The sequence below is a fragment of the Populus trichocarpa genome, chromosome 18 (genome assembly GCF_000002775.5).
Source record: "Populus trichocarpa isolate Nisqually-1 chromosome 18, P.trichocarpa_v4.1, whole genome shotgun sequence".
NCBI lineage: Eukaryota > Viridiplantae > Streptophyta > Magnoliopsida > Malpighiales > Salicaceae > Populus > Populus trichocarpa.
The window spans coordinates 13726481-13787059 of NC_037302.2; the positions used below are offsets into that span (position 1 = coordinate 13726481).

A 60579-nucleotide genomic window follows, 5' to 3' on the forward strand; every position below is an offset into this window, starting at 1 on the left:
AATTGGGTTTCATCATATATACATCGATTTCAGATATATAATGGACAAAAGAAGCTGTAGACTTTCCATTTAAGTTTCAAGCTATTGCCGAGGAGCTAGATCATGGGGAAAGCCAGATGTTTCTCGTGAATGTAATGGAAAGTTTAGTGAAGCATCGATTTAGTATGAATGTGATGCTAATTAAAGTAAGAATATGTATTTAATTTGTTCCAATTTTTTTTAATCTTTTTTTCTTGTATTTAATTGAATTATCCGAAGCCAAAATCAAACTCGATCTTCAACTAAACTACTACGCAGAACCTCAACTAAATTGTTGCTTGGTTTTAGTTTTTGAAAATCTTGACGGTTTTTGATTTTTTAAAAAAACCAAATTGAAAAAATATTACAGTTTGAGTTTAGGATTTTCTTTTGTTTTTTTTTTTTTAAAAAAAAAACACTGTTTTTTTGCTAATAATTGTATCACAAAAAGGAAAAATAAATAAATAAAACCCAAAATGACCAAAAATAATCTATATGATCAAACACATGATCCACACGCATGCTTAAAGATTTGGCATGCAATATTAAAATTCTAAAATTAAGGAATAAAAAAATATATTTCAGCGTACGTTATGTAGGGTTTGGTGATTTTGCAAGCACATGTAAGTAGCCCCCATTTGAAAGCCATTACAATGGTTAATTTCCACCTCCACACTTTTCTTTTCACATAGTTATTTCCATGCTTTGATGTTTATTAAAAATTGAATTTTATAATTTATTTTAATTTATTTTCTATAGAGTTATCCACTTATCCTGGTTTTATAATCCATGTTTGGCAGATTAATCCGAGTTAACTCGACTTATTTTTTAGTTGAATTTTATTTTTAATTTCATCATTTAATATTGGGTTGGTTGAGAATTGAGTTTAAAAAAATATTTTTTTTCTATAGAGTTATTAGGGTCTCATGATCAAGGTTGCAGATTTAACAGGTTAACTCGAGTTGATCTCAGTCGATCTAATATGTTGTCGTTTTAATATTTAAACAAAGATGGTGTCCTAATTTTTTCTAAATTAAATTATATTTTTATCAGTTATTCAGGTTGTCTTTGAATTTGTCAAGTCGATCAAGTCACATCAGGTTAATCTTTCATATAATTTTATTTTTTTTGCAAAAAAACTAGTTAACAATATATCTAAGTATTTTTTATTTGTTAAAAAATTTAATCCAAAACGCAACTTAGCGCGAGCAATGATCTAGTTTGTTACCTTGTTTGTTTCATGAAAGGCAATTTCAAAAATGGTTTTTTTAAATTGAGAATCTTGATTGGAGTGTTTGTTTTTTAGGGTTTGTTTTTAATATTTTTAATATATTAATGTCAAGAATAAAAAAAAAAACTGAAAAAAAAATTATTTTAATTAATATATTTTCAATTAGTTTATTTTTAAAAAAGCACCACACGTAGCTACTAGCTAGGAAATGGAAGTAATTTTTTTTCATCTATTCCCATGTGGAATTGACTACCACAATCACGCAGGTGAAAGACAAGTGAGCAGTAATTACAGCAGGAATATAAATTCATAATGGTTCCATGCATTTGTAAGGTATATAGCTGCCAACTAGCAAAATTTGGCAGCTGCCTTTTAGAACCATAAGCCCCATGTTCACGTGATTCTGCTTCTAGGGTTACTGTTTTCTTGCATCCATCACTATATATTCGATCCTATATAACAACACTTCTCTTCACAAACTCTGCCACTCTGATTGCGTTTCTCTCTTCTTTCTAACTCGAATTAAGAGAGTAAACATGGATTCTACAAAAATTTCAGCTCTCCTCTTCATTTGCATGATCTTTATTTCCTCAGCCACCTCAATTCTTGGATGTCATTCTTGTGGCAACCCAAAGAACAAACACCCTAAGACTCCTAAAGGTTCCATTACACTCCCTCCTATTGTTAAGCCACCAGTCACTCTTCCTCCTATTGTGAAACCACCTGTCACTCTCCCTCCACTGCCAGTTCCTCCAATTGTTAAGCCACCAGTGACACTCCCTCCACTGCCAGTTCCTCCAATTGTTAAGCCACCAGTGACACTCCCTCCCCTGCCAGTTCCTCCGATTGTTAAGCCACCAGTGACACTCCCTCCCCTGCCAGTTCCTCCGATTGTTAAGCCACCAGTGACACTCCCTCCTCTGCCAGTTCCTCCGATTGTTAAGCCACCAGTGACACTCCCTCCCCTGCCAATTCCTCCAGTGCTGCCAGTTCCTCCTGTGACACTCCCTCCCCTGCCAATTCCTCCAGTGCTGCCAGTTCCTCCTGTGACACTCCCTCCTCTGCCAATTCCTCCAGTGCTGCCAGTTCCTCCTGTGACACTCCCTCCCCTGCCAATTCCTCCAGTGCTGCCAGTTCCTCCTGTGACACTCCCTCCCCTGCCAATTCCTCCAGTGCTGCCAGTTCCTCCTGTGACACTCCCTCCCCTGCCAATTCCTCCAGTGCTGCCAGTTCCTCCTGTGACAGTTCCTCCAGTGATTACAAATCCACCAAAGGGAAAGCCATGCCCACCGCCTCCTTCATCCAAGGATACATGCCCTATCGATACACTAAAACTTGGTAATTGTGTGGATCTTCTTGGTGGGTTAGTGCACGTTGGCCTTGGTGATCCAGTTGTGAACCAGTGCTGCCCAGTTCTTAAAGGACTTGTTGAACTTGAAGCTGCAGTCTGCTTGTGCACCACTCTCAAAATCAAAGCTCTTAACCTCAACATCTACGTCCCGCTTGCTCTTCAGCTCCTTGTTACCTGTGGGAAGACACCGCCTCCTGGTTACACTTGCTCTCTCTAGATCCAAGCTAAGTACGTAATACACTTTACGTACCTAAAAAACTCAAAACCATATATATCCTGATCAAATTGTTTAATAATTTGATTAAGTTGATATATAGGTAAACTCAATATCTTAGAGTTAGCGAGTAGTGTTTGCATGTTAATGCATTTTAATGTCTTAATTTTGAAAACAGAATATTAAACCCGGCAAATAATCTAGAACTTGAGTTGGGATGGGTTTATATAAATCAAATAAGAGTTAAACTTGATTTTAATTTTTTTAATTTAAAATAATATTATTTTAACTTTTAAAAAAAATGTAAAACAATATCGTTTTAAGTACTTATATGCAATGTTGCAAAAATGATCCATAAAACATGCACCGCAAGGATAATTGGAAGATTTAAAACCAAAACATCATGTTTAATTTCTCTTAATAAAAAAAATTAATATTTTTAAAAATATTATTAAGAAAAACACCATTTTACATTGCTAAGTGCAAACAATCTTCATGTTATTTGCATACCCTAAAAATTCAATCGGATGAATAAGCTTAGTTGCTAATTATCAAATTAACAAAGAATTAACAAGATGGGCTCTCATGTATCCTCGTAATATTGTCGTGACTGTAATTTGATGGTCAATTTCAATTTGATAGACTTAAATAAAAAAAAAGAGTTTTTTCTTTTCTTTTTTATGGATTCTTTTGCTTTATAATGTTTTTACATATCTAAGTTGTAAATAGTGACAAGAATTGGCTCATGATATATCTATATATGTGTGTACGTGCAGACTAGCTAGCTGATCATCCATGGATGAAAGATTCGACATGAGAGGATGTCGAGCCCTCTTCCTTTCTCTCTTGGTCAATATTGTACACCATTTAATTTTTTTTCTTCTTCTTTAAGATTAATGCTTTATGTATGGTTTGTCTTTTAGACAAGAAGCTATCAACAATGTTTCTCTCTCAATTTAAGACCTTATTGGGTTCTCAATTTGTTAGATAGCCATTTGTTTTGTGCATCTCTTCTCTTTCATTAGTACATTTAGGTAGCCAATGTGAGTTATTAATTGCATATATCCGATACATTTCCATGACACATGCATGGAAATTCCAAATAATTAATTTTCCCGTAATCCGACTTATTACTTATAATTAATAAATTGCTTAGGAATTTTATTTTTCATAGTAAAAGATATGAATTCAACAATATAATTTCTTTATTGTTAGTATTTTTAAACAATTAATATTTTTTCCATTTTAATTAATTAATATTTTAAGAATTTCAACTTGAAAGTCTCAAGTACTTCAAATCAAACCGTACGTTAATTAGAAGCAATGAATAGGGAGAGGGATAATTAAAGGAGAAGATCGATGATAGTGTTACACTTTCTTTTGCCAATAGATAGAGATGGGAAGGGGAATGGTGCTGGTTTTTCAGAATTCCAATGGGCTAGTCTACTCAATTTCCTCTCACAACTCAACTTTAGGTTAGGGGAGACTGCTTTCTAGATAGATAAATGTTACTCTTGAACGTGAATGACATGCTTTCTTTTACCCTTTTTCTTCTTCTTTTTTGATAGACTTGAAAGCAACATATGTTATCAATATATGATTGAAGGATAAGCCTAGCTAGAATACAGATAAAAGTAGTAATTAATGTTAGTAAACTATTAAATTTAAATATAGAGATTACAAAATGACATGGATGCTTATTGATGTCTGCGTTATAAATTTATAATAATTAATCTCGATCAAGAGAGAGGAAACCCGTTAAAATGTTCCCTTTTAACCCCCCAAAGAAAGAAATGAGATCATGCTTGGTTAGTGTTTCAAAAGATACAATCTAGTGCATGTTAGTTAAAGAAATAAATATAAAAATATAAAATAAATTAATATGTTTTTGAAATAGTTTTGAAATGAATTTCTATCTTTTTTTAAAAAAAAATGTCTTTTTAGTTTCAATAATTATCTTCGTTTTTTCTGCCGCAGAACAGTAATCATGCATTAAAAACGATGAAGGCTAATTAATCATTGGTATAGTTGCCGTCAACTCATTGATCTGATACCACATGACATAATATAAAGCAGATAGATAATCAGTCAAATATATATCCTGAAGAGTTGGTGTGGCATGCATGAACCTATATGAAGAACTAGCTACGTTGCTGAGGGGTCCATCAAGGACAAGGAATCATCCTGTGTGAAAATCAAATCGCAAACAAGCTGTTTTTTTGTTGTTGTTATGAACTGGTTTTAGATGCCATAGACAAGAGAGACATACTTCTTATCTCTTGCCTGGCTACTCTGAGATCTCCATGTACGCATGAAAATCGTATAAAATTCTTACATATATGATCATTATTAGCTACCCAGGGACCACCTTAAGCAATGCACATGAACTTACTTTGTCTTCTCTTCTCCAGATAAATGTATGGCGCGCATCTGTTGATGGGGCTCCTATCCTGAAACTAGGAGATTCCTCGGTGTATCTAGCTAGTCTTTTTTTCTTTACAAAGATAACCAAATTATATATATATATTTGTGTGTGTATATATAATTCCATGTAATCAAACTGCATGAATTGGTTTTTTTAAGAGAACTCAACTATTTTTTTGTAAAAAATACATTAATTTTAGATGAAAAGACTCGGATTGAAGATTTTTTATAGAATGAAACCCTAATTATAAACAATTCCTCCAAGACCGAACTAAAATCGTGCTTATGATTGGAGGGTTATTATCTTTTCTCTCTTTGAATTCCAAGACTATTATATCACAATTCTCTTAACTAAGTCAACCTATTTGACAGCCTACTCTGCCTCACAGCTCAATTATGCAGACAATATGGGCCACGTCAAGAGACAGGCTTTCTTCCAATAAGATTTTGTAAATATTTATCTTAGAAATTATATCTGTGATTTAGAATCTCTTTGGATTCTTTTCTGAACTCTGTACCTGCGTACTTAACCACCTATCCACCACAATATTTTCAACCAAGACAAGTATATGCATGGCATGGTTGTTGTTAAACCTACACAATTTGCCTGACCAGTCGGCCCTGTGTTCTGATAATTTGGAGACTAATTCGTGTTGTTTTTTATTTTAATCTGTTTTTTACATTGAAGGAGCTGAATTTGGTGGATGCCCCCACAAGTTAATTTATAACCAGATTAACTCAATCAAATTTGACCGAGGCAAAATCAAAATTAAATTAAGAACTTGTATAAAAAACTAAACTAAAAATAAATTGATAACCCACAAATTAACTCAATAACTCGATTATCTAGGATCTAAACTGGGTTAGATTATGGACCGCGCGCGTCTAATCTATGTTCAATGGTTTGTTTTTGTTGGTGGTAAATAAAAAGCTTCGTCCCTACAAGTATCTACATGCAAGTTCATTCCTGCATCAGGTTTCAGCCTTTTGAATAGCCAATGTGCAAGGAACATGGATCCTGCCTTTCGGCAATCCACTACATTACAAATCCTTGATAACGAGATCTACAACTTATGCACAAACAGCCCAGATCTTAACCATTTTCTGAGTGTTAAAAACCGAACTCGATCAATTTATTTATACCACCAATGGCACATCAAATAAAATAATTTATCTCGAACAAACAGATTTGACTGCTATATGTGCTTTTTTGTAGGGGTATGCTGTGTATGAACTTGAACCTAGTTAGAACATCTAATATGCTCTTTGGGTCTTGGTGGTGTTGTTCCAAAACCTAAGATCCAGGGTTCAAGCATGCTTGATTTCACATATAATCAGATGATACTGGTAAGAAAGCAATCCACATGTTTGAGGCACAAATGGACAGAACCAACTTGAGGGGAATGGATGGCTATAGCCTCTTTAAACGCCAACTACACCATACCACCTGAAAGTCTGAAACGTTAAAGTTGATTTGAGATGAAGTTCACTTTTATTTTGCAAAAAATATTCTTCTAAGAAAAACAATTATAGAAAATATATTTCTATAAAATAAGTTATTTATTATTATTTGAATGTTTCAAGGAAAATATTTCTATGTGAAATAAATTATATTTACTTCATGGTTTTTGAATAATAATAATAAGATAATGTTTATAGTTAAGATGGTAACGATGGTGATAGTGGTGGCCATGATGATTAGTGATAAAATTATCGTGTTTAGAAATGTGATTTTAGAAGTGTGGTTGCAGTTGTTTTTTAAAGTGTTTTTCACTCAGAAATATATCAAAATAATTTTTTTTTATTTTTTAAAAATTATTTTTGACATCGACACATCAAAATGATCTAAAAATACCAAAAAATATTAATTTAAAATAAATAAAAAATAAAAAAATTAATTTTTTTCTAAAACGCTTTTGAAACGCGAAAACAAACGGTACTGGAAAGTGTTAAAGAATGAGGAGAAGCAACTATAAATTCTTGCAGTAGTCTTGAGAGATGATAAAACCTTTTCATTTTCCACTATACTTTGTAGCACAGATACAAACAAATGGCAGACGAAATCATTTTGCATTGCACGAATGAAAAGCACCCAAGGAGCAAGGAAATATGAAAGAAATCGATGAATCAATTCCTTTTCTTCTGTTTTCTGGTCTGGATAAGCACAACATTAATTTCAAACGTGGGCATCCGACTCTATCCAAAACACTCAGCCGCACCAATTAATGAACCCTAAATATCAAAAATTAAGGAAAAATGAACTGAAAAACTTATTCTCTGAATCGGACTATATATATGTTACAGATTCTATTGAAGGATTGCTGATCTACCTGCTAACTAGAACTGAGATGGGGGCCATACAAGAATGAAAAGCCAATGATACAACCATCAACACTTATTCAATTGTACATCACTTGGGAGAAATCTGACCCGACTACATTGTTTTAACTTGGCAACCGCTGCCTGTGAGTTACCGAGCATAAGATCAACGTAAACTGCTGTCAGAGTAGCTTCTGGACGATTAGGTACGAGGGATAAAGCTTGTGTCACGAAATGGTGGGCTCGCTCAAGATCACCCTGTGCTGCATACATGGCTGCAAAATTTGCGTAAAGGGTTCCGCATGCCTCTTCGGGATTGAGGAACACGATACCTTGTGATTCATCAGGGGAGGAATTCTTTGCAGTGATTGATCCTCCATTTAACTCTTCATAATCAAAAGCTTTTTCCACTCGCCATTGCACATAGTCATCCTGGCTAAAGGGCAACCCCACATTATTTCCTCCAGACAAATAAATTGACAAATGCTCAGCAGCTTCCTTGGGCTTGTCCAGCAAGCAGAGAGCCTCAGCTGCATACACATGACCCAGAAAAATATAAATTCTCGAACATACTGGAAGTTCCAAGAGAGACCTTGCATTTGACAAGGCCTTCTCAGGATTTTCCAATTCCAACTCTACATATGCTAAGTTAGCGAGAAGCGCTTGCTTGATCATCTGATTTTCTCTCCTGCGAATATCTTCATGGAAAGAGATAGAGTTCTGCATGATCTCCTGACTTGTCCCTCCCTTCTGTTCTTTTGCATCCCCGTTAGCATTAACTTGACCTAAGCCTACAGTAGATGCTTTGGAATCAAGGCCGGTTAAATTCTTGTGGTTTGAACTCTTCATAGATCCTTCTTCGCTCAGTTCATTTTCATCCAAGGATATATTAGAAGGCAAACCAGGCTTCAAATGATTTAATTCCGAGTAATCCAGTAAATGCAGAGCATTGCGGAGACACTGCCGAGCAAGGGACATGGAGAGCTTTGGTTGGCCATCACTACCCAAAAACAAATCTTCCTTTTCAACAGAATCCACATATCCGTTTCTTGAAATACCGTTTTCAATTGCAAGATGCCTCCATTTTCCCTTGCCGAAAACATGAACAGTAACATCTGACTTGTCTGATGGAACCCGACCAGCTTTTAGAAGTCCCTTCTCCAAAGCCATCAAGCAGCATTCAGCAAGCCGGAGCCACAATAAAGGCTGGTTGTAGAAAACTAAACTTGCTTTTTCAAAACAGCGAGCAGCCAGTAAGGGTTTCCCACAAGCCAAGTGCTGCACTCCACAGTTATATACAATGAGGAGAGATTTATCCTGTGAAAAAGTTAACAACTTTCGTGGCTTGTCCTTCCAAAGAGATGAACTACTGGCCAGTGCCTTGGAAAAGAGCACAGTTGCTGAATGGTATTTCCCAAGCTGATAGTAGATGCACCCAAGGTTGTTGAACATGCTTGAAATCCCCATCTCTGCCCGATTACTTGATGCCATTAACAGCTTAATGGCCTTACGGTAGTTACCACGAGCATATTCAAGCTGAGATTTCAAGAGGAGAGCCATGGGCGAGTCCCTCACACGTGCAATGTTGATAGCAAGCTTGACTTCACGCTTTGCTTGTTTCAAATTCCTGGTGAGTAGTAGAAATTGAACCTTGTAAATGTGCAACTTAAGCTTCATTTCAGAAGGAGAAAAAGACCTATCGATTGGGGTCCTTGAAAGGTCATTTGAAGATGAAAGACCCACAGGCCTTGCTAAGTTTTGCCCACTTATGTCGAGTGAGAACATTGATTCATACTCAAGTGTCTCGTCTGATAGAGTTCTCGATAAAGAATTTTCCAAAGCATTCTCACTAGGAGCTAAATCTGAATTAGCATCCATCCCTGATGAACTACTAGGAACAGAGAAAGATTTTGCAACTAGATTTGTCGATTGTTGCTGTGCTGCGCTCCCATTATCACCTTGACCCACAGAACCAAAGCCAAACGCTTTTTCTAGATATAGTAATACATCCTGAAAATGGGGAAGACGTTACAAGTCAATAAAGAATGCCCAGTTTAAGAGCTTTTTCTTTTTCCACTTCCAGTAAATCAAACAACACATTGCGGTACAGACAAACAACAAAGGTCACTTTGTTGTGAAGGCAGAACAGCCACATTCTGGACTACGTGTAATGCATGGCTTCAATAGTCTTCATTGAAATTACTATACACAGACTTAATTATCAAATTTCAACAGAATGCAAGGTTTAGGGTTTCCAATCACAAGTGCTATAAAATCTAAGATCATCTCGAGTGAAAATCTAGCCACCAGAAAGTAGCAGAGATAATTGGGAAAAGAAATCCAACCCAAGCCTTCTCTTCCTGTTTCTGATTGATAAAACCCAAATCTTTCTACCACCTGAGCCCATGCCCAGGGGCTTCACTTAATCATGATATTCAATCGGTCACCAATGAAAGAAAATCAAAGAACGCTTTACCTAATAAGTTGCAATTCACGATTATGACTGATGAAAACCAAATTGATTATAACATGTCATCATCCTTCATTCCTTTCATTGACATCCTTCATCAGGTGGCTCTTTTCTTTATTTATGGTTACTTCATCCAATCTTTATATGATCCTTTTCACCAGTTTGATTAAGATCTCATTCTCTACTAAATCATAGGCTTTTGAACCTCCTCTAGCAGCCTCAAAGCCAGATTTTCAAGAGGGCACAAGCTAACTCAATTATTCAGCTCCTACCACGCCAGGATGAGCAGGCTTAAGGAAAGGGGAATTAGCCCTTCCTTATAGATAGGCCAACCATTGAAACATATTTTATTTGAAGCATATTATGAGCAAGACCTATTTAGCCAATGCTGAGGTCTGAGGTCTGATGTCTGAGGTCAGGGGTTAAGAAGACACACAAGTGGGGTTAGATTTTGATTGAAAAGAAACTGAATGCACATCGAAGTCCGAGACAATTGCGTGTCTTCTAAACCCCTGACCTCAACATTGGCTAAATAGGTCCCTCTTGTAGTTGTCACTTTGCTTGTTGGCGTTTCTTTTAACATAAATATCAGATGGAATTCCAATAAAAGAGCCCAAAAACTTATTTCCTAATACCATAAGTTGCCTGCTCAGAAGTTTGGTACAAAATGCATCAAATTGAGGGTGAAAAATTGAGTTGGTAACATGACAAAGTTTCTTTTAAACTAAAGAAAAGGATATCATTTGGAAAATTTGTAGAAACTGCCAAATTTAAAGAATCAAGATATAGCTAGCACTGAGAATTTTGATGACCAGCAGTGAGTGCCAATTGCTTGTTGAGGATCCCGAGTTTAGTTCAAGGAGGTACACAATGCAGAGAATGTAATTGTCACCAATGGATAAATAAAAAGTGCAGCCAGAGGGAAAGTAATTAATTCTCCTGCAATTTTAGATTGTCAAAACCTAGTTCACTGGACCAGTCCATGTGTCTAATTTATTTTTTGAAACCAAACACACAGCATTTCAAAATGTGGTCATGCTGATAATGTGCTCAAGCTCACATCAAAAGGAATCTTTGGCTTCAGAAAACACAGAAAAAGTACATGGAGAGTGATTGTGTTTAACAAGGAGTTTCATTTGAAAGGCATATACACAACTTTGAAGAGGAGAAACTTCTCCAACAGAGGTTAAGCAACAAGTCGAGAAAAAGATGGTTTTTCTCAGTTAATTCTCTGTTCTCACTTGAATTTCTTCAGTAAAATTTCAGTAGCTACAATTCTGTGATTTTTGTTTTCTTTTATGTTCTTTTGTTATAGGAACATTTGTGGTCTACTCTCTAAGCACATGGCTGGTGGCATGGCACTCCTATGTTTTCCATTTTTAAGAACTGCTTATATATCATTTTTTTTTTTTTCAAAATATTTAGTCCATATTGTCACTATGGAATATACAGTTCTTTAATTGAAAATCTCTACCATGTGGCAGCATTCTGTTTTCAACATACAATCAACAAGATTGTTTTAGAAATAGAAGCAACAAACATGATATGAGGATCACAATGTCATCTATAAAGCAGCTTTGATGGGTATTGCAACATGTTAATAAACATATTCAAACACTAATTTACTCAGCACTTACAGCAGATTTAGATGCATCCTGGCAGGCAAGTGCAACATCTAGCAACAAAAGGCAGACATGAAGAGCAGTTCTCTGCACATAAAAGGTAGAGTATCAGAACACAAGAAAACAACGATGGAGAGAAATGACTGTTGATTAGCAAATCATACCTCCTCTATAGGTTCGATATTGTGATACAAAGGTTCTAGAACCGATAATGCCTTTGAATATTCATGAAGATGGTACCAAATGATTGCCTATAAGAGGCCAGATTTATCATGTCACTCAAGATTGCAAACAAAAATCAATAGCAATTCATAAAGCTAACTACAAATATATCAAGAGAACCTACAATGTTTAGCCTTGCTACAGCTGGGTCAAATTCATCCATGTCAGCAACAGACAAGCTGTTCGTGGCAGATGCTTGGTGCACTGTTGCACCACTTCCTTTAGACCCTGACACAACTTTGTTCCCAGGATTGCTAACAGTCTCTACCTGCTTTCCTGAGGCGTGAGCAAGCTCTTCACTTTTCCTCTAAACCAACACCAACAAATGAGACGAGAAAATGTCACACTATGAAAGAATTCAAACCCCAAAAATGGAACTAAAACATGATGCAGCAAACCTTTCACATAGTGAACAAAATTCTTACAGAATGTCCATACTCCACTCAGTTGTTACATGATAGTAAATCAAAAAATAAAGATACAACTAAGACCTCAGAAACGAGATGTACAAACTATAACAACGAATTTTTGTGTGGCCCCTGCTAGAAAACCATTTACACCATTCAGCATTATCTTTATCATCCACATTTTGACCATCATGTACTTTGTCGCTACCTTGGCTCATCATTTATGATCCGCCAAAGGACATAACCACACAGGGACTTCTTAAATAGTCATAGCATGCCAATTCAGTAAGTGTTCACCATAGCAATGTCAGAAATAACCATTACATCAATAAGATAGATGTCCCCTGCAAATCCTATTGATGGATGCAGTCACCAGGATTGGCATGAAGTCTCTGAAGAAACTGTGTACAAGACTTACATGTAGAGAATTCATCAAAATGCAATCGTGTGTAAGATTTAATTATGTTGTGCAATCCCATAGGACGGTCACTGGAAATGTTGTTCTGGACTACAACATCAGACAAGAATACACCGGCCAATCAGGGGAAGCCTTGTGAAGAAAAAAATGTTTATTGGAGAACTTTTAGTAAACATGTGGAAAGCAATAGCAAGTGATTTTGAAAAGAGAATGTGTAAGCAAGGACAGGATGTAATTTTGAATATAGAATTTCTTTCACTTGGGACTTGGTACTCTTTAACAATACCATCTTACAAAAAATAATCTATATGATTATCTTTCAAAGTGAATGAAACAAAAGTAATAAGCCTCTCATGAGAAAGAGAATGTGGGGCCTCATGCAATGATTGTGATGTTATACCAAGGGGCAAACCACACAATGCAGACCAGTCTTTTGGGTGTGAGCATTATGGAACAAATAAGATGGAAAAATTACAAACGAGGACGACAACCATGCACCAGACAGAAGGATTGAGAAGAGAATAGCAACCAGCTTGGCGTTATTTACTGAAGATAAATACCAAGTGAATGAAGATGGTTGGATGTATAAAAATGTGGTGACAAAACTTGGATGAAGATGGCTAGATGTATAAAAATGAGGTGACAAAACTGTGAAAGTAGGAACTAATTCCTATGATTGTGCATAGCTTCCTTTGACAATGAACTAAACGTACAAACCGCAGCAACATCTAGACAGTTCAATAATTTCATTCCCAATCTCTTGCTCTCAAAATCTAACATTTAAAATTCAAGGTTAAAAAAATTACTAATAACACTCCAAAAAACATAGCAAAAACAGCATACCTCAATGTTATTAAGTATTTCAAGCAACTTCTTTGGATCTGGATAACCATCTCGACAATACTCCGCAATTGCAATATTATGTAGTACCTAATGAAACAATACCCGCACATTAAAAACTTTAAAAAACACAAAAGAGAAAAAGTAAAGAAAACTTCCACATCAATTACATATTCCGAATACCCTAACACATTGCATAACTTCAACATTCACATGCCCAGCCCGATATAGTCCTTAAATTTGAACTAACAAAATCAAGTGCAAAATTATGCTTTTCATGTTAATTAACTAACTTAATCTAAAAAAAACTGTTAAAATTTTTTAAAAAAAATACAACCAAATTAAGTGATTTAAATAAATAAAATAGCAGTTCATCACTGCATTTTACCCGAAATTAACCTAATTTATAATCAAGTAAAATCCAAGAAAATGAATAAATTCAAAAAAAGAAATTAATTGAGTTAATGTTATTTGCGCAATCATCACCTTCGGATCGTCTTCTTTTTTCTGCTTTAGCTGGTACAGAACCTCGAGGCACTCATTGAACCGGCGAGAGTTGAAGTGAAACCAAGCGTCTTTGGCGAGAGCGGCGGTGACGGAAAGGATAGGGTCGTCTTCTCCTCCTCCACCGCCGGTGGTGGTGCCGCTGCCACCGGGGCTCGATGAGACGTCTCGGTTCGATGTGGAATCTCGTGCGTCCATGATCAGATCCAAAAAAATCAAATGGTCACGATTTGTTTCTTCTTTTTTCCGGTTTTTTGAGAACTCTCGCTATCGAATCTAATCTATCTATGTATAATTATGACTGAACTGTATGGAAATGTAAAAACCCTAACTTTATGGAAATTGAGATTCAAAAAAAAAAATGAAACAAAGCTCGAATTTTTTTTAGTTTTTTTGGAGTTGTGAAAGTACGGAAAGAGCCCCGGGGGTTTGGGGATTTTGCGAACAAGGACAGTTTGCAAAGAGGGAGAGAGGAGATGATAAATGTGATAGGGTAAAAGCTGGGTTTTTGAGTTACTTTTTTGAGTAAAGGAATTTTAATTAGGTATGGAGGAGTAAGTGTGAGAATGATTGATTTGTTTTTTTATTTTGATTTTTTCTGTGTTGATTGAATTTTTTTTAGGATAATTACATTTTAATCCCTACTAATATAACGATGTTTTATTTTAGCTCCTATAAAGTTTGAGTTCTTGATAATAATTCAATATTGTAATTGCTTGTGAATAGATAAAGACACATAAACATATTTGTTAAATCTTGCCCAACGGATTAGTTCATGATTCCAAACTTGATTAAGATCAAGTTTTTAGTTAATTGGACGAGAAATTAATCTGACAATACTAGTTAACTCGATCAAGTTTTTAATAACCTAATTAATCAAATTGAACTTAGATCGGGATAAAAAATAATAATATTATTTTAATAAAAATAATTAGTCTCAATCAACCTAATGTCTAAAGCATTTTTTTAACCAATCCTTGATTTAAAATTGACATTTATGCATCCAAGTATTGATTTGTATACGATAAAATGTTCATGGTTTCCTCAAGCATGTTGATGTATCTTTATGTATGTGTTTTTGCTTGGATTAAAAAAAAAAAACAACAAATTTTTTCTGCCTATCCTTGTTTCTTTTTTTTTTCTATTTTCCCAGAGGTTCTTTCTATGAAATTTTATATATAATATTATCATTCAAAAAATTATCAAGAGTGAGGGGAAAAATGATGAACAAGAAAATTCAAAAAATGGTTTTTCTAGTTGCTTGCTCATTTAACAACGGAGGTCAAATTGAGACTTTTTGAAAACTATGAGATAGATATTAAGAAGTTTAAAGCCATAGGGATTAACTTGAACATTTTAGAATCTATAGGGAGTGGAATAAAGTTTACCCTTTTTCATAAATTATTGTTTGAGCTTTCGAAGTGCCTAGTAAGGAACGAGATGATGGGCAGGTTTGGTTTATGGTATGGGCTATTTTTGGGTTGGATTGGACTACTTTTTAGAGGGATGGTTCCAACTTCGAAGGACTTTTGATGGATGCACGGGGAAGGGAGAATAATGGGTGATGATCTTGGCAGGGCATGCTCCTCCAACTTTATTCTAGTGTGTACCACCTGTTATTATGAAACTATTGTCAGAAGAAGCAAAAGGCTTTTTTTAAGTAAATGTTGAGAGAAGTTTGTCATTTGTGCTCATCTTTATTATTAACATGAATTTCTACCAATCTTGAAAATAACAACTAAACCTATAATGATTTTGATGTTTATAAAACTCAAGTTGGAGATCTCTAAAAAACAAACTTAAAATCTGACCAATTAAATTACATCATTCATGATTTTTTTTATAGTATGTATTAGTATAGTGTTAGAAAGCCTAATCATATTTAAGACCTGGGTTAAAAAATTAGGTCTATTATTTTATCTAAAATAATATTATTTTAATTCTTTTTAAAAAAATTAAAATTAATTTAAAAGGTATTTGAAAATATAGTTACCGTTATTTTTTAAAATGTCTTTTACTTGTAAATATATTAAAGTAATATTTTTTTATTTTTTAAAAATTATTTTTGATATCAATACATCCAAAAAATATTAATTTGAAATAAAGAAAAAAAATAAAAATAAAAATTAAATTTTTTCAAAAATTCTTTTACGTTCAAAAGTAAATAATACTTTAATCTCCCGAGTTGCATGTTGGTGTAAGCAGCCGACCTGGCTGGTTATAGGCATGCTTTTTATCTTTTGATGTCACAAATTATCTCCTGGACTTGGATCACAATAGGGACGAAGAGCAATGATTTGGTAATAGTATCTGAACCACAAAGCTATAGTTGGGCTAGGTCTGAACAATTTTGATTGTTGTCGTAAATGGCAATGGCAAGGCTATCTGACTGGAAAGGAAGCTGCTGAAACATCTACAGAGAAAGTACTGGGCATTTTATGTCGCTATGGTGGTAGACTTCTTGTAGTTCTGTTGTATAATTTATACAGACAATCAAGATACACTGACACTAATATTCAATAGTACAACATTATCATAGGCCACTGCCACTGCCACTGCCACTGCCACTGCCGATATTAATCCACTATTAAATAACTTCCAGGATGCATCTTCCAATCTGATGGGTGCTCTCAAGTCCCAGACACCAAGAACAATATAAATCCAAATTAAGCAGTTCTTCTTAGCAGCTCCAAGATAGATTCAGGATCCCGGATTTCCTGACTCTCTTGTGAATCTTCATTACCTTGTGAAAAATCAACACTAGTGTATGTCCGGATCCCTGGACCGTGACCACTGCAATCCATTCCCCTTCCTTGCTGTGCACGTCTCACTTCCTTCTGGTGGTCGGTAAGTCCCACCCTTTTTCTTTTTGAACTTGAACCCAACCTATTTTCTGGCTCAAATTGATTCGCGGTATCCTCCACTAACTCTACTCTTTTAGAGTTCCTGCTGTTTGTTGCAGTGACCCTGGATCTCTGAGCAGTTACTTCTGATATTGAATGGCATTTTACCAGGAATGGCAGACTTTTTGTTTGGAGGTTTATTCTTTTATTTCTTGAAAGCTTGTCTAAGATGTCAAGTAAACTCTCGGGGTAATCTAACTTGATCTGCTTACCATATGTTGAATTCCAAAAGGTGACGGTAAGCTCTGAAATGGTGGATTTTGGGTGATCAAGAGTTTTTTCAAGAAGTGGTGCCTGAAGTTTTAGGAGAGAGGAATCAAAGACTATTGGTGGTTGGCACCTCCTTAAGCAATTAAGGATTTCGGACCACAAGTGGTGAAGTTGTTCATTGGTGCTTGCCTCCTGTGTTTCTCTATGTGACAGCCACTGAAGTAGTGGACAACTTATTGTCTGCAATAAAGTATAAGCAGATCACTAAGTACTAGACAGAACCACAGTATTCTAACAATGGAAGGTCAGGAAAAAAAAATCAAATTCTTTATCACCAACCCATGGAAAATGTTTCAAATCAAAGTCGTCAAAATGATCCTCCACTTTCTAGTGTTTAAGGATGGAAGGGGACTTCAAGAGCAACTCTTTCTCTTACTACAAAAAGACTTATGTCTATCTTTGTTTATTCTCTCTTTGAAACAAGAAGAGTTTTTTATATTTCCTAATGAGCTTGTTCTTGAAGAAACAAAAAGAAAAGAACGGATGCTGCTTATTTTTAATTACATATATGCAAACTGCTACAGTTAAAGCAGCTATGTACTCTGGTGATAAACTAAAAGCCATTGTATACTTGGTTTAAAGCGTTTGTGAAAAAGATGTTAGATTTTCCCCATCTCCAGACACATAAATTTCAGAAACAAGGTATGCACAGTAAATTAAAAAAGAGAGATACATACCTCAATAAATGAAAGAATAGATGGCTTGGTGTGAAGGCATCTGACAAAACATACTAGCACAGAAAAGACCCTGAAGTTCTCAAAGAGATGAGATATGCTGTCATTATAAATAACAGGGAACCGTGAGCACAAGGAGAAAAATATAGAAGTATAAACAGACCTTGAAGTTACAAAGAGAATAGTGGAAGGATCTGCTTCCATCATTGACCATGACAGCTTCAAGAATCTGTACAATGCCAAATGAAAAATAAGGGACTGTGGTTGGTGAAACAAGAACATTAAAGAAATAAAATCATGTCTCATGCAGACCACATTAATATTTTGGTTAAGAAAATTCCATGTGCTTCACTTTCAAAGAGATGAACTCTTGCACCTTACTATGTACATGAGGAATTTCATTAGACATTTAGCAAATGGTATTTTCACTTACCTGGAAGAAAATTCCAAGCTATTTTTTATGCCACTAAATGTCTTAGGGTCACGAGCATGTTCCACATTGTTCCCAACTGAACTTGCTGCCAAAGTTAGGATCTGTTGTTCCATGACACATGTCACAGCAGTGCCAGATAAATAAGTGAGGCCAATATCATCACGATGAAAATATTGCTCAGTACCATGGTCAAGCATGCTGATGTTTTGATCAACACAACCATTTAACATTGAACAAAGCTCTTCAGTTAAACTGCTTGTTTCAGAGAACTTATTAAACTTCGAGGCACAAAGAGCTCCATACAGTGATTTCCACACTTCAGCTACTTGTTGAAGTTTAAGCTTTCTTTCTGGTGAAACAAGAGATTCTTTCAAGGAACCACTATCTTTCTTTTGGGTTGGCCAAGAGCAAGAACAAACCACAAAAGGGTAGGATAAGAGGTGGCATACAGCACGAGGAAAATCCCTGTTGGAGTCCATTTTCAAAAGTGAAAGATCCTTTACAGTTAGACCATTGAAGAAATCTTCCAAACCTTTTGCTATCGCTGTCCAAATATCTAGGTGCCTAAACTCCATGTGTTTATACAATAAACCAACAGCAACAGACAGATTTTCCACAGGATCATACAATAAAAGTATGGTTTTGAAAAATCTGCGAAGTCCCTGAAGAAGTAGCTCCATCCCTCGAGTGGCAGGAGTTGATGGGATCACCACACAGATATAGAGTACACTTAGATAAACCAATGGCGAAACCATATCCATGTAAGCAACAGAGCTGATACCCAGATATTTTACATTTCTAATGTTGTCAACCATTTGCAGGTGAATGCATGTGAAGTTTAAAGACACCTTGTAAAGAGGGGATCCCAATATAGAAGGTTCTAAGTCCTGAACAACAGCCTCTAGAAATTGGAGGGAAGTATGATGCAATTCACTACTCCTGCCACCTTCTGAAGTTACATCTTCACATATCTTCTTTATGAACCTTAATAATGTGTTCAAACACAACATAATGTCATTGTATTTAGTGGAGGAACTTCTAAAATCCATTTGGACCCCTTTTAAAAAAGATCTAAATATCCTTAAGGCAGCATCACATGCTGAACTTCTATTTTCAGGGGTGATTGTTGCAATTGATGCATGGCTGATGATAATATCCATCATCTTTACAAGGAAATCCAGCTGACCAATAGTCCAGGGCAACCATTTAATGGGTTGCAGTTTCCATGACCATTTGCTGGATGTTGAATGATGGCTTACCTGGCTACTGGTTTCATGGTCTAGGTTCCTGCATTTTGCTAAAATAAAATCGTCAAGCAGATCTAGGCACAGGTTCCACAACCAGAAAGTCTTAACATCAGGCCCAAACCGAAAAACAGCTCCAAAAATGGGATCCAACACCAGTTCTATCACCCATGGATGGTTGACAGAGATATCAAGCTTATGCAGCAGATAACACCATGTCTTCAAGCATGAAGAGTAAACAGATACATCACATTTACTCGAGATGATACCAATTAGAGGTGTCATTATGAGCTTTATGCTTTTTGAAAAACCACTTGCTTGAATTTGACAACTACTCCCACCAGAAGTTCGCACTTGTTGAATACCATTCTTAATGGGTTCATTAGTCTCAGAAGTTAAGAGTGCAGGGTGAATGAAAGCATCAACAAGACCTTCCCAGGCAACCTGCAAAATCAAGGCACAAGAACCTTTTATCACTAAGCATGTCTTCTTTTCATTTTGTTAAAAACTAAATTAACAAATACCAGCATGCAGTGCAGTGAACACGAAGTAATTAGCAATTTAGGATGTTTTCAGTCACTGGAATCACGAAAATTATTATTGTCTGGTGAAAACTTAAAGTTATCAAACTGCTGTTCTTTTTCTGGTTTTTTCAACCATAAACAGATCTCTGAATGAGCTTTAATCCTTCTGCTATTGCTAGCAGGTCCAAGGTCCCCTTGAGAAAATTAACAGCTGGTATAGTGAAATTATGAAGGAATAAAGGAGCAAGCCAAGTGAAAAACCATCCCTATGCTCGCAACGTTTCCAAATGCAACTGGGTAAATGAGTATAAAAGGTGACTAGAAGCCACAACAGCAAAACCTGATTCTAATACAAGCAATTCTACATAAAATACCAGCGAAGCAATCTGGACTTGTGGATTGTGATCCGAGAATGTTTTCTCTGGAACTTTCAGCATGTCATTAGTTAAATGCCTATACTTCATGGCATGAGATCCTTGTAAGCGGATAAACCATCCCCATGCTTGCAACGTTTGAATTTTCAAGCCCTGATTCAGAAGATCCTTCATTACAGTAAGTAATTTCAATTTCATATCTTCCGCAAGTGCCTGTTGAAGAAATATGGAAGCGTTATACTTGTATTGTAGAAGTACCACAAGTCTTTTGCTTTCAAGTCTACATCAAGTCTTGCCCACTCATTGCATAAAAAATTAAGACTGGCATGCAATCAAAACAAGCAATAAAGATTAAAATAGATAACGAAGAGTCTCATCATCATATTTGAAAGCATTGTTCACTACAATATTTACTAAACTAAATGTCAATAAAGTTTGGCCCTGGAAAGCAAGGAAGAAAAACTAAATTATTCACAAATTAAACCTTGGAAAGAGCAGGGGGAGGAGGAATTATTGTCGGCCTAATCTTCAGTAAACACCTTTCTGAAATATCCCTTTCTCTCTTATCAGTGCTGAGAAGTCTCCTAAATATTGGAGGAGCCCATATGTGTGAAGATTCTCTCATCCTCTCACTTAACTGAGCTGCTAACTTCATCACAGCCTATACCATCAGGACCAGAAGAGATAACGCAAAACACAACGTTAGTCATATTCACAACGCATTGCAACTCAAAACAAGAAACTTATAAGCCCTCAAGTTTAAAGAAAGCTTTCAGCTGTGAAGCCCAAGATAACAAGTAAAGGATCCTATCATCCTAAGAAGTAACTCTACCTGCATAGCCTCAAATGTCGTAGACAAAGAACCAATCGGATTATCAAGAGCATGAACAACCGCCTGCAACACTGAATTGAAACAGCCAACTAGAATTGATGCTTCAAATTGTTGCATAGATATACACCAAACTCCTAAATTACAAACCGACTGCAATAAAAATGCAAGCAAGTTAAATTACACATAAACAACAGTTTACCCCAAAAAGACCATCATTGCTCATTTTTTCCACATTTACCTTTATCTTTGTGCTCATAATTACTTTAGCCAATGCCTCCAAAACCAAATTAGCATCATCAACTACAATCCCAAAAAAAAAAAAACTAAGAAAGAACGCTTTAATGACATGATTAAATAATCAAAACTACAAAATTCACTAACCTGGAATAGTAGAAACAAGAGAAGGATGGTAAATCATGAATCCCGAACACTTTAAAGCCTGTGCAGCACTGATAAATGGAAACAAAACGAACCCTCACGTTAAATCGAAGACCCATGTAAAATCTCAAGTAAAGCTTTAAACTTTTCAGCACTTACACTTCTTCATCATCAATTGAGATGTCAACTGTGATCAAAGAGACTAAATCTCGAGAATTGTCAGCTAGGGTTTGTAGTAATGAAGGATCATTTACTGATTGTTCTTGTAAGTGTGAAAGAGTAGAGTAAGCGAGTGATTTGTTAGAATAAATTAGGGATTTTATTTCTTCTATTTGATTACAGAAACTTGACATTGTTGAGAAGGATTGATAGGATAGTGAAGGGAGAAATGGGGTAAAAAAAAAATATTTTAAAAAAAACAACAACAACAACCCGCTCCTGTGAAGATGGTGCAATTTTCGCGCCAAGAATTGGGAGCGTAGTGGATACGCAGGTACCGTGGCGGGTATTTTAATATTGGGCCTGTTTTGCTAGCTTGATATTTCTGTCCTTGGGCCGGGAAATACTTTATGATTTTTCTTTTTTCTATTTTCTTTTCCTGATAAGGAAATCCACTCTTTTAGTGCTCTCTTTCTTGTTCGACTATCCCACACTTTTCTATAGAGGGAAGGTGTCACGGGGTTAATTTTTCGCAACTAAACTTAACCCAATGCGGCAGTCTAGCCCCAACTAGACTCAGCCTTACCTCACCCTTTCACTCGTGTTTTCCTACGACTATGTGTTTCGCTCACTCAAGGAGGTTCTCACACTCGCCTCGTCGTAGACAATAAGTAAACACAAGCAACACAAGCACACTAGAGTTTTACAAGAATCCCTCTCAACCTTTATTTATCTCGTCAACAAAGGAATACACAAAAATGGTGTGTGCTATGCACAAATCGCATGCTACACAGCAGAGGCTTGGCAGCCTATTTATAGCCAAATGTGAGATTCCATCCTCACCTATAATCCCCTAATTTCGGGGCATAGTGGAGCATTATCTCCCCCATGATCACCCTTTACATGGACTAGTGGAGCACTACCTTCCCCATTATCCTTAGTGGGTTGGTGAAGCACTTTGTCCTCCATTATCTGGCCCCTCCACCCATGATTCTGCCTGCCCTCATAGCAGCCCCAATTGTCTGCCTTGCTGTGTCAGCTGCTGACTTAGAAAGTCCATTGTCTAAGCCCCACGTCCATGCCAAGTCGCCAGCTCAAAGACTTGCACAGACCCTTGCACGCTGCCTGCCGAATTCGTTTCTGCCGCAGTCCATCGCTGCCGAATTCTAGGCAATGTGCCTTCGTTGGCGCGCCCTGCGCCTAGACCTCTAACAAACCACCCCCACTAGAAGAGTCCGACGTCCTCGTCGGAATAGACGTGAGGTAGTCTTGTATTTGATCCTCAAATTGCCACAAGTCAGTATCTTTCTCCCATGAAACCTCCTCATTTTTCTTCCATTTTACTAAGAATTCTGTCCGCCGATTCTTTCGATGTTGGCCGAGTCTACGATGATCCATAATCTTGACAATCCCATCGTCAAATTGTTTATGAATCGTAGGAGGAGCTCGTTGTGACTTGCTTCTTTTTGGATCCTCGTTGTCTTCATGAAAAGGCCGTAAGTAACTTACGTGAAACGTAGGATGAAGTTTCAGCCGTTCGGGCAGCTTCAGCCTATAGGCAACAGCGCCTACCTTTTCGATGACTTCGAAAGGTCCATCGTACCTTGGCACCAGCCCTCGGTGCTTCGTCCCCACAATTTTCTTCCAAATCTGCGGAGTTAACTTGAGCAACACCTTGTCGCCCACACTGAATTCCAGCAATCTCCGCTTTTGATTGGCATATTTGAGCATTCTTTTCCTTGCCTTGCGCAAGCTATCTTGCGCTTGCTCAAATAGCTCCTGCCGCTCCATCGCAAACCTGTATGCTGCTGGACTCTTCCCACCCGATATCTGCACTGCAATCTCCGCAGGAGTTTGGGGTTGGGCTCCCAAAACTAGCTCAAACGGACTTGCTTCTGTTGCCGAGGATTTTTGAAGATTGTAGCAAAATTGCGCACTATCTAGCAACTCCAACCAGTTTCGTTGCATTGCTGTCACGTAGTGTCTCAAATATTCCTCTAGCAAAGCATTTATCCTTTCCGTCTGCCCATCGGTTTGCGGATGGTTCGCAGTTGAAAACTTCAGCCTTGTTCCCATCATGTTGAACAATGCTGTCCAGAATCTGCCCGTGAATCGCACATCGCGATCACTCACAATGTCTGAAGGCACTCCAAAGTACTTCACCACGTTGCGGTAGAATAATTCAGCGGCCACTTCGGCTGTACACACCGTCGGGGCAGCGACAAACACCGCATACTTGGTGAATCTGTCCACAACCACCATGATTGTGTTCATGCCATCCACCTTTGGAAAACCAACAATAAAATCCATTGAAACTGACACCCAAGGCTTTTCTGGAATCGGCAGCGGCTGTAACAAGCCTGCCTCTCGTTGCCGCAAAGTCTTGTCTTGTTGACACACTAGACAAGTCCTTACGTAAAGTTCCACATCATCCTCCATCTTCGGCCAATAATAAGTTTGCGACAAGAGAGCAAGCATCCTTTCCCGGCCAGGATGTCCAGCCCACTGCGGATCATGCGTCTCCGTCATTAAGTATTTTCGCAGCTCTCCCTTTGGCACGAAGATTCGACCCCCTTTTGCATAGAGTAGGTCCTGCTCTAACCAATACCTCCGTATTGTCCCTTCTCGTACAAGTTCCACCATTTTCTTGTACGCTGCATCCTCCGTAGCAGCTTGGCGAAGTCGATCCAGCATATCTGACTCCACCTGAACAATAGCAAGAACATTAGCTATTACCTCGCGTCTGCTGAGTGCATCCGCAACCTGATTGTGGCTCCCCGGTTTGTGCTCCCATACGAAATCATATTCGGCCAGAAATTCCTGCCACCGATCTTGTCGTTGCGACAATTTCTTTTGCGTCTTGAAGAATGTATTAGCAACATTGTCGGTCTTGACAATGAATTTTGGCCCCAGCAGATATACTCTCCATATGCCAAGGCAGTGCACGACTGCCGTCATTTCCTTCTCGTGTGTTGAGTAATTCCGCTCCGCATCATTTAGCTTCCTACTCTCGAAAGCAATCGGATGTCCCTCTTGAATGAGCACTCCACCAATAGCCCTATCCGAAGCATCAGTATTCACTTCGAATGGCTTCTCAAAATCAGGCAGCCCCAAAACTGGAGCTGACGCTACCGCTGTCTTCAGCTTCTCAAAAGCTTGCTCGCAGTCAACTGTCCATTCCCATCTCCGATCCTTCTTGAGAAGATCTGAGAGAGGAGTTGTCTTCTTGCTATATCCCTCAATGAACCGTCTATAGTAGTTTGCAAGCCCCAAAAATGACCTCAATTCCGGGACTGATTTTGGTGTTGTCCATTCAATGATGGCTTGGATCTTCCGTGGATCCATCTTCACCTGTCCTTCTCCAATTAAATGGCCTAAGAACATAATTTCAGATTTTGCAAACTCACATTTTTCCTTCTTTACATACAGTTCATGTTCTCTCAATTTACCTAAGACTTTAGAAAGATGAGTTACATGTTCTTCAATTCCTCTACTATAGATTACAATGTCATCTAAGTAGACTACAACAAAATTGTCTAAGAAATCATATAACACATCATTCATTAAATTACAAAACGTTGCTGGAGCATTTGTTAGGCCAAACGGCATAACTAGAAACTCGTACGAGCCATACCTCGTCACACAAGTAGTCTTATGCTCATCTCCGTCAGCAACTCTCACTTGCCAATACCCCGATCGCAAGTCCAACTTCGTAAAGATCGAAGCGCCACACAATCTGTCCATCAAATCCTGAATCAAAGGAACATGATACTTGTTTTTGATTGTTACCTTGTTTAGTGCTCGGTAGTCCACACACATGCGAAGGCTCCCATCCGCCTTCTTTTGGAACAAAACCGGAGCACCATATGGAGCCTTGGAAGGTCGGACAAATCCTGAATCAATCAGCTCTTCCAACTGCTTCCTCAATTCGGCCAATTCTTTTGGCGACATTCGGTAGGGAGCTTGAGATGGTGGCTTTGCCCCCGGCACCAGCTCAATTCGATGGTCGATGGCCCTCCTGGGCGGGAGTTTCTTCGGTAGCTGAGGCGGCATCACATCTTCGAATTGCTGCAGCACGCTAGCAATCTCTTTCGGCACCTCCTCACAATAGTCGGCTTTTTCCTCCACTATTGTTGCTAGAAAAACTTCCCCTTCTTTCCGCAATGCCTTCTCAATAGCAATTGCCGATATCAAGCTCTTCTTTCCTTTCACAACGTTCGCAATTGCGACGTTTATACATGGGATGAAGCATGGGCATCCCTCACTCGCAACCATGATTCCATTGAGATATGACATTAATACAATCTTGGCTTTCCGTAAGAAATCAAGGCCAAGAATAATGTCGTAATCATCAAGAGTTACAACCAACACATCTTGCTTACCTCTCCACCGATCCAGCACTATCGGCACATCGTAAGACATCCTAGCAATCCTTTGCGCCTTCGAGTTCACTGCCTTCATGGATGTCTGGCTATCACTCAGCCGCAAGCCAAGTTCCTTCACCAGCCGATCTGCCACAAACGTGTGGGTTGCGCCTGAATCCAGCATAGCATTTATGTCTTTGCCATTTATCCCGATCTTCACATACATCAGGTTGTCCGAAGCCCCTGGCTTCCCTTTTCTCAATGTATCAATTCTCGCCAAGTCTTTCTCAACATGGCAGGTTTCGGCAGCCGCATCCCCTGATTCAGCTACCAGGCAGTTCAACACACGCATAGGATTGACACGCGTAACTACCCCCTCTTCCTCATCGCTATTCCCAGCCCGAATATCATTCAACTTCTCCCTCTTTGGGCATTCCCTCGCAAAGTGAGGACCATCACAAATGAAGCATGTAAGGTTCGGTTTAGTACCATTACCTGGTGTGCTCGTAAATTTTGACTTGCCCTTCTCCGCGGCAGTAGCCTTTCCAGCACCCCCACCAAACTTCTTCTTTGGCCTTTCCTCCTTGCTCTTCCCCTTGAAGGAGGCTGATTTATAGCTCTCTCTCGTAGGAGCTTTATAGTCCACCAAGTTGTCCGCGGCAGCAATAGCAGAAGACAGATCCTTCACATTCTGTCGTCGTAGTTCCGCTTGCGCCCAAGGTTGTAATCCGGACATAAAATTGAACAACCTGTCCTCCTCGGACATATTCTCGATGTCGAGAATTAAAGAACTGAAAGACTTCACATAATCACGAACTGACCTGTCTTGTTTGAGTCTTTTCAATTCGTCTCGTGCAATCCACGATGTGTTGTTCGGGAGGAACTGCTCCTTCTTGAGACGCTCCCATGTCTCAATCTTTGGACGTCCCGCACTTAGATCGTCTTTGGTTCTCGTCCTCCACCAAAGCTTTGCGTCACCCGTGAGATACATCACGGTGAGATCAACTTGTTCTGCTGCGCCTATCCTCGCAACACTGAAGTATTGCTCCATGTCCCATAAGAAATTTTCCAGCTCTTTGGAACTTCTTGCTCCACCAAAACATTTTGGTTCGGGCAACTTAGGCTTAGAAGAACTTACCCCAAGAGGAGTGTTTGTGACTGCCCTCTTTAGAACAGCAATCATCTCTTCGGCAGCAGCCAATCGCTCACTCGATTCTGCTGCAAGCGAGATGTACAAGCTCTCAGCCCGTTCAGCGCTTTCCATCGCTTCCTTTAAGCGATCCATTATAGAGCGATCTTCCTCTTCCTCGTCTGGCCCTATCAAAGTCTCCAGACGTGTAAGCCGTTCCCGAATGGCTTCCATGGCTTCGGGTTGCACGTTGTTGAATCAACCGTGCTCTGATACCAATTGTCACGGGGTTAATTTTTCGCAACTAAACTTAACCCAATGCGGCAGTCTAGCCCCAACTAGACTCAGCCTTGCCTCACCCTTTCACTCGTGTTTTCCTACGACTATGTGTTTCGCTCACTCAAGGAGGTTCTCACACTCGCCTCGTCGTAGACAATAAGTAAACACAAGCAACACAAGCACACTAGAGTTTTACAAGAATCCCTCTCAACCTTTATTTATCTCGTCAACAAAGGAATACACAAAAATGGTGTGTGCTATGCACAAATTGCATGCTACACGGCAGAGGCTTGGCAGCCTATTTATAGCCAAATGTGAGATTCCATCCTCACCTATAATCCCCTAATTTCGGGGCATAGTGGAGCATTATCTCCCCCATGATCACCCTTTACATGGACTAGTGGAGCACTACCTTCCCCATTATCCTTAGTGGGTTGGTGAAGCACTTTGTCCTCCATTATCTGGCCCCTCCACCCATGATTCTGCCTGCCCTCATAGCAGCCCCAATTGTCTGCCTTGCTGTGTCAGCTGCTGACTTAGAAAGTCCATTGTCTAAGCCCCACGTCCATGCCAAGTCGCCAGCTCAAAGACTTGCACAGACCCTTGCACGCTGCCTGCCGAATTCGTTTCTGCCGCAGTCCATCGCTGCCGAATTCTAGGCAATGTGCCTTCGTTGGCGCGCCCTGCGCCTAGACCTCTAACAGAAGGGCTCAGTTGGAAAGGGGTTCCTCTCTCTCTCTCTCTCTCTCTCTCTCTCTCTCTCTCTCTCTCTCTCTCTCTCTCTCTCTCTCTCTCTCTCTCTCTCGACTAATCATTCATCTTCATTGCTCCAGCTGCTTTAGGTCTTATCATTAGCGTCGTACTGTTTATTTTTACATTTTAAAAAAAATTAATTTTTTTTTACTTCAAATTAATATTTTTTGATATGCTAATATAAAAAATAATTTTAAAAAAATATTATTTTAATATTTTTATAAATAAAAAATATTTTAAAAATAACAACAATCACATACGAAATGTGACCGTAAATCTCTTTAAAGTTAAATGGCTTGAGGTGCAGGCCGAAGATCATATTTTTAAGCCCAGGACACTTTTTAAAGGCGCATTGTGTTTCTTGTTAATGGGTGAGGAATTTTACCTGGACTGATAACAAAGCTTGTTGATATTATAATAATAGTTATTTTTTAAAATATTTTTTATTTTAAAATATATTAAAATAATAATTTATTAATAATTAAAATTTATTTTTAATATTAATATATTAAAACTATAAAAATACCAAAAAATAGTTAATTTGAAGAAAAAATTAAAAAAAAATTCAGTTTTTTTCAGAAGTATTTTTAAAATATAAAAATAATTTTAAATGGCTAGTATTAGATACTATTAGGCTACTTGATTTAGGCTCACACTTCACATTTCTACTTTCTACTGTGTTGTTTGTAAATTGAGGTTTGCAAGGTCGAACCCTGTCTATGTGCGTCTATAATTCTTGCTCTGACTTGAACAAGAGAAACCACAAATTAAATAACAATTGTGATGATAAAACTTTAATTACCTGTAAATTTATATCAAACTCAATCCGAGTATTAACATAAAAAAAGCTTAGAATACCAGATTTATCAAATTTATTAAATTATTCAATAGATTTTTTTAATTAAAATAACATTTTATTTTTTAATGTTAATTCTATCATATTTAGTTCAGATAACATGATCGAATAACTAAAAACCTAGTCAAATAAAACAAATTAATATTCCATTTAGTTTAACTTAGAGATTTGATGTGAATCAAGTTTCAATCTCAATTTTTTCAAGATTTTAAAGTCAATTCAAATAAATGAGTTAAGTTTAATTGGCATGCTTCCCTGCACGCTTGCAAGAACAGCGAGCGATGGCAAGATATTTTCCGAGGTTCTGCCAAAAGTGTACAAGTTCATGGATAATAAATGTTTGTGCATTGACAATTCCCCGCATCCACCAATCATCACACAGCAAAAAAAATACCGGAACTTTCCAGGCCACCCCTCCCAAGAAAAAACCCTCGGAATTTGCAAAATCACCATCTTTACACTTCCAGACTGATCCACACCCTTCATCATAAATCCACACCATTGCACGTTCAAGTTTCGCGAAGCACCCAGTAATTGTTCCGGACTCAAAACCCCAAACCCGACAATCAACCACTTTCTTTTACTGGAAGTCACGTAAAAGACACCAGGTGTCAATTTATACGCTATTAGATTACTTGTAAGTATGTGCCAAGCGCATCCTACGGCTACAAGCACGTGAGGCTAAAATTATTCCGTCGACGAAAGTGACAAGATCTTGTCTCCTGTACGATGTCTTGTGTGGGAACCACTCTCGGAACTGATGCCTTGCATTATGGAGCTCGTGTCTGAAAGATATTTTTGTCTGTGACCTTTTTAACCGTACACGTGTCTATTAATTTTCGCGCAAGTCCTTTGATTATTGAAAATTAGTTTACAGCCCGTGATTATTATGTATTGATTTCGGAACCATATTATATAATATTTTGAATAGCATAATGAATACAAGGAAAACCCATGATGGAGGGTGCCTTTTTTTTATGCAGTGAATTTTTTAAATGAGAACAATTTAATGTAATGTTTGTAAGTATTAATTTTTTTTCTCGATGCATGTTCTATTATATATATAACTGATAGAAATTTTTTTTAATTAATTAATCATTTATGGTTTTTTTCTGCAAAAATGATAACATGAAGTTGTGAATTGTATACAGTTGGTGGAGTGTTTTTTATTTGTCAATAACGTTAATGATAATTTAGAATTTATCGGGTAAGATTTAATTGATATCTACAAAAAGAAATATTTAAAAAATATGTTCAAATTCTTTGTAATTAAGATTCAAAACTCCTACATTATTATCTCTCGGAACCATATAAAATTTCTCGTATAAAATAACACGAACATTGATTCTCATGTCACGATCAACATGATTTGGACTCCAAGGCAGTGACGATACGGTGGTCGAGGGAAGAAATAAAGGAGTGGGTTAGGATAAGCCAGCAAAACGATGGCGCGAACCAAGTAATTCGGAAGAAGACAGCACGGTAAGCTTTAGAATTTAGATAAGACGAGGATCTTGTCTTGGCGTAAGCGTCCAAAAAAAGCGGGAGAAATTAGAAATCTCCATTTTTTACCCTTTTTTTATATATATAAAAAAAGCAATGGTGTTTCGTAATAGAGTTAAAACAAGTTAGTGACGCACATGCCGAAACTTTATACGAGGGGAATTAGCAACTACCACGTGATTTTCACCATTCTACTCGGCAATTTCTTGTTTTCAGTTGTGAATTATCGAAGATGCTTTGGATTGCGTTCTTGAAAGTTTAATCCTTGTGTTATGTTTTTTTTTTTATTATTATTAACATGGTATGTATGCACATGCTTTGGATTGTTTCTGGACATACTTGCGTGTACTTTAACTAATTCCACGAGTCCTGAAATTAATGACTATTTAAATTTTCAGTAGTCATCATATTAATAACTACATAGTTCGAATTTGAGACTTGAATCATGTATTTGATCGAGAATGTGCACAGGTGGTAACTAAGGATATTAACCATGATTATTACTTGATGGATTCATCTAAAACCTTGTCGACTCACCTTCCTGGCAGGAGGGTTAAATGAGTTTTGATATAATTACTGCAATGGATTCATTGATTCGGTTAAAATTTAATTTAATTTTTTAAAATAAAATAAAATTGTTTTAAATTAAAAAAAATAATAATTTAATTAAACAAAGTCAACTTAATTTATCCTATAACTTGAGTTTTGAATCAGTTTTGTATTTAATAAATTTGATATGATTCCTAGGATTTTGATAATGCTAATATATTGTACTGGATAGGAATCGATGGTTTAAATAGCTTATAAGTTTTGCGTACTATTTTTAAAAGATTTATTTTTCTTGAGAAAAAAAAATCTAATAGGAGGCTATGAGTCTATGCGTGAGATAATATATTTTAAGGCCAGCTATGTAGTAGATCTGACCCAAAATCATCATTTTTTATTTTATTTTTTTTCCCTTTATGATTTAATTGCCGGAATAAATCCCAGATAGTTTTTACATGCTAAAATTAAAATTTTCTGATAAAATATCAAACAAGTTAGACTCGGGAGATTGACACGAATCTAAATTAAACTAGATTTCAACAAAAAAAAGAAGAAGGAATTAACCTATTGTGACATGATAAAAAACAAAAAAACAAATTGCCTTCTAATATGATTAATTCAATTAAAATATATTGATTTTTTAAAAAATAATAATATTATTTTTTTATAAAATAAAAAATAGATTGACCATGAACTTAACCGGTTAATCTTATTGGTAATTTGTGGACTCCATGCACTTATCACAACTAATTATTACATCTCAATGCCGATTTGTTTTTATGTTTTAAAAGCGTTTTTCAAAAAATTTAATTTTTTTTTATTTTAAATTAATATTTTTTTGGTGTTTTCAAATCATTTTGATATGCTGATGTTAAAAATAATTTTTTAAAAATAAAAAAACATTATTTTAATGCATTTCCGAGTAAAAAACACTTTAAAAAACAACCGCAACTACACTCCCAAATATGCTGTCACACTTCGACCTTGAACCGATTTGTTGTTGTACCGTGCACAATGTATTATGATCATGGGGATAAACTAGGGGTGATCATTTTCGGTTCGGTTTGGTTTTTATCAAACAAAAAGTAACCAAATCGATATTTAAAAAAAAAACTAAAACCGAAACCAGTTCAAACCGGCCGGTTTCGGTTCGGTTCGGTTTTTTTGGGACAGAACTGGTTCAAACCGGTTTGGATTGGTTTTTTCAGTTTGGCTCGGTTTTTTCCGGTTTGGGTTCGGTTCGGTTAGGTTTTTTTTATTTTAGATTTATAAAACCGAAACCGAACCGGTCAGTTTTTGCAAAATTTTAATCGGTTTTTTTTTACAGTTCGATTTTTTCAGTTATTTTTTTTCTAGTTTTCTCAGTTTTTTTCCTCATTCACTGGGATAAACAGCTCACCGCTGGTCTGCATGGTAATTATCTGGCTTGCACATGCTAATTGCGAGGCGACATTGATGCAGTGGTGATGTGATTAATTTTAATTTTTCTATTTACTCTTTAATTCAATCACTGATCACAGACTACCTCTTGAGGTTTGATCAGTCAGCTAAATTTCTCGATTGTTTGAGTTTATTAACACATCTAACCTCAAACATTAATCAATAATTGATCCAAGGTGTCCTGATCACCATATATTGCTTCATTGAGTGAAACTTTTGATCTAAGGTGTTCATCATTCTTTCAAAACTTGTAGCAGTGTCTATAGATGATTGCGGTAAAGACATTTATTGTTTTTGTTTTGATATGTTATTTTAAAAAATAATTAACGAGAGGGTAATAATTTACTATTTTTTAGCCTAGTTAAACATCGAAATTTTTCACGTCATGAATATTTTATTTTTATTGGCTGAAAATATTTTATTATAAAAAATTAGAGATATTCTACTGATCATGCTTCAACTCTTTCTCTTCAATAAAAAGTGTTGGGGCTATAAAAAAAAAGAATATATTTCAAAAGCAGGTTTAATTTTTCTTTGTAAACAAAAAACATATCTATTCTAGAGCTTTATTTCAAATCATGACTATTTATTTTTTTAAACAATACTCATTTAATTATTGGAGGTCCTCAAATATATAATTTTTTTTTTTAGATATTAAATATAACTCACAAGCCACCTTTCTAATAATAGATGAATTCAGAATAAAAAATTAAACTAAATATCTCATATATCAACTTCGTCATGAGATAAAATCTCACCTCATCAATGGATATACTATCCATTTATATGCATGAATCATTGAATCCGAATAATTGATTTACATAACAACAATTTAATCAGTATCAAGACAAGAATTGCCCACAAAACAATCGCTACGTGTGACATGATAATTTTTATGTCGAAGAACACATTCCAGTACTGCCCAGATTACCCATCATGGGGTCTCGTTCTAGGGGCTGGCTACTTTTTAAAACGTAAATTCGACAAATTTTATAGTAATTAAATTGAAATGTTTGACACTAGGGAAAAAATAAAAGTAAGAATGATGGAATGATTAGAAATAGTTTTTGAATGGATAAAAATATTTTTTACGGAGCTGAATATGATTTTTTATATTTTTCTATCTATTCTTTATTGAATAAAATAAATATGAATAATTATATCTTTCATAAATATTATAATAAATAGTTAATTTCGACTAAGCAAGTTCACGATGATAGATAAAATATGATCAGAATTAATTTGTTGGTTTTTGATGTCTTGATTGTTTAAAAAAAAGGGTTTAATCACTTAATTATGATTAAAAATATTGCTAATGATCATGTTATTCGAGATCTTCTTCTTCGTTTTCCTTCTTGTTCTTCATGTTTAATGACAAAAACATTTTTTAAAATATTTGTTCTTTGATAAAATGGAGATCAGTTAAATTTTCAATGAGTTATTTATTCCCAAATTTGGGCATTCACTAAAAATATTTTTTTTTATCTCTATCAACCAAAGCAAAATATAAATTAATTTTTAGTAGAATATTAAATAATTTTTTAAAATACTTTTCAATAATTTTGACATGTTAATATAAAAAATAAAATAAAATAAAAATATAAAATTAATATTTTAATATTTTTAATTAAAAAATATTTTACATCCCACACGCTAACCTAATATTACAAGATGATTATTCATATATTTACACACATGGTAAAATTCAATAAATTGGAAGTACTAAAATCTTCACACGCATCAACGACTAGTCAAATGCTACCTGCACACACAACCATCAAATGCTTAGTCAAATTGACAATTTTTTTAACACTAATGTGGCAATTGAGTTGGAGATTATCAGGACGCTAACTAAAACAAGCAATTTTTTCCAACCGTCGGATGATCTCGGACTCCTCCCATCCACGTGGTATGATCTCAGTGGTAGCCACAACTTAACTTCCTTTCAAGAACAAAACGCCAAAAACCGAGTACGTGGACACAGATCAGCACTTTAAAAAGAAACAAAACCGAACCCATACCCGATACATTGCACGCTCCATGCTCCACGAAACAGGTCAAACACTCAGAATCATAAATTATTATTAACATACACTAAAATTTCCATTTCATAGCAATGCACAATGAAATGTCTAAGGCTTTTTTCATTTTGATTTTAAAAAATTTCGAGGACTTTTTTCTTTTCTTTTAAAAAAAATTATTTTTCAATATTAAATTTACTAGAGGTTAGATTTCATGATTTATTTCAATTTACTTTTTATGAAACTATCACATTCTATGACTCAAGTTTAGCAGGTTAACCAAGTTGACTCAATTTATTTTTCTAGTTGAATCTAGTTTTTAATATTGAGTTAATTAAAAAATAAATTTAATTTTTTCTATTTGTTTTCTATAGAGTTATTACTTACCATGGACTCATGACCTAGATAACAAATTTGACAGGTTACAAAAGAAAGGTAATCTGAATCAATATGATATGTTGTCATTTTAATATTTTTTTAAAAATATCATCTTACTTATTTTTTAGTTAAACTATATTGTTATCAGTTATCCCGTTTGTTTTTAAACTTTTCAAGCGATCAAGTTACATTAGATGAATGCTCATATAGTTATAATTTTTTTCCTGTTAAAAAACAAATTATTAATACATGAATATATTTTTTAAAAATTTAATCTGGCATAGCAGTGTGGCCCAGGAGAATAATTTAGTTCATAATCCAAAACTTATCTCTATCATGTTTTAAGTTGGAAAAAAACATCAAAAATTCAATTAACTAGATTATTATTGATTCATTCTAACTTAATTAAATTAAAATAAAATAATTTTTGAAAAATACAATAAAATAATATTATTTTAATAAAAATAATTTATAGTTAATCTAATATTCTAATGATTCAATATCTTTTACGAGTGTTCATACATCTATATTCAAACCCGAAACATTAAAACACGCTTACAATTGGCAATCTATAAGCCGCAAACCCATAGAAAAACCGTGAACTATCATGTGAAAGAATGATAATTTATGTTCTCAAAACCGAGTTAATGGATTGGTACATCGTGGATCCTACGTGGTAATTAATAATCGAAGCTGTTTTTTTTAAAAAATTCAAGAAAGAAGGATTCCTTATTTCTTACGGGGACGGGAAACTGACAGCGACAAGGATCATAGTAGAGAGAAGAAAAAAAAATGTTGTCAAAATTTTGTCGCAGTAATATTAATGTACGATCTTGCACTATAAATAGCAGACCTTGTTTTCACCTGCCTTCATCTTCTACTGGGTTCTCTTTAAACTTCTTCAAAGCAAAAACCAAAAAGCCTTCTCTTTCTGGTATTCACCATCCGTTCTTTTGTTGCTATTTTTATTTTTCTTTTGGGTTTCTGAGAAAATTTGAACAAAATCTGACACCCTTTCTCGTCTCTTGGAGTTTGCAGGTATTCTTCGAATTATAAATCACTCTCTTTGTTAGCATTTCAGGTAAGTTCTTCATCTTCTTTCTAGTTAGTTAGCTGTCCTTTATCTATACAGATTTTGATTTTGATGATTTTTGTGAAGCTTTTTTTGTGCATTAATAATGTATGTATTTATAATTGTAGAGGAGCGAAATCCCATCAACCCCTTTAAGAAAGGAAGAGGAAAAGGAAGCAATGACGATCAAACCGGCGGTTCGAATTTCGGAAAGCAAATTGGTCGTTAAAGACCGGACGATATTGACTGGTGTACCAGACAATGTTATGGCAACATCTGGTTCAAGTTCAGGTCCGGTCGACGGAGTGTTTCTAGGTGTTGTTTTCGATCAAGAAAATAGTAGACATGTGGTTTCTTTGGGTGCTCTACGTGATGTCCGGTTCATGGCTTGTTTCCGGTTTAAGCTATGGTGGATGGCTCAAAAGATGGGAGATCAAGGGAGAGATATTCCTCTAGAGACACAGTTTTTATTGGTGGAAACTAAAGACGGTTCCCACCTTGAATCAGACGGTGGAGATGAAGAGAATCAGATTGTATACACTGTTTTCCTGCCGTTGATTGAAGGATCATTCAGGGCCTGTTTGCAGGGGAATGTTGACGATGAGCTTGAACTCTGTTTGGAAAGTGGTGATGCAGAGACTAAAAGGACATCGTTTTCTCATTCTGTGTTCATTCATGCTGGGACGGATCCGTTTAGGACTATAACGGAGGCTGTTAGAGCCGTCAAGTTGCATCTGAAGACTTTCCGTCAACGGCACGAGAAAAAATTGCCTGGAATTGTTGATTATTTTGGTTGGTGTACCTGGGATGCCTTCTATCAAGAAGTTACACAAGAAGGGGTGGAAGCCGGGCTAGAAAGTCTGGCTTCTGGTGGTACCCCACCAAAGTTTGTGATCATTGATGATGGATGGCAATCGGTCGGTGGTGACCCACAAGAGGAAAGCAATGATCAAGATGAGAAGAAAGAAAATCAGCAACCGTTGCTTAGGTTGACTGGGATTAAAGAAAATGCAAAGTTCCAAAAGAAAGATGATCCAACAGCGGGGATTAAGAGCATAGTGAATGTAGCAAAGGAAAAACATGGGCTAAAATATGTGTATGTGTGGCATGCTATTACTGGATATTGGGGTGGGGTCCGCCCAGAAGTTAAGGAGATGGAGGAGTATGGTTCAACGCTGAAATATCTGATGGTGTCAAAGGGGGTGGTGGAGAACGATCCCACATGGAAAAACGATGCCTTGGCGTTGCAGGGATTAGGGCTGGTGAATCCAAAAAATGTGTACAAGTTTTATAACGAGTTGCATAGTTATCTGGCATCTGCTGGCATTGATGGGGTTAAGGTGGATGTTCAATGTATATTGGAGACACTTGGTGCTGGTTTGGGTGGTAGGGTTCAATTGACTAGGCAATACCATCAGGCCCTTGATGCTTCTGTCGCTAGGAACTTCCCTGATAACGGCTGCATTGCTTGCATGAGCCATAATACTGATGCTTTGTACTGGTAATTTGTTAAAAACCACCATTTTTGTTTTGTTTGTGAGTTTGGGGCTTTAATCTGATGTGATGTGGTGCTTTGAAATGTTATGGTGCAGCTCCAAACAAACGGCAGTGGTGAGAGCATCGGATGATTTCTACCCGCATGATCCAGTATCACACACCATCCATATAGCAGCGGTGGCGTATAACAGTGTTTTCTTGGGAGAGTTCATGCAGCCTGATTGGGACATGTTCCATTCTCTACATCCAACTGCTGAATATCATGCTTCTGCTAGGGCTATTAGTGGTGGACCCATCTATGTTAGGTAATAAATCATAGCCCTTCATCATCATCATCATTCAATTTTACCATGTAAAATTAAGATATGAAAGTTACTAATGATCAAGTTCTTGTGTTCTATAATTTGCTAAATGGTGGGTGGTGGTAACATTTTTTATGAACAGTGATGCACCTGGGAAGCACAACTTTGAGCTACTAAAGAAATTGATCCTTCCTGATGGGTCAATTCTTCGAGCCCGTTTGCCTGGTAGGCCTACCCGTGACTGCTTGTTCTCCGACCCAGCCCGCGACGGTGTTAGGTAACCTTTATCTTTATTCCGTAATAATTTTATCAACTAAGCTAACTAGCACAACATGGATAAAAAAAATCTGAATTTTAGCTATTTTTTGCATCCTAGAAATGTTGAATTATTAGGCATTTTTCTTAACCAAAATCTCTTTGATGGCAGCTTATTGAAAATATGGAACATGAACAAGTTCACAGGGGTCCTAGGAGTCTACAATTGCCAAGGAGCAGCATGGAACAACACTGAAAGAAAGAACACGTTCCACCAAACCAAAAATGAGGTACTGACAGGCGCCATTAGGGGTCGTGATGTGCACCTCATCGCTGAAGCTGCCATGGACCCCAACTGGGATGGTAATTGTGCTGTCTATTGTCATCGGACTGGAGAACTTATCACCCTCCCATACAATGCAGCATTGCCAATGTCACTCAAAGTCCTTGAGCATGACATATTTACAGTCACACCCATCAAGGACTTGGCACCCGGGTTCAGCTTTGCACCCCTGGGGCTAATCAACATGTTCAATGCTGGTGGAGCCATTGAGGGGCTGAAGTATGAAGTGAAAGGTGGTGCTGAATTATTAAATCTTGATGATGGATATAAGGGTGAAAGTAGTTGTGTGAGTGAACAGAGGGTGGAAAACTATAGCGATGAACTGGTAGGGAAAGTTAGCATGGAGGTTAAAGGATGCGGCAAGTTTGGTGCTTACTCATCTGCTAAGCCAAGGAAGTGCATTGTGGACGCAAATGTGGTCGAATTTGTGTACGATTCAGATTCTAGTTTGGTTAGTCTTAGCTTGGATAGCATGCCTGAGGAGGGCAAGCTTCATGTAGTTGAGATTGAGTTATAGGAGAATTTTTGTTAGAATAGAGTCAAGGGCTGGACTGGTGGTGGTTTGGGTACTGGGGTATTTATTGTACGTGCGTGCCATGTATCCCCTCTACTTTGCTTCCCTTTGTGGTTTGCTAGTTAATGTAATCATGCAAGGAATAAAAGGGGGGAGGATTAAATAAGATCTCTGCCATCTACTTGTTTGATCAATACTCTGTTCTGGACTAAGCTCATATACCTTGACTCTTGCAAAAATCTATCTCCACATCATTAGATACAACCGGAATCACTGAAAATGTCGATGATGATTAAGAAACAACAACTACTTCCTCGTTTCAGTAATCCAACTTAAGCAACTGCTAGAAACCAGAAAACAAAAAATATAGAATCAGCTTTGGATAGTTGTGTTCGGGGTGAAGTCAAGCGATCCATTTCATTTTAAGACCCACCTACATATGCTCAGTTCCCTCAACCAAAAAGCAAAGAAAAATGTGAAAAATAAAATAAAAATCAAGTTTCAGTAATGAAGATTTAGGATATACAAGTATGAACTATGGTCTGATGTACATCCCACCATCATGTTAGAAGCTAATTATCAGAATTCACCATCTTCAGAGCCTTTGCCGTTACCGGTTTGGTATCGCATTAGCTTCTCAATGGTGTTGTGTGGTTAGCTAGACATCAACAACTAGCCCAAGCACCTGTATATGTTTAGAGCTGATAATAGATAACTGCTGCTAGTGTGCCATGAGCTTGTCCAAATCTTCTAGTCAATTAAAACAACAACAAAGAAAAATAAAGGGACTCGTGAAATCAGAAAAGATACTATAGATTTTTGACATCTTGTGTTCAAGCAATCTATATATTCTTTGCAGTTGAGGCAGATGTCTAGCCTAATATGGAGAAGTAGAAGACTAATCGAGTCTAATAAAAATCCTACGGTTAAGAGACATGTAAACACTAAGATCCAAGACCCTTTACTTCCGCAAGCGCATTAGAAACTTCTGTGGACGCTTCAGATCCGTACCGAAGCCAGTCTTTAGCACACACAAGGGCTTCCACTGTTTCAGGTCTCAAAGAACTCCGGTACGAATCCAGTTCTTTGATCTCGGTATCAAATACAGTGTCAGGTTCAGCAGTAGATACCTGCATGGTCAAAATATCACGAGCCATTTTTGAAAGAGTTGGATATTTGAGCTTGTTTTCTTCCCACCATTTCAACACATCCATCTCTTGGTGGCGAGGCAGCAAAGACTCTTCTAAATACTGCTCCAGCTCCGACTTCGTATTTTGGCTAGTAGTCTCCACATACACATCACAATCTGTAAGCCCGTTGTCTGAAATTTCTTCTGTCTTCGTGTTGTTCTCAAAATTTCCATCTTCAGCATAAGCTGAAGTAAGAGGGAGAGGAAGTCTCACATATTCAAGAAACAGCTTGTGGAGCCCACCATCAATGATCCTTACATATTTGCCAGCTTCTTCACCGTAGAATCTCAGAAAACTGAACTCAATCAACTTCATCTTAAATCGAGGATCCATGACTACAACAATTGCCAAAGCCAGGATGCACTCCTTCAAATATTTGTCCATCTTTTCTTGCATTATTTCAGCAAGACCGATGACAAAGGGATCCCCATGGCTTGTAATAGAATGATACAGATCATGCATCTTCCAGACTTCGTGAAAGAATGTATTTTGGGTTGGGCCTGTTCTAGAGGCAAGGAAGTTGGCTGCATCAAAAAGAGGTTTCAAGTATGTGCACATAATGCCCACCCGCTTCCAGTCTTCCATGGATGGAGCCTCTTTGTAATTAGGATCAGAAGTATCTAAGCAAGAAAACACTTCCTTTAACTCTGAAGCCGCAACCAGCATCTGATATGTCGTGTTCCATTGAGCTTGGTTATCAAGAGACAGGCCTTTTTCACTGGGGACCTGAAGCTGTTGCTTGAGCTCACGGAACTTTTGCTCATGGGATTCTGTGGTCTTCACATACTTTACACTGTAACGGACTTTCTTAATGATCTCTCGCCCTTCCCACAGCACATCTTTTGCAAAGCTGCTTAATGCATGAGCACTGCAGTTCCCAAATAGTAACTGACCGTTGATGATAAGGGGATCTTTGACACAGAGAAGAGATCTGAGGTTTTCACGTCCAGGTTCACCCACTGGATGATTGAAAGTGATAGAAAATAGCTTGCCTTCCAAACTCCAATCAGATAGGCAACTAGCAACAGCATGGCTAAGAGCTGCATCCGAGTTAGGATATGGTTCCATCAACACATTGAGAATCCGCCTCTGTGGCTTCCAGTCACCATCAATGAAGTGTCCTGTTATAAACACATAACTTAAGCTTTGGCTAGATGTCCACACGTTCAATGTAAGGCAAACACGTCCAGGCAAACACTCAATGAACTTCATAACTTTTTGCTTTTCCCTCAAGTAACCTGAGATACAATCTCCTTGGACTGTATTAAAGCTCATCATGTCATATCTCGGTTCAAGACTTTTGACAAAATTTACAAATCCAGGATGTTCGACCATGTGAAGAGGGTAATCATGCATTATCATCATTCTGGCAATTTTTTGGCGGAAATGGTCTAAATCAAATGAAATGCTGGCTGAGTTTCGGGATCTGCAACGACGTCTTGGTGGATCAGACATATTGCTATTTCCATTCATCGTTGGTGAACCTGGTGTTTGTCGATTCCCCTGATTGTTTAGTAATGCTAGACAAGTTCCCTTGGCAATGTGACGTTTAAGATGGCTGGTACCAGATACTTTTGAACCCATGCTGTAAGCAAAGCTTTGCCTGCACTGCTTACAGAATGCCCTTCTACAGTCGGAGCTTAGAGTTTCTATGGTGAAGTGCTCCCAAACCATGGACTTCCTTTTCCTCCGCTTGCTAGGCTGTGTTTCAGGACCATGCGTCGAGCGACTATTCTCTTCAAGGGTTGTCATCTGGTATTCTAGAGCAGCAACCAGCTGATTCTTCTCTTCAAGAGTCACCATCTGATATTCTGGAGGAGTAATCAACCGATTCTTCTCTTCAAGTGTTGCCATCTGGTTTTCTGGAGTACTAATAAGCTGATTCTTCTCTTCAATGGTTGCCATCTTGTCTCAAAAAATGAGTTCCTACTTTATGCTGCAAATAAGAAATGACAGAACATCCAGTATAGGATTTGACGACGGCTTAGAAAACTGACTTCCCCTGTAGTGATAATAATCGCAAATGAATTTCATGAAACCATTGATATAGAACATGTTCAACATGCAATGGAGACAACCATTGATACACATGAACGAAAGCAAACAAACTAAACACAACATATCGTTATCTTGTACCAGTCAATGTAATACCAAGTTTTGCACACACTAGCTCAAGCCATTTGAGAAGGCCTGGATCATTGTTTTGTCATTGCAATACCATGCAAAAATTAACACTAGTCCAGCAGGTACTTGCCTGCATTACAGAATTCTTAGGTTCCTAATATTGTGCAGGCAGCAGATGCAAGATCACCAACTTCAAGTTCCGTTGATCCTTATACGACAGGAAATTTTTGTCTGTCCTTGAGAGGACCATTTGATTGTACAGAAACAAATCCATGGTAAATTTTCATCATCATCAGTACCTTATTTGACATAACGAACTCTCTCAAACAGAAGCAAGGCCTTCCTTGTTACATCATATAAATCCTGTATAAATACAAGGGCCTGACTTCCCTGTTTGCCTAAAACAGATTGTAAGACCTACAAGTTAGCTGAAGGACAATGGCCCAATAAACTAGCTTTCAGTATTATGTTAACTGCCTTCAACACTATATGGGCTCTATATGGAACAAGGTGGGTCCAATATAAAGACTTTTGTTTAAAGGGACACAAATGGTCTCAGGGTCAAAACGGGTATTTCAACCCCCTTATAAACAGGCTAAGAAGTAAGAACATTGTTGGCATGGTTTCAAAAAAAGTAATCTGATCAAAGTAGGAGACAGGAAGGAAAACATGCCTAAGAACACAACTCCTCCTCTTTACTAAAAATAATAACAATTAAAGACAAGTTCAGATCAAAATAGAAAAAACCCATCGATTAATCATTGAAAAGGAGACATATTTAGCATGTAATCAAAAAAAAAAAATAACACATAATAATGATAATGTAATTAACCAATCAAGAAATTAACGATTAATTTCTTGATTGGCTAATCAATCAAGAATCAAGAAAATCTTGATTTAACACAATCAAACAAAAACCTAGAAAACAAAACAGAGAATCAAGAACAAAAAAGGAGTAAAATTCCAAAAACCACAACAACTAAACAAAAGTAAAAGAAATTAGGATAAGGGCTAGGGTTTTTACCCTTTTTAAAGAGAGAAAGATTCGATCTTTGATTATGTAAGAAGCTCCAGCGATAAGCTCCGGCGAAACCCTAGATTTTGCGCACACAGATTTTGGGCTTGAAAGCAAACCCAAACCCCTAGCTCTTAAAACTTGGACTTTCAGGTCCACGGCTAGCTTTGTTAAATACAACTAATTTTAGTGACCTATGGGAACACGGACCCGGCCCACCGTCTCCTGAATTGGGAAAGAGAGTAGTGGAGGGATATATAGCCCACTTTAAGGATTTCTTTCCCTTTTCTAATTGTTTTTTCCTTTTCATTTTAGTCCAATTAGGCTTAGGACCTGGGGATAGTAGTCGTTAGATGATAAAAGGGATCCCTCATGACTTGTAATAGAATGATACAGCTCATGCATCCTCCAGATTTCGTGAAACAATATCCTTTTGGGTCGGGTCAGTTCAAGAAGCAGGGAAGTTTGCTGCATCAACGAGAGGTTTCAATACTGAGCATATAATGTCAACTCGCTTCCTGTCTCCATTGAAGGAACCTCTTTGTCATCAGGATCAGAAATCTTTAAGCAAGAAAATGCTTCCTTCAACCCTGAAGCAGCAACCGGCATCTCATATGTCGTGATCCATTGAGCTTGGTTGTCGAGAGACAGGCTGTTTTCACTGGCTACTTGAAGAAACTTTTGATTTTGTGATTCAGAATTCTTCACCCTCTTGCGGATTTTCTCAATAATCTCTTGCCCTGCCGAAAACACATCTGCTGCACAGCTGTTCTCAAGCAGTAACTTACCATTGATGATAAGCTGATTCTTGACACGGAGAAGATATCTAAGGTTTTCACGCCCAAGTTGACTCACTGGATGTTTGATCGTGACAGAAATTAGCTTGCCCTCCAAACTCCAATCAGATAGGCAACGAGCAACATGGCTGCTAGCTGTATCCGAATCAGGATATGGTTCCTTCACAACATTGAGAATCTTTTCTGTGGCTTTTAATTATCATCGAGGAAGTGTCCTGCTATAGACACATAACCTAAGCTTTCCAGACATGCCTTCAACAAGCTTCATAATGTCTTGCTTCTCCGTCAAAGAAGGGTCGATCACCATGCTAAACCTGGGTTGAAGATTACGGACGAAAGTTACAAATCAAAACAGAATAAAACCCACGAATTAATCGATTGGTTTTACATTGATTTTGAGGACTTGTTAAGGTCTCAGCCCACCGTATCTTGAATTGGTACGTGTGAATTTAGGACTTTCTTGTTTAAGGAAAGGTAGGCCTTTCCACAAGTGGATTTCCCCCTTTTCTTATTGCCACTCTTTTGAATCCAACTAATTAAGGTCAGGACTTGGGATCAGTCATTACTTTGATGACAGATTCTTTCTAACAATTTCTGTCTTGTAACTCTAAGAGAGAACACTTTTTTTCTTAATACAATGGAGAAATGTTAATCAGAGAGGTAGGCATCCAAATTTCATACGAGGATAGAAGATTTCCATCCATGAGTGAAATGCACACATGCATTTTATCTTGTGGAGGCTCGATACATCCCAAGTTTCTACTCGCTTTTATAAACAAAAAGACTTTTTGAGAGAGATCTCAAATTTGTGGATGCTCGATACATCCAAAGTATTTTATTTTTAAGCTTAGCATAAATGATTGTTTTCAAGCAAATACGTCCATCTAAACTCATCACAATTTTAAATTGAAAGCACTGGATTTTCTTCAAAATGTCACCGTTTATTACATAAAATAACCGTGGAAGAACTTGATCGGGGAATTTCTTTTATAGTTTAGAAATCCAATTGAAAAAAGTTATAGTTAAGGGATCTAATTGAAAATTGCTCGATAGACCAAGACTAATTTTTGTGCGACTCTATTATTAAAAATCAAAATTATAAAACCCGATTTAGTATCGATTAAGGGCAAGGTTCGGAGCACAAATCAAATCAAGAGTGTCAATCTAGTTTAAATCATTAATTTTTTTTAAAAAAGTAAATAAATAAAAGATGTGGTTTTGTAAAATAATTTTTTTATATAAAAAAATCAACAAGTAAATTGATCAGATTTTACCCGTCTACTTAGATCAATGAGGGTTTTTAACTAGCTAATTCGTTTTACTCATTTATTTTTATTTTTAACTTGGATTGATTCGGCCCAAGTCTATACAGTACAAAACACAGTGATCAATTCTATAAAGCCTTGGAAAGAAGAGGTAGATGTCTTCAAAGTGAAGTTCATAGGATCCTCATGTTGGTCCGTTTTCTAGGTTTCAGTCAAAATCCTGCCAAGCAAACCAGTTTGAGCACATCCCTAATTTTGAGAAGTTCTGAGCTAGTGATATATATTTTTAACAAATTGCAAGTGAAACAGTCAGAAACCATATACATGTTCCTCAACAGTTGTCATGTTCGCCTGTAAATTCCACCACTAGCTAACGCGCCAAGACCTTGTATCTCACTACTCCCCATTGCTGTTCCTGTTTTCTGTTCATACAAGTTACATATATTTCATTCACTTCTCGATTCTGTAGTCGACTGTTAGCATCCGGCCATGATAAATTGGATGTCCCACAGGCGACTAAAACCATACGAAAAGTAAACTTCCCGAAAATCTACTCAAGAAATTTAAGTTATCACGTCCAGGCAATCCAGATAATCATCTTCAATGATACATAAATTACACATAGTAGCCTAATGTGAATGAGAAAACTAGCAGCATCTAACATAAACCTACAATCATACACATGCATACACTAGATCTAAGACCCTACTTTGACAATCGCATTTGAAATTTCAGCAGGTGCAGCAGACCCATACTGAAGCCAGTCCTTAGCACACACAAGGGCTTCCACTGTCTCAGGTCTCAAAGAACTCCGGTATGAATCCAGCTCTTTGATCTCGGTATCGAATACAGAGTCAGGATCAGCAGTAGATACCTGGATGGTCAAAATATCACGGGCCAGTTTTGAAAGGGTCGGATACTTGAGCTTGTTCATTTTCCACCAGTCCAACAAATCCAACTCTTGCAAGCGAGGCAATAAAGACTCCTCCAAATACTGATCCAGCTCTGACCTCGTATTTTGGCTAGTAGTCTCCATGATATACATATCAAAATCTGTAAGTCCATGGTCTGAAAGGAGAGTTCCCTGGTTATCTTCTGTCTTCATGTTCTCAAAATTTCCATCTTCAGCATAAGTTGGAGTAAGGGGTAGAGGAAGCGCAACATATTCAAGAAACAGCTCATGGAGGCCATCATCAACAATCTTAACATACAAAGGAGCTTCGTCACCAAAGATTTTTGAAAAACGGAACTGAACCAACTTCATCTTAAACCGAGGATCCATGACTACTGCAATTGCCAAAGCAAGGCTGCAATCTTTAAGATATTTGTCAATCTTCTCTCGCATTAGTTTAGCAAGACTGCTGATAAAGGGATCCTCACTTGCTACTGCACGAGACAGCTCATGAATCTTCCATAGTTCATGAAAGAATGTTATTGGAGTCGCATTATTTCTGGACGTAAGGACATTGGCTGCATCAAAGAGAGGTTTCAAGTATGTGCATATAATCTCAATCTGCTTCCAGTCTTCCATGGAAGGGGCTTCTTTGTAATCAGGATCAGAAGTATCCAAGCAAGAAAATACTTCCTTTAACTCGGAAGCAGCGACCAACATCTGAAAAGTTGAGTTCCATTGAGTTCTATTGTCAAGGGATAGGCTTTTTTCACTGGGGACTTGAAGCTGTTGCTTGAGCTCAAGGAACTTTTCCTCATGAGATTCTGAAGTCTTCACATACTTTATGCTGTCACGGATTTTCTTGATGATCTCTCGTCCTGCCCATAGGACATCTTTTGCAATGCTACTTAGAATGCGAGCACTGCAGTTCCCAATCATTAACTGACCATTGATGATAAGGGGATCTTTGACACAGAGAAGAGATCTGAGGTTTTCACGCCCAGGTTCACCCACTGGATGATTGAAAGTGATAGAAAATAGTTTGCCTTCCAAACTCCAATCAGAAAGACAACAAGCAACAGCATGGCTGATTGCCATGTCTGAATCAGGATATGGCTCCATCACAACATTGAGAATCCTACTCTGAGGCTTCCAGTCACTATCAATAAAGTGTCCTGTTATAAACACATAACCCAAGCTTTGGCTAGAAGTCCACATGTCTAATGTAAGGCAGACACGCCCAGGCATGCCCTCAACAAACTTCATAATGTTTTGCTTTTCTCTCAAGTAAGTGGCGACACAATCCCCTTGGACGGTATTGAAGCTCACCATGTCAAACCTGGGTTGAAGATTCTGGACAAAGGCTAGGAATCCAGAATGTTCTACCATGTGAAGAGGGTAGTCATGCATTATCATCATTCTGGCAATTTCATGGCGGCAACGGTCTGAATCGAAGGAAATGTAGGCAGAGCTCGGGGACCTGTAGCGACGTTTAGGTGGATCGGACATGCTGCCATTTCCATTCATCCCAGGGGTAAATGGCGATTGATTGCGTAGCAGTGCTGGGCAAGTTCCTTTGGCAATATGACGTTTGAGATGGCTGGTACCAGCTACTTTAGATCCCGTGCTGTATGCAAAACTTTGCTTGCACTGGTTACAGCTCGCCCTTCTACATCCAGGGCTTACATTTTCTATCGTGAAATGTTCCCAGACTATGGACTTCTTCTTCCTCCGCTTATTAGGCTGTGTTTCTGGAGTAGATTCAGGAGCAATCACCAGCTGATTATTCTCTTCAGGGGTTGCCATCTGGTCTCAGAAAGTGACTTTGCAGTAAAATAAGAAGCATCAGCAGATTTAGTGTATGATTTTTCCCACGGCATAAAAATTTCACTTAATATAATGATAACCACAAATCATTTTGATGTGGCAGCTAAAGAAGAAAATAATGATAATAAAAAAAATTGACTGCTGCTTAAATCGCAAGGAGCTATACTAACATTCAAGATGAAAACATGTAGTTCAGATAAACAGTGATGCATAGTCATGAACCCAAGAAAACAAAGCTGAATCCAAACAAAACATTATAACATCTCAGATGGTAAAGGTCCATGTAAATGTATTAATGCGGAATTATTTTAGAAGTCTTTGGTGGAAAGTCCAGTGAAAGACAACAAATAGGAATAAGCCAACCATTCACAAACAATTACATGATGACTAGACCAAATAAGTAACAGGAGATAACTAAGTACTAGAATAAACATAAAGGCACCTCCACGGTATAATCATGCAAACACTAGCTCAAGTCATCTGATAAGGCCCGGGTCATTGTGATGGTATTATAAAAACAAATAAATTAACAGACAACCAGCCTGCCATCTAAAGTCACAGCTTTCTGATACTCAATGAGTAGAAGATGCATGCTCAACCCTTCCCCTCTATCCTTAAGGAAAGTGGAAGAGCTTCTTGACCCTTGATATAACACTCCATTGTTGAAGAAACAAAAAATGTCCTTTACCATTTTTAGCAACAAGTGTTAATCTTAGATGGTGAAAACATCCTCAATTCCCAACCTTAGTTTCAGGGGCTGATCCTCCGAATAAGTGTGAACTCCATGAGTTTACAAACTTGTGAACTCAATTTCCAATCATTATATTAAACTCTCGTGGAAAGTAAATGTTCAAAACATTCAATACCAATATTCCATTAATAACTAAATAGCACACCTTCTCAAACATAAACATTGAAGCAAAACCTGAAAGAAATTAGCATATTAAAGACACTTCCACATTATATTACAGGTTCTTAACCTCCTTCCTTTCTTTCTTTCTTTTCAGTTTTGTGGCCAGGTGATGTCCTCGCACCAACTCTTAGCATTGAGACAAAATCCACATCTCCGGTCCAGGCAAGGACAGGCGAAAGGTCCTATAACTACAAGGTCATGACTACAACATATGTGATATGCATATCTGCTATTCTGCTTGTGCCAGCAGCCACAGACCATAAGTTGATTATAAGGCCACTGGGTGCAGACCTATGGGCCACCAAGCTAGCTTTCAAGTTGACCATGTGCGAACCCTTTGGGCCACTTAGGAGTCATACGTTAATTGTAGGTCCAATATAAGGTTCTTCCAAGAGTTCGTCAAAAGTTCGTGTAAAGGGACCCAAATGGATCAGGGTCAAAATAGGTATTCTCGCCTATTATAAACAGTTTTAAACGATTCAAAGGAAGGAAAAACAGATCTAGAGTTTGATTTTGTTGGGCTACACAATTCAACAAACATGAAGACAGAAAACAAGCCCAGAACAAAAACAGAAAATTGAAGGGAACACCGCCATGATCAACAATATAAAAGTATTAACACATCTCCGTTCACAAATATTATAACGATCAAAACAAGAAATCACAAGCCCATGTGAAAAAGAGCAAACCCATCGATTAATCATGAAAAAGGAAACAAATTCAACACGAAACAATCATCAAGGGAACGAATTTAACATGAAAACACTGAAAAAACCTCCAATAGTTCCTTAATCAAGCAAGAAAAGTAAACCAGTCCAACAATTTACCACCAAACAAAGAATAATAACAACAGAGACACTCGAAACCAAACAAGAACACGAGAATCACAACGACAAGGCAAGACTGAAAGAAAAGTTCGGGTTAGGGTTTTTTACCGGTGGAAACGAGGGAAAGATGCGATCTTTAAGCTTAAAAGAAGCCCAGGAACAGAGCTCCGATGGGTCTCAGGCACGATCTAGGGTTTTGCAGAGAGATCTTGATATGGGCTTGAAAGCCAGACCCGAAACCCTAATTGGACCTAAAATTGGGGGTAAACAGACCTCCTTCCTTTCACGAGATAAGGGTTAGTTTGGTTGGGTGAGACAGACTTGAAAGTTTTGAGAGAGAGAGGGGAAAGAAGATTTTTTATTTTTGGACTTTAAGGGTCCAAAGAGGTTTGTTGTTAAATTAGAATTATTTTTGTTACCTCCGAAAAATGGACCACAAAAGCCCACATTTTCTTACACTTGACAACAAGACATTAGCCATGCCTGTGTTGTCTTTAGTCTTCAGTGCGTTCGTGGGAGAGTGTAATAAGACTTTTTGATGTTTAGGGTTTGTGTGAGGAAGGTAGCCCACAGGAGGAAAATTAATGGATTTTTTTTTGTTTATTGGGTAAAGGGACCCCACCACTTTTCAAAATTTCTTGTTTTGCCTTGGTTCTCTCTAGCCCCCGCTAGTTTAGCCCAAGGAGAGGAGGTGCCAGGAGATGGCTCTTGTCAGGCTTGTAGAGCTGTGGCGTGAGTAAGTGAGTGAGTGAGTTCATTTTGAATCGAACCCAACTCGGGCTTGGAGCTTGGGACAAGGCGTTGGAAAATGGAGGTGCTTTCACGAGTGTCTTGAGTAGACCCATGACCCAAATGAGAAAAAGTCTAACCCATGATGATTAAGAGGGTTAGGTGAGCAATTAAAGGGTGATTTATTATTGATTTGATTATTTGAAAATTTACCTAATGAATTATTTGCACAATCAAATGGTTTATAAATTAGTCCAAGTTTGAAGTGGAAAATTGATCTATTTTGATGATCAAGTGGTGGTCCAAGACAAATCAAATCAAAATGAAAATAGAAACATGTTAGTCTCGTGAGATGATTGAGATCTCAAATTAGGTGTGATGCAATCTGTGTTTGATTATCATGGATTGGACCTGATTTAACTCATCGAGTGGAAAAAGAAAAAAGGAGCCAATTCCAACTCAAACAACAACAAATATTAAATACATAAAACATGATAAAGGCCTTTAAGGGCAAAATTATAACCCACTAGCAACTAAGAGCGTGTTTGGCAGTGTGGTTGTGAGTGCTTTTCAAATAATTTTTTATGCCAAAATGCATGCCAATGATGTTTTTTTATTTTTTAAAAATCATTTTTGACATCAGCACATCAAAACAATCCAAAACATACAAACCATATTAAATTTAGTAAAAAAAAAATTCAAATTTTTTGAGAACGCAGCCGCAGCCGTGTTCCCGAACGAGCTCTAAAACTTATTGATTATGTGACCATGGAAGAACTGATTGGTATTTTTGGTAGTTTCTGTTTTTTTTTTTTACTACGAAAAAAAATTATTTGGTTAAATAAATAACTTTTATTTTTTATGTGTTTAAAATTTTAGTTGTGTTTATATAGAAACTAAAATAATATATATATTTTTATCTATAAATTTTCATTTATTTTACATATAAAAATTATTCTCATATTAATTTTAACTAAATATATATTTTTTAAAATATTTTTTTAAAACCATAATCATAAAACAATCAAAAAAACCAAATCTAAACCTCATTTCTTTGATATTAATTCATCACAATTCAGAACCCAACCACTAAAGAGATATAATTGGTCTTTGCTCATAACCGCGGGCCAGGTCTAAATTTGGCAAAACCAGGGCTTGCAACTGGTTCGGAGAAAACCGCCTGACCTGCCGGGTCAATTTGAAACCTAGGTGATCCGACAAAACCCGAAAGAGATATAATTCATCACAATTCAGAACCCAACCACTAAAGAGATATAATTGGTCTTTGCTCATAACCGAGGGCCAGGTCTAAATTTGGCAAAACCAGGGCTTGCAACTGGTTCGGAGAAAACCGCCTGACCTGCCGGGTCAATTTGGAACCTAGGTGATCCGACAAAACCCGAAAGAGACCTTTTTTTTTTTTAAAGCAGAGACCGTCCCTGTTTTTTACATGTCCACATTTCAACATGTAATAAACTTTTTTTTTATGCAAGCATTTTATTTAACAAACTAAAAGATCAAGTCTATAGAAAAAAGATCAAGAGAGGATAGGCATTGCTTGCGTACATGAAAGGGGCAATTATAGGTTTTTTGATTCCTCAACCTAACTTTATACACGTGAATCTATCATTTTTTTTTTGTTAATTAGTAATTTATATCAAAGTTCACTATATAAACACCAAAAAAAAAAATTTTATTTTTTTAATATAGAATTGAAAGCCTACTAGTATATATATTCCATATCACAAGAAGAAAATTATATTTTTTCAATATGAGATAAACAATCTTTTTAGTTTAAATATTTTAATTTAGAAGGATAAAATAATATATTTTGAATGTAAGATAAAAACATTTTATATCAAAACCTTAATTTTTTTTTTTTAAGATGACCTGAATAAATCTTAATTGATTTGAGTTAACCTCTATATAATTGAGATGTAGTATTTTAACCACTGAAACTGGATTTAATAACTATGTTGAGGAGGCATGCAACTATGGTGCAGGTAAACAAGGGTAGGGATTCCCCAGGCACCGCCCTCTACAGAAATTTCCTGTAGTATGGGCCTGCTGGCTCGTGTGAGCCCCAATTCCCTAGGTCGAGCTTGGTTTATAAAATGTATACCTTCATTTGATTGATATTTGAGTATTCAAGCATTTTTTAGCCATTCAATATAAGGCAAATTCATTGCTCTCTGCACACCACCTAAACTGCCAAAAAGAGAGAATAATTTTGAGATACCATCATTTAAAAATAATCATTATAAATACATGTTATAATAGCATTTCAAGCAAATGCTAAATATATAGTGTTTAATTGCATTTTTTTATTCTAAAAGCCATTATATCAATTTTAATAACCATAATAATAGATTTTTATTGACAATAGATCAAATATTATTATGCCTAATTGCTAGAATTTGGTAGTCTTTGACAAGGAAATTGGGAAATTCCATTTACAAGTTTTATATATATATATAAGATTTGTTTTTAGTATGAAATGACTTTCTTGTTTCTATTATTTGTTTTAGTTAAAGACTAGTTAATTGGCACGCGCTATACTACGATTCGAATTAATTTTTTTAATATAAAAAAAAATTACGTGTTGCTAATATTTTTCCAGTAGAAAAAAGATTTTAAATAGTGTGGTGATTGACCCGATATGACTCGGTTGATTTAACAAATCCAAAGATAACTTAGACGACTGATAAAAACATAAATTGACTTAAAACAAATATTCAAGATGATATTTTTTTATAAATATTGAGACATCAACATATTTGATTTATATAAGTCAACTCTGGTTAACTCGTCAATCCTTATGTTGAGTCATGAGACTATGACCTTATAGAAAGAGAATCAAAACTAATTATGAAACCCAATTTTCAATAATCCTAAAGTTGAAGGATGAAATTGAAAAACAAATCAATAAAATAAAATAAAATAAAAAAGACTCATACCAATAACCCAGAATTGCAACCCGAGTCATGAGACCAAAATAACCAAATAGAAAATAAATTTAAATTTATTATGAGGCTCAATTTCCAATCAGCCCAGTATTGAAAGATGCAATTAAAAAAAATAATTAAAAAAAGTACATAAAAAAACTCGAATTAACTAGTTAATCCGCCAAACTTGTAACTCGAGTCATGAGATAAAGATAATCTCATAGAAAGCAAACCAAATCAGATCATGAAGTCTAATTCTCAATCAATATAATGTTGAAGAATGAAATAAAAAAAAGTTAAATAGAAAAGGAAAAAAAAACTCAAGTCAACCAAGTTAAGTTGTCAACCATATGGTCTGGATCATGAGATTAAGATAACCTCATAGAAAGTAAATTTAAAAAAATTATGAAGTCCAATCCTTAATAAACTTGACATTGAAGGATGAGATAGAATTAAAAAAACAAATAAAAAATGACATAAAAAACAACTCGAGTCAACCCGAGTTAGCTTGCTAAATCAATGACCTGAGTCATGAGATAGAGATAACCTCATAAAATGCAAATAAAAACAAATTACAAAGTCTAATTCTCAATCAACTCGGTGTTAAAGGATGAAATCCAGAGAAAAAAATTCGATTAGAAAAGTGGGAAAAACTCGAGTAAACCCGTTAAACTAGCGGTCCTGATCATGAGTCTAGAATAACCTCATTAAAAAAATTGAGAAAAAACATGAAACCCAATCTCTAATAAACTTGATGTTGAATGATAAAATTAAAATTTAAAAAAAAACAAATGAAAAAAAAAATTATTCAAGTGAATAGTGTTTTGCGAGAAGAGGTGCAGTAAAATCCTACCTCTTTTATTTTTTATTTTTAATAACAAGGACTGTGCCTGTTTAACATCGCGGTAGTTATTGTTTTTTAAAGTGTTTTTTGCTCGTAAAATGCACTAAATAATATTTTTTATTTCTAAAATTTATTTTTGGTATAAACATATTAAAACAATAAAATAAAAATTCAATAAAAAATTATTATTTTTTTCCGAAAAGAATGTTCCGACCACAAAAAGAAATTTGCAGCAACAGCTAGTCCCGTGGCTTGCATGTTTCACAGCTCACCATCACAAATTAGGCATAAAACAGGGGGGGTGTGAAGACTTTATCTAGGAAAAGCCACAGAGGTCCCCTGTTTTAGGCCATCATGACTATATATATATATATATAGGATCTCTTTCATCCAATCGGTGCCTGTAGTAACTAACAAGATAGCTATAATTGGAGGGGAAATAAACTTTACAGCCATTACCCTGACTTGTACAGCCATTATTCTGGCTAATTATACAACCTACACTAAAAGCAACCCAGTTGTTTGCTCCAATTATAGCTATCTTGTTAGTTACTACAGGCACCGATTGGATGAAAGAGATCCTATATATATATATATATATATATATATATATATATATATATATAATTTGATTAGTTATTTATAAAATTAAAATTAAAATCATTATAAATAAAAATAAAAATATATTTTTTAAAGAGTATATACAAGATATTTGATATATATAACATGCATCTTAAATGAAAGCTTACAATAAAATATTTTATCTGGTAAAAACAAAAATACTTGATAATAAACATATTTTAAAAATTCTTCATTAAAAATTTGTAATTTTGAAAAACTTATCTTAATATAATCTCCCGGACTTTTTTATTTGGTTAATACCTAGAGACCATCTTTTATTATGTATAAATCTCGCATTAATTACCTTTTAAAAGTTAAGCATCCAAGCAATACTAGAAAAGATAAACAGAATATCATTTTATAATATAACATAGATTTCCCTTGGATTCTTAGCTAGAGAAAAATAAAAAAATCCCTTGGATATTGAGCGTGGAAAATCATTGTTCCCTCATCGCAAATTAGGGATACTAGAAAAGATAAACAGAATATCATTTTATTATGTATCAATCTCGCATTAAATACCTTTTTAATTTTTATTAGTGGCATTTTGAAAAAAATTTATGGTGATTAATAAGTAACTAGTACGATCTATTAGTTACTTCTTGGATCCATTTTTTTTTTAAAAAAAACGAACACATGTAAGAGATAAAGAATCAAATTTATGATCCACTAAAAACAATAAAAATATCTTTACCTTGATTTTTCTTTTTCTTACTTGTATTTATCTTTTTTTTAAAAATTTTTTTTTTATAAAAATAACTAATAGGACGTTACTAATTACCATCAAATTATTCGACATTTTGCATAAATGTTGCTGCATCCAATGTCAACTAAAGTCTATCTAAATTGTATTTTTTAAAGCCATAGCATTACATACTGTCTAACACACTCATCTAAGTCATAATTTAATTTATCCTTGAGATCATGTTCTTAGATCAAGTCACTTGAAGAAGAATGAATCATAGCCACAAGGTTAGGCACTAATTAAACACAATTTCTTAAGTGAAGGGGGGACAAAACACACCCTAAGACAGGTAATCTTGGTTAATAGACATGTGCATTCTTCCTTTGACTTGTGTGCTCATGAGTTACCTGCGAGCAGCAAATGTTATAATAATTTGTTAAACTAATTAATTAAGAAGAAATAACTAAAATAATGTGAAAATTCATCAACAAATATAGTTGAAAAAACGAAAAGGAGCAAGCTAGAAAATTGGGAAGGGGAAAGACAAACTTATGGGAAAGATCAAATCAAGTAGACAAACCTCCTTTCAAATGTGTCGGGCATGTGTTGTGAGAAAAGAGTAAAATGCCAGCGATATACTGACAAAAGAGAACATGCATTTCCATGCAACTGTCCCCATTTTTATGCACATGCCATACATCCCATTAGTTTACTCATAATAATTCATGTTTTCTATATTATTCATGTTTATGCAAATTGAAAAGGAAAAACAAAAAAGAAAATGGAAGAAATTCTAAAAATATATTAAATATTTATCCATAGGAAACAAGTGAATATGGAAACCCAAAACAGAGAAAGAAGAAAGGTTGCAGATTGCAATAGCCCATTCCTTAAGATAACATTAAATAACATATAACAAATACAAATAATTTTTTTTTTAATACAGGCCATGAATATTATTTTATCATATAGTATATTATGCTTTCATCATGGCTGACAAGAGTTGGAAAAAAGTAGCTAGATGCTAGTCACTGACAAAACAACTCATTCTCGGTCGAGGTAACACTTCCGAGAAGTCAACTTGTGCATTTACCTTACGTTAATATTTCAAAATTATATTTAACTTCACATAGTTTTACAGGTGAGAATAATATATAAATTATATCTTTTATCTTATTTAAAAATTTAAGTTTTTCATTTTAATTTATAGTTTTTACAATATATTAAAACTTTGTTAATTAAAGCCCCGTTTGTTTGCTGGAAAATAGTTTTTTTTGGAAAATGAATTCCAGAAAAGTAAATTATTTTCTGAAGTTTGGTAGTGTAATGAAAAATAAATTGGAAAAATCTTTCCAATATTTGGTTATGTTATGAAAAATAAGCTGAAAAATAACTTATTAATATTTTATTTTTTTCAAGTTTATTAAAATAATGAGGAACAAATCTTACAAATTAAAAAGTTGAATGAGAATGAAATTGAAAAAAAATATAATTTCATAAATTATCTCAAATAAAATAAATAATAATAAAAATAATAGATATCAAATCTAACAAAAAAAATTGAAAAATAAAGAAATTAAAATAATAATAATCACCATTTCATAAATTATTTCAAATAAAATAAATAACAATCTTTTTGATTGAGGATCAAATTTGATAGATAAAAAATTTCAATTAAAAAATGATAAAATAATTAAAATCTCTCTATTTTAATTATTTTAAAAAATATAATATATAAGTATACACTAAACATTTTTTCTTATGTTTGTAATTGTCCTATATAAATAATAATGTATTTTTAATGCAGAATCTTTCTTACACACAGCAAGTATAATACAAAAGCACGAATGAGGATGAAGCATGTCAAAAGAGGCACCTAAAAGCAAAACCCATTATATGGATCTCACACAACACAATTAAAGTCACGTCACTTTAGTAGTGTGGTCGGATGTTGATATACCAACAACATCGGCATGCCAATAAATTGAATTGTTTCAAACGAAAATATCATGAGAGTTTTGATTGGATTTCCTAAGGGAAATCCTCTTGTGATTGACTAGTATAGTTGCTGTTGATTCTTTTAGTTTATTTAACTATATAAATTAATCATGAGAAATTATTAAGTTAATTTAATTTAATTATGAAAATTATACTCATTACATTTAATCAATTTGGTCTGATCGACTATCTTTATTTATTTACCAAAGTTCACAAACTTTCTGACGTGAAAAATACTAAACATATGACACATAGTTTTGACCAAAATTCTCTGCCTTGATTTAAAAATAAAATAAATAAAGATCGGATAAAATGATTTTAATTTTTTTAAAAACAAATAAAACTGACGTGAGATATGATCATTTTATGAGAATAATTCTTATAATTAATTTTTGAAAATCATTTTTTTTATAATTAAGGCAGGGCATTTTAGTTAAAATTATTTGACGTGGCTAATATATATTTTGTGTTTGTTTCGAATCACCATATATATCTCCCATATCCATCCAACAATGGTGGGCAGGTTACTTATTATTTTGTGTTTGTGTTTTTACTCAAGAGATAAAAGTGAAGTGAAATAACCACAACAATCATAGCATCTTGTTCTTTCTTCGTCGTGTAAATACATATCTCTGCCAGGCACCCTGTAAGTATATATTGCTTCAAATTAAAGATGGAAAATATCATTATTATGGTGTTAAATCAAACCAAATAATCAAAAGTTTGGTGATGAAAAGATGGGGGTTAGCATAGTGAATGCCAGCTATGTATACATGTTAAACACGAATCCACTAACTCCAAGCTCCATCCATACATATATATATATATATGCAAATTAACTTTGGATTATGAGTAATTAATTGCCTTTACACCTTCACTTTAATTTGTGGGTGTTTTTTAAAACAAAGTTGTTGGAAAGTTTTTTAAAAATAATAATGAAATTTTTTTTTTAAAAAAATAATAGTATAACCAGTGAAAAAACATGATTACATTGCGGTATTTAAAAATCATAATTGAAAACTGTGATATTTAAATAAATCACAAATGAAAATCACTGTCTCTAAAAATATTGATGGTTGTAATATGTTGTAGCTACCTTGTTATTTTTTATTTTTTTAGTTCGTTAATATATATTTTGATATCAACTCTTATGAGTGAAGTCTAATTCTATTTTATATATAAGAATTAATTTATTAACTTGATACCATTTTTAAAATTAAGGCATTTTCGAGCTGAATTTCGTGATCAAAGTTAACTAGAATTTCTAGTGCATTACAATACATGAAGAAATGTCCAACAAGGCAGGTCAGGCCAACAAAGCGACCTCCGTCCCGGGGAAAACGGTGTTCCATCAACACCCACACATGTTCCCGTGGTGGGGTTACCTTCACATGCTTCCATTTAAACAAGAACAAATCTTCTCTGCATTTATTTATTTATGGTTTCATTTTTGCACTTAATTTCACTTTAATTTAGGGTTAATTCGATCAAGTGGGACTAATCTCACTTGCAATTTTGGAGTGTCTGAGTCTCACGCACTAGTAATCATATAGAGAGAGTGAATGTGATGTTTGGAACTTTGTTGTGCATAAACAAATTATAACATGTTTGTACAATATTGTTGTAATGTAATATAACATTTGTTATACTCTTATGTTTAATGTTAAAACGTTTAAACACCTTAATTAGCTTTCATGAATTTTTCATTTTAGTATCCTATATTTTCTCAACAAGTTGTTTTGGGACCTTGTATTTTGTTCTCATTTACATTTTGGTCTTTATTAATTTGATAGCTTGTAATTTGGTCCTCGGATTCTCTTAAAAAATAGGATTTAGTCTTTATGATAAAGAGCTCTTAATTTGAAATCAAATTTCTAACATGTAATGCATGTTCATTTTTATTGGCTTTAATTTCTTCTTGCATAATTTAGTCTTTATGACAGGACATTAAAGACATGTAGAAGATGAAAAAATATCGTGTCTGGTTACAGAGACAAGAAAAATTAATTTTTTTTTTGTTTGGAAGTAAGATTTATGTATTTTTTTTACAAGAGACATATGGCATGAAAATTAAGATATAAAATATTATGAAATTTTATTTCAAAACTATCCTATAAACTTTACAAAAATATTCCAAGTTTACTTATCAATCTTAACCATTTATTTCACATAATTAAATTAATTTTTTATTATTGCACTTATCTAAGCAAGAAATATAAATAAATATATAAATAAAAATTACAAAAATAAAACAATATATATAAAGAAGAGAGTACAAGAGAGAAGAGTTAGAAAGTTTCTAACTATTTACAGACCAGTTTTACAAACAACGAAAACATCTCTAGAATTAAAATATATTTGTATTTAAAATTTCAGATTTAATTTTTTTTATTTAAATGTTGTATCAATTTGTTATTTTAAAATATTTTTTGAAGTTAGATATGTGTTTAGCAGAACAAGAGGAATGTTTGTAAGTGTTTTTTTTTTAATGAAAAACATGTAAAAAATTTGGATTTACCGTTGGGTTTTGCCGGATTCTGCCATGATTAGCCAGAATCCGATGTGCCCAAGATTGAAGACAAGGATGAGTCATCACCTGACTCCTTTTCATTTTCAAACTTCTAAGCCTAGAGCTAAGCTTACTATAGCCAAGGCTTTATTCTTATGCTCGACTTCAAGTTCTTTTGTTATTTTTCCCTGAAAATTTATTTTGTTATATATATATATTTCCAACATTAAGATATGTCATTAATTTCTTTACTTCAAACTATAACATTTTTTCAAAGGAAAAATATTTTTATTACTATAAAATATGCAGAATTTA

The 60579-nt window shown here is 35.7% G+C and overlaps 6 protein-coding genes across 7 annotated transcripts; 2 read left to right on the forward strand and 4 right to left on the reverse strand.

The window, feature by feature from the left end:
* The first annotated feature begins 1650 nt into the window (after window positions 1–1650).
* Window positions 1651–3800, forward strand: LOC7470074 (repetitive proline-rich cell wall protein 2). Its single transcript, XM_002324595.4, has 2 exons — window positions 1651–2828; window positions 3591–3800. Exon 1 carries the CDS (start codon window positions 1786–1788, stop codon window positions 2815–2817), a length of 1032 nt encoding a protein of 343 aa, XP_002324631.4. The 5' UTR covers window positions 1651–1785; the 3' UTR covers window positions 2818–2828; window positions 3591–3800.
* A 3548-nt stretch (window positions 3801–7348) lies between these two features.
* LOC18107811 (uncharacterized) lies at window positions 7349–14474 on the reverse strand. Its single transcript, XM_006372094.3, has 6 exons — window positions 14023–14474; window positions 13540–13626; window positions 11996–12178; window positions 11814–11900; window positions 11665–11736; window positions 7349–9567 (listed from the first exon to the last, which is right to left on the reverse strand). Exons 1-6 carry the CDS (start codon window positions 14236–14238, stop codon window positions 7627–7629), a joined length of 2586 nt encoding a protein of 861 aa, XP_006372156.2. The 5' UTR covers window positions 14239–14474; the 3' UTR covers window positions 7349–7626.
* A 1980-nt stretch (window positions 14475–16454) lies between these two features.
* LOC7470075 (uncharacterized) lies at window positions 16455–22149 on the reverse strand. Its single transcript, XM_002325164.4, has 10 exons — window positions 21832–22149; window positions 21676–21743; window positions 21533–21594; window positions 21295–21444; window positions 20947–21123; window positions 20463–20675; window positions 18321–20008; window positions 18051–18116; window positions 17891–17960; window positions 16455–17393 (listed from the first exon to the last, which is right to left on the reverse strand). Exons 1-10 carry the CDS (start codon window positions 22023–22025, stop codon window positions 16707–16709), a joined length of 3375 nt encoding a protein of 1124 aa, XP_002325200.3. The 5' UTR covers window positions 22026–22149; the 3' UTR covers window positions 16455–16706.
* Window positions 22150–35877: 13728 nt separating this feature from the next.
* LOC7470076 (probable galactinol--sucrose galactosyltransferase 6) lies at window positions 35878–39277 on the forward strand. Of its 2 annotated transcripts, none has more exons than XM_024590529.2 (6): window positions 35878–36034; window positions 36132–36181; window positions 36301–37673; window positions 37765–37974; window positions 38114–38248; window positions 38399–39277. In XM_024590529.2, exons 1-6 carry the CDS (start codon window positions 35893–35895, stop codon window positions 39084–39086), a joined length of 2598 nt encoding a protein of 865 aa, XP_024446297.2. In that variant the 5' UTR covers window positions 35878–35892; the 3' UTR covers window positions 39087–39277. The 2 variants fall into 2 exon arrangements, with proteins under 2 accessions (XP_024446297.2, XP_024446298.2); XM_024590530.2 differs by having other exon boundaries at window positions 35914–36034; window positions 36139–36181.
* Window positions 39278–39880: 603 nt separating this feature from the next.
* On the reverse strand, window positions 39881–43950 carry LOC7459873 (zinc finger BED domain-containing protein DAYSLEEPER). The gene is made up of 2 exons (XM_052449059.1): window positions 43422–43950; window positions 39881–42209 (listed from the first exon to the last, which is right to left on the reverse strand). Exon 2 carries the CDS (start codon window positions 42176–42178, stop codon window positions 40028–40030), a length of 2151 nt encoding a protein of 716 aa, XP_052305019.1. The 5' UTR covers window positions 42179–42209; window positions 43422–43950; the 3' UTR covers window positions 39881–40027.
* Window positions 43951–46003: 2053 nt separating this feature from the next.
* Window positions 46004–50458, reverse strand: LOC7470077 (zinc finger BED domain-containing protein DAYSLEEPER). The gene is made up of 2 exons (XM_002325166.4): window positions 50042–50458; window positions 46004–48189 (listed from the first exon to the last, which is right to left on the reverse strand). The coding sequence occupies exon 2, from the start codon at window positions 48170–48172 to the stop codon at window positions 46172–46174; it is 2001 nt and encodes a 666-aa protein (XP_002325202.1). The 5' UTR covers window positions 48173–48189; window positions 50042–50458; the 3' UTR covers window positions 46004–46171.
* Window positions 50459–60579: the final 10121 nt, after the last annotated feature.

Bases quoted from the DNA above. Each gene is read 5' to 3' on its own strand.
- LOC7470074 (XM_002324595.4), top strand. From the start codon at position 1,786: ATGGATTCTACAAAAATTTCAGCTCTCCTCTTCATTTGCATGATCTTT.
- LOC18107811 (XM_006372094.3), bottom strand. From the start codon at position 14,238: ATGGACGCACGAGATTCCACATCGAACCGAGACGTCTCATCGAGCCCC. The intron at 11,737-11,813 runs GTATGATTTGCT...TTTTATGTGCAG, and splicing joins ATATCGAACCTATAGAGGAG to AGAACTGCTCTTCATGTCTG. The intron at 9,568-11,664 runs GTAAGTGCTGAG...CCCCATTTTCAG, and splicing joins AGGATGCATCTAAATCTGCT to GATGTATTACTATATCTAGA.
- LOC7470075 (XM_002325164.4), bottom strand. From the start codon at position 22,025: ATGTCAAGTTTCTGTAATCAAATAGAAGAAATAAAATCCCTAATTTAT. The intron at 21,744-21,831 runs GTAAGTGCTGAA...TCCATTTATCAG, and splicing joins TCAATTGATGATGAAGAAGT to TGCTGCACAGGCTTTAAAGT. The intron at 21,595-21,675 runs GTTAGTGAATTT...TTGGGATTGTAG, and splicing joins TCTTGTTTCTACTATTCCAG to TTGATGATGCTAATTTGGTT.
- LOC7470076 (XM_024590529.2), top strand. From the start codon at position 35,893: ATGTTGTCAAAATTTTGTCGCAGTAATATTAATGTACGATCTTGCACT. The intron at 37,975-38,113 runs GTAATAAATCAT...TTTTATGAACAG, and splicing joins GGTGGACCCATCTATGTTAG to TGATGCACCTGGGAAGCACA. The intron at 38,249-38,398 runs GTAACCTTTATC...CTTTGATGGCAG, and splicing joins CCAGCCCGCGACGGTGTTAG to CTTATTGAAAATATGGAACA.
- LOC7459873 (XM_052449059.1), bottom strand. From the start codon at position 42,178: ATGGCAACCATTGAAGAGAAGAATCAGCTTATTAGTACTCCAGAAAAC.
- LOC7470077 (XM_002325166.4), bottom strand. From the start codon at position 48,172: ATGGCAACCCCTGAAGAGAATAATCAGCTGGTGATTGCTCCTGAATCT.